The following is a 72,089-nucleotide window of genomic DNA, read 5'->3' as shown; positions in this document are numbered from 1 at the left end:
TGGAGGTAAGAGACGAAGTGGACTGAAGATATAAGGCAGGGAGCCCTGTGGGCCCCAAAATCTATCACGGCGCGGCGAGGGCCTAGGTCGTGCCCTGTTGGCTCGTGGCCCACAGGTGCACCTCCCTGCTATAATTTTTATGCCAAAAATTCTTAAATATTCCAGAAAAAATCATGTTAAAATTTTGTGGCATTCTAAGACTTTTTACTTTTGGGCTATTTTCTAATGCACGGTAAAAATCAGAAAACAGGATAATCATGGTATTTTATTTTATTCTACTAAGAAAAACAGAAAGTAAACTAATGATACAGAGAAAGGTGCTTACTAAACTCATCATCCTCATGTCTTTCAAAAAGGAATTGTTAATAAGGTTGATCAAGTCTTATTAATAACCATTTTCGATTGACATGAAAACAAAGAATTCACGTATCACACTAAGTTACCTCAATGGGGATTTGCATCTCCCCAACAATAAGATTATAATAATTTTGCTTGACAATAGGAAGAGGTAGTGCAAAGCTTCCAATGATAATCATAGCACTAGGCTCAATGACATTAACGTTATTAACCAGAATTTTCTTCCTCGGGAAATGCACGGTATATTGTTTGCCATTGACATGAAATGTGACTTTGCTTTTGTTGCAATCAATAACATCCCCTGCAGTGTTTAAAAAGGGTCTACCAAGGATAATTGACAAGTTATCATCCTCGGGCATATCAAGAATGACAAAGTCTGTTAGGATAGTAACATTTGCAACCACAACAGGAATGTCCTCACAAATTCCAATAGGTAAAGCAGTCGATTTATCATCCATTTGCAAAGATATCTAAGTAGGTGTAAGCTTATTCAATTAACGTCTTTTATATAGGGAGAAAGGCATAACACTAACACCAGCTCCTAAATCACATAAAGCAGTTTTAACATAGTTTTGTTTAATGGAGCAAGGTATTGTGGGTATACCGGGATCTCCCAATTTCTTAAGCACTCCTCCATCAAAAGAATAATTAGCAAGCATAGTAGCAATTTTAGTTTCAGGTATTTTTCTTTTGTTGGTAATAATATCCTTCATATACTTAGCATACAGAGGAATTTTCAAAATATCAATCAAGCGAGTGCGCAAAGTGACGGGCCTAATCATATCAGCAAAGTGCTCAAAATCCTCCTCATCCTTACTCTTGGAAGGGTTACGAGGGAATGGCATGGGTTTCTGAACCCATGGTTCTCTTTCCTTGCCATGTTTCTTAGCAACAAAGTATTTCTTTTCATAACGCTTATTTTTAGGACGTGGGTTATCAAGATCTTCAGCAGGTTCTTTTTCCACATCGTTATCTTGCTCTTTATTGTCTGGCTGAGCACCTATGTGAGTATCCTCCTTATTATTATCATCATTTTCATTATCACTAGGTTCATGATCACTACCAGACTATGTCTCATCATCGGAAATAGAAACATCATTTTGTTTTTCAGCGGGTTTTTCAATGATAGGTTCGTCGGAAACATGCAAAGTCCTATCCTTTTTATTCTTATTTTTCTTATTAGGTGGACTAGGTGCATCGTTATTAATTGTTTGAGAGTCTTGTTCGATTCTCTTAGATGACCTTCAGGAAAGAGATGTTCCTGAGTCATTCGACCTCCCCTAGTCATTACTCTAACAACATGATCATTCATATTATTATTTATTTCAGCACATAGATCATTTTGTGACTTAGCAACCTAGTCTAGTTGTGCTTGAACCATACAAGCATGTTTACCTAGACCTTTGACATCATTAGCAATTCTAAGCATCAAGTCACTCAAGCGATCTATCATCATAGCATTACGTCTTAAATGATCTTTGACATAATTATTGAAATGCTTGTGCTTAACAACATAATTATCAAAATAAGGTATATCACTTTTACTAAAGGTACAAAGAGAGTTTACCTTTACTACCTGTGTCGGGGTGTCAAGTCTATGTATTTCTTCAATAGGTGGTAATTTCTTGACATCTTCAGTTTTAATACCTTTCTCCTTCATGGATTTCTTAGCTTCTTCATATCTTCAGGGTTGAGGAATAGAATACCTCTCTTCTTTTGAATGGGTTCGGGCGGTGGTTCAGGAAGTGTCCAATTATTAGCATTTTGCAATATGTTATTCAGTAATTCTCCAGCTTGCCCAACAGTTCTTTCCCTAAAAACACAACGAACACAACTATCTAGGAAATCCCTAGAAGCATCGGTTAGTCCATTATAAAAGATATCAAGTATTTCGTTCTTCTTAAGATGATGATCATGCAAAGCTCTAAGTAACTAGAAAAGTCTCCCCCAAGCTTCAGGGTGATTCTCTTCTTTAGTTTGCACAAAGTTAAATATTTGCTGTAAAGCAACTTGTTTCTTATGAGCGGGATTTTTTTCCAGAGACATAATGAAGCATATCCTGGGGGCTACGCACACAACCAGGAGCAAGATAAAGAAACCAATCTTTAGCCTCACCTTTTAGCGAGAAAGGAAAAAAAATCTTAAGGATATAGTAGTAGCGTATCTTTTCCTCATTAGTAAAGAAAGCAACAATATCATTCAATTTGATGAGGTGTCCAATAACAGTTTCATTTTCATAACCATGGAAGGGATCAGATTCAACTATAGGGATTAACTCAGGGTCTACAGAGAATTCATAATCCTTATCAGTAAGAAATATAGGAGAAGTAGCAAATTTAGGATCACGTTTCATTTTCTCCATCATTGTTTTTTCTTTTAGTTTGAACACTAGTTTCCTCAAGTCATCTCTATTCTCACAAGCAATAAGTTCCCTAGATATTTTCTCATCCACTACATAACCTTCAGGTACATAAGGCAATTCATAATCGATAGGATATCTAGGTGTAGTAGGTGATTCAAAATCTTCATCAGTTTCAGCATTTTGAAGTTCTCTAGCTTTAGCAATATGAGCATCAAGTAATTCACTTAGTGGCACATTTTCAGTTTCATCAAATGTAGCAGTAGTAGCATCATTAATTTTAGAGGTAGCATCATCAAGTTCATGTGACATATCAGGATGATCAACAGGTGGTGGTGTAACAAGCTGATTCAAAATAGTAGGTGAATAAAAAAACAGATCTAGATGGTAGTTCCTTACCCCCTCTAGTGCGAGAGGGGACGATCTTAGTTTGAGTATATTTCCGATTCTTCATAGTGCCAATTGGATACCCTCGAGTTAACACAATAAATATTGCTACGCTCCCCGGCAATGGCGCGAGAAAAAGGTCTTGATAACCCACAAGTGTAGGGGACCGCGACAGTCTTCACAGGTAGTATTTTACCATAATTTATTGGTTCCACACAAGGGGAGCCAAAGAGTATTTATTGGCCTTGACAGTTGAGTTGTCAATTAAACCGCACTTGGGATATCTCTGTGCAGCAAGGATTTAGTAGCACGACAAATAGTAGTAGTGACAATAGCAGTTTTAGTAGCAAGTGTGACAGTAGCAGCAGCAGCAGTAACTTAGCAAGATTCAGTATATGAAAAGCGTAGGCACGTGGATCGGTGATGAATAATGATTTAGATGACATTGACCATGTAATAGTTACACACTAGGGCGACAAGGAACTAGCTCCAGTTCATCAATATAATGTAGGCATGTACTCCGTAAATAGTCATATGTGCTTGCGATAAGAACTTGCATGACATATTTTGTCCTACCCTCCCGTGGCAGCGGGGTCCTATTGGAAACTAAAGGATATTAAGGCCTCTTTTTAATACAGAACCGGAACAAAGCATTAACACATGGTGAATACATTAACTCCTCAAACTATGACAATCACCAGAAAGAGTCCCAATTTCTGTCACCTTGGGGGATGCGGATCATGACACATAATAGGTGACCACGACTTGCAAGATAGGATCCAAAACACTATTATATTCATGGAAAAAACATAATAGGTTCAGATCTGAAATCATGGCACTCAAGCCCTAGTGACAAGCATTAAGCATAGCAAAGTCATAGCAACATCAATCTCTGAACATAGTGGACGCTAGGGATCAAGCCCTATCAAACTTAACTCGATTACATGACCAATCTCATCTAATCTCACCACCGTAGAACAAGACTACAGAGGAATTACTCACTCCTGGTGGTGGTGTTGATGGAGAAGGTTTGGTGATGACGACAGCGACAAATCCCCCTCTCCGGAGCCCAAAACGGACTCCAGATCAGCCCTCCGAAGGAAGAACAGGAGGTGGCGTCGGCTCTATCTCATGAAACGCGATGAAGTCTTCTCTCTTAGTTTTTCTCTGCGAATAGGAATTTATAGGACTAGAAATAGGGTCAGAGGAGCCACGGGGGCCCCACAAGTCATCATGGCACGACCAGGGCCTGGGTCATGCCCTATTGGTTTGTGCCCCCTGGCACACCTCCTCCAGCAGGTCTTCGCTCCATAATTCATTATAATTCCCAGAAAAAATTCACAAAAAGTTTCGTCCAATTCCGAGAACTTTTATTTCTGCACAAAAATAACACCAAAGTAGTTCTGCTGAAAACAAGTCAGTCCAGGTCAGTTTCATTCAAATTATGCAAATTAGAGTTCAAAACAAGAGAAAAAGTGTTTGGAAAAGTAGATACGTTGGAGACGTATCAATTCTCACCAAGAACACTCAAAGAGAGCAGCCTTAAACAAGGTATCTTTTTTGAAAAGCTAGTTCCTGTCGAGGAGCAATAATTCCTTTAGGTTTGCCAAGAGTGGCGTCATAGCAGCTCATGGTTTGAAGCCATGGAACAACCCTCACGCGCCATCTCTTATAGTGCACACCCTCAAACATAGGAGGCCTCATGGAAGCAGCAAAACCACTCGGGGTAAATTGCCTATAATAAGGTTTTTGGATTGTTAGAAATATGAGCGATTTACCATGTGCTTTTACTAGCAGAAATAGTAGATAAATCATGACTACCAAAGCAATTATAAGACAAGTCATGCAATCATACAGAGAGTATGCAAGTAGCATCTGAAGTGGTGAGTAGGGACGGAACATATCTAGAACAGAAACTAGAACAAGAAGTTGCGACAGGAACTCAAACAAGAAGAACATGAACACATACTGAGTTGTAGCAGCAGTAGTGGGATTGGCATTGACGTCGTCACCGGCCATGTTGCCGAAGAGGTTGTTGACGTCGGGGAAGAAGTCATCATATAGGAAGTGGTCGTCGGCGTTCGTGATGAAGAAGCAAGTAGTCACGCAGAGCGCTCCCCAAAAACCTTATCACTCTTCTCTCGTACATGACTCAAAGCGGAGGGGTTCGCCGCGATGAGGTGTGACATGGTGAGGCGGGCGGCAGAGGAGGAGCGCGCGTGTATGTCTCTCTTGTTCTTATGATCATACATGTGGGAGAACATCCTCCCTTGTAAGGAGGTCCAACCCCTACCAAACTAGCAATGTGGGATAAACTCTAGTCCCACCTCTTGCCTTGCACGAATGGGCTTAGTGGGCATCTAAGATTTATCAGGAATTCTGAAATTGGGCTGAGCCATATATGGATCAAATTCCAGCACAACCTTCCCTCATGGATCCAATGGCGGTTGTCGGCACCGAGCGGCAGTTTATTACCAAAGTGGACACCCACATCACAAAGACAGACCTCTCGATGGTGTACACCAACGACCCAGTCATGGTGGAGAACTCCATCAACACTATGGAGCTGCTACTTGCTGAGGATGACAAGTACAAAATGGTCGACTTCGACCTCGAGTACACCAACGGTCGTGCCAGGAATGATCACAAGGTTGTCATCTCCCAGCTATGCGTGCACCATCACATGCTCGTCTGCCACTACTGCTTGGCCACAAGGCCTTGCGAGCGTTTCCACGGGTTTGTCAATAGCCCCGATGTTGGGGCATAGTTTATGCCTAAGTAATTTTGGTGATTGATGACAGTACCGCAAAGGACTAACCGTGTGTGTTAAGATTTCAGATAACACACGTCAACGGCACAAGACGACTCGCCCCCTCGTTCGTGGAATAGAAGCACGGCGTTCTCTACGATTCTCTTTATTTGAGTCATAGGAAAGTCGTACTATTAAGAGGGGAACCGTAGTGGAAAGGTTTGGGTGGAATCAATCTTTGCACGCGCACACTTCACATATTTTCCCCTTGCTGGCAACTTTGGAGTGGCTCCCGCCTTTGTGTTTCCTTCGTCTTTGCAAATGGTCCCCCAGCGGTAGTACCGCTCGCCCTAGCGGTAGTACCGCTGGAGTGCTAGCGGTAGTACCGCTGCAGCCAGCGGTAGTACCGCTCGAGTGCTAGTGGTAGTACCGCTGCAGCCAGCGGTAGTACCGCTAGCTGGCAGTAGTACCGGCCCTGGTTAGCGGTAGTACCGCTCCAGGAGCTTAGTACCGCCTGACTAGCGGTTGTGCGTGGACGGACCTTTTTGCGAAGAATTTCTTAGCAGTGGTAGTGCTTGCACTACATGGGGCCCAGTGGTAGTACCGCTGCAGCCAGCGGTAGTACCGCTGGAGTGCGAGCGGTAGTACCGCTACATCCAGCGGTAGTACCGCTAGACACGGGCTGTGAGTGGGAAAACGGTTGGATTTCCCCCCCCCCCCCCACACACACTATATAAAGGGTTCTTCTAGCTGTGGAACTCTATCTCTTATCCTCCCAAGCTCCATTGTTGCTCCCTAAGCTTAAAAGTGCCCGATCTCTCTCCCTAGCCAATCAAACTTGTTGATTCTTTAGGGATTGGTTGAGAAGGCCTAGATCCACACTTCCACCAAGAGAAAAGTTGATTCCCCCACCAATCCCTTGCGGATCTTGTTACTCTTGGGTGTTTGAGCATCCTAGACGGTTGAGGTCACCTTGAAGCCATATTCCATTGTGGTGAAGCTTCGTGGTCTTGTTGGGAGCCTCCAAGCTTTGTGTGGAGTTTGCCCCAACCTTGTTTGTAAAGGTTCGGTCGCCGCCTTCAAGGGCACCTATAGTGAAATCACGGTACCTTGCATCGTGCGAGGGCGTGAGGAGAATACAGTGGCCTTAGTGGCTTATTGGGGAGCATTGTGCCTCCACACCGCTCCAACGGAGACGTACTTCCTGTCAAAGGGAAGGAACTTCGGTAACACATCCTCGTCTCCATCGGTTCCACTTGCGGTTATCTCTAATCTTTACTTTGTGTATGCTTATGTTGTCGTCTATCTCTTACTTGTCTTAGTAGCTCTCGTTGTTAGCTTCATTAGGGTTCACCCCATTGTTGTAATATTTGTGAACCCGTATGTTATTTACCCTAACTTGCTAAGTTTAATTAAAAAGTGGTCGTTTCCTATTCACCCCCCCCTCTAGTCAACCATATCGATCCTTTCAGTTGGTATCAGAGCCACATCTCTTTATTAAGGGTTTAACCACCCGAAGAGTATGGAAGGCGAAGAGGGAATTAACCATGGGCAACCCGAGGCCATGGACTTGACTTCGGTCACAAGGGATGACTTGAATACGGCTATGGCCGCCCTCAAGACGTCCTTGACGAACAAAGTCAAGACCATGCTTAAAGAGTTAATTGAGGGATTTAAAAGTCCACCCGAACCGGCTATAGTGGTTAAACCCACCGTCACCGATTCGGAGGCCAACTCCTCTAAGGAAGCGGCTAAAGGTATGCATCCTTCCTCATCTCACAAAAAGGATGGGACTGGAACATATGCCTCAGTTCCACCCCCCCATGGTCTATGGAGGACCCGTTCCCGCACCGCGTCTTAATCCTGTTGGTCCTCCTCCTAAGCTTGTAAAAGGTGACTTTGCTAACTGGGTATTTTCTATTAAGTCTCATTTGAATCACAACTCAACAAACTTGTGGAGAATCATCGAGCAAGGATATTATCCCCATGATCCAAGCAACCTCACTCCAAGAGAAGATGCAGACAATCAATACAATCACTCCGCTTTGTTTATTCTCCAGTCCGTAGTGCCACCTGAAGATCTTCCTCACTTGCGTCCCTTCACTTTGGCCAAGGATTGTTGGGAGCATATTATGGTGTTGTACAAGGGAAGCTCAAGCATTCAATGATCCAACTATGAAGTGATACTTGATAAGGCCGATGAGTTTGTGATGAAGGAAGACGAGGACCCTCGTGATCTCTATCGGAGGGTGACTGCTATTGCTGTGGCACTCAAGGATCATGGGAGCAAGGATGTGGATGATACATGGGTCAAGCGCAAGTTTCTCAAAGCCATCATGCCTTTCAACAAAGCCATGTCATCTGTCATTCGTCAGCGGACAGACTTCCACTCCTTGTCTTCCAGTGAGGTGTTGGATGAATTCATTGCAATGTCAATCATGAACGAAACAGCCGACAATGCTCTTGCTCGTGTTCGCTCAAAGACAACTTCACCCAACCTTGCGTTGAAAGCAAAAAGCAATGCTTGAAGAAGAAGAAGAAGAGGATGAGGAAGAGGAGGGCTGCCCTGAAGACACAAAATATGCCTATCATGAGCACATGGCTCTTGCATCAAGGCAATTTTGGGGCAATAAGAGGAACTCAAGACCCACCTTCACCAAGAACAACTCGAGTGGATTCAAACCCAAACAACGAGTAAGGACATGTTATAACTGTGGTAACGTGAGTCACTTCGTGGCCGAATGTCCCTATGAGAAAAGGGAAGACAACGGGGGCAAGCTCATTCGCAAATACAAAACCAAATCATTTCCAATCAAGAACAACTTTGTGAAGAAACCCCATCCAAAAGGGATGGTGGCCATTGAAGAGTACCCTTCCGATGATGATGATGATGATGATACAATGGCAACGGCAGCTGTTGCTATTGCCACTACCTCTCCCCAGAAGGTGTCTCTCTTCAACGCCCCCAACGAGAACCACATCACCAAGTGCCTCATGGAAAAAGGTATCAATCAGGTAACTCCCATCATTAAGACCAACATCGCTACTGCTCCTTCATTGTTAAATTGTGTTGATGATAGTGATGTTGTGAAACTGAATGAGCATGATCTTGACAAGTTTCTGTGCACTATTAAGGGAGAATCCAAGAAGCACTTTGTTGCTCTCTTGGAACAACTGGGTGAGGCCACTGACCTCATTGAGTCTCATGAGGAGACCATCTCCGAGCTTCAGGGACACAGTCGTGACTATGCCGATGAAATTGCTGAATTATCTCTTGCTCTAGAAAATGAGCGAACTCTTCGTTTGGCTCTTGAGGAGTCATATAACGATGACTGCGCTAAAATGCAAAAGAAACTAGATCATGATGTTATTCTTACTCGTATGCTTAAGTCTGAAAAGTATGCTCTTGGGGTTGGCCATGATAGACTCAAAGAGGAGTTTGACACACTTGACAAGGCCCACAAGGTCTTGACAGGTGTTCATTTCTCTCTGAAAGAGTCTCATGATCAACTCCAAGCAAAGCTTACCAAGGAGATCTCTACTTGTCCTCCCTTTGTGTTAATTGATAATGCTTGTGCAACTAATCCCTGTTGTGAGCATGTACATCTTGTGGAGGAAAATGCCAAGTTAAAGGATAAACTTGAGAAGGGCCTTGTGGCATGCATACAAGGTGAGAAGAGCCTGAACGACCTCTTGAGCACTCAAAAAGGTGTTGTAGGAAAGGAGGGACTTGGACTTACCTCCAAGTCAAAAGGTAAAAGGAGTAACAGGAACAAACGATCTCCTACCCTCATGGACATCTTTGTCAAAGAGGGTGAGGGGACTCAGAAGGTGAACAGGAACAAGGTGGACTATGGAAACCTCGAGAAGGGCAAAACCATTCCTACTAACACAGCCGACAAACTTAATTCTTCTTATGTCTTATGTCATGCTAGTGATGGGCATGTTTATGCCAGATTTGTTGGTTCCTACGATGAGTATATTGAATGGGCTATCTGGGTTCCTAAGACCCTTGTCTCTAACATGAAAGGACCCATTAAAAAATGGGTACCTAAAACCAAGCCTTGATCTATTGCAGGAGTTTGCTTCCGGTGGGGTGTCATGGTTGCTCGATAGTGGAGCAACAAATCATATGACCGGAAGCAAGGACTTAGTGGTGGATGTGCATCCTTCTCCATCTATGCCCACCCATGTCCAGTTCACTGATGCATCCTCGTCAAAGGTATTGGGATTTGGTAAGGTGGTCGTCTCTCAAGAGTTATCTATTGAGAAGGTCATGCTTGTTGAGTCACTTGCCTACAATTTACTTTCGGTTCGTCAACTTGCAATTATGGGTTTTCCCACATTCTTTAATCTTGATACTGTGGTCCTCCTGAGGAGCAAGACTCTTAAAGTAGCCTATGTTGGATATGTCGAAAATGATCTTTATGCGGTGAACTTCTCAAAGCGACCCACTAAGACCGCGACATGTTTAATGGCTAAAGTTGATGTGGGCTGGCTTTGGCATCGCCGTCTAGCTCATGTCAATATGAGATCTTTGCAAAGCCTTCTGACAGGGGACCATATTCGTGGACTAACAAATGTGAGTTTTGCTAAAGATCGTGTTTGCAGTGTCTGCATTGAAGGAAAGATTCATGAAACTGCTCATCGTCCAACGACTCTTATCTACACTAAGAGACCATTGGAGCTTCTCCATATGGATCCGTTTGGCCCTCCATCATTTGATAGTCTTGGAGGCAGAAAGTATTGCTTGGTGATCGTTGACGACTACTCAAGATATACCTGGGTATATTTCTTCAAAAAGAAGAGTGAAACTCAACAAACTGTCATCAACTTTGCTAATGAAGCGCAACGTCAACATGAAGCAAAGTTCTTGATGATTAGAAGTGACAACGGCACCGAGTTCAAGAACTACACCTTGGATGAGTTTCTAGGTGACGAGGGAATAAAACACCAATATTCTGCACCATATACCCCTCAACAAAACGGCATGGCAGAAAGGAAGAACCAGACCTTGATAGACGCTGCAAGGACAATGATGGCAGAATTCAAATCTCCATATAACTTCTGGGCAGAGGCCATCAACACAACATGTCATGCATCCAATCGGCTCTATATCAGCAAAGGCTTGAACAAGACTCCGTATGAGATTCTAACTGGAAACAAACCCAATCTCAAGTACTTCCGGGTATTCGGTTGTAAGTGTTTCATTCTCAAGAAAGGTGCACGTTTAGCTAAATTTGATTCTAGAGCACATGAGGGCATCTTTGTTGGTTATGCTACAAACTCTCATGCTTACCGTGTCCTCAACAAGTCCACCGGACTCATTGAGGAGACGTGTAACGTGGAGTTTGATGAAAATAATGGCTCCCAAGTGGAGCAAAGTGGTCTTTGTGATGTAGGTGATGAAATTCCTCCCCAAGCCATAATAAGAATGGGGATTGGTCAAATACTCCCCATTGAGGAACCCCTTATGGCCGAAGGAGAAGGACAATGCTCTACTCAAGTGGAGCCATCACCTCCACAAGCCCCACACGCTTCCGATGAACAAAGAGAAGACTCTCAACAAAATGAACAAGCTCAAGGTCGAGATAAATTGCCCAACAATGATGATGTGTCTCATGATATTCAAGCACTCTCCCAAGACTCCGAACCTGCTCATGATCAAGATCAAGTGCAACCACGAGATCCAAACCAAGCAGAAGCACAAGATCAAGATCAAGAGCAACCACAAATACAAGAACAAACAAGTGAACCTGCTCAAGACGAAGGACAAGATGATCAGGATACTGTCTCACAATTCCCTTCTGCAGCACCAACAGCCGGTGCCAAGGGAGGCTCAAGACGAAAGGGCAAGCAAAGTAAGCAAGTCGATGCTCCCCCGTTATCTAATGAAGAACTCTTGGAGCGTCGAGCAGCCAAGATTGCGAACAAGCTGAGAGTCAAGTCACATCTTATGAAGAATGTACTTGGCAGTTTGAAAAGGGGAGTATCCACCCGTCAACAGATTTGGAATTATTGTGAGCATCACGCGTTTGTTTCATATTGTGAACCTCGACAGGTACAGGAAGCGCTCGATGATGAGGATTGTCTTATGTCCATGCATGAAGAACTTAACAACTTCGAGCGCAACCAAGTATGGGATTTAGTGCCTAGGCCAACGGAGGAACATAATGTCATTGGGACCAAATGGATATTCAAGAACAAGCAGGATGCCAATGGGATTGTGATTCGAAACAAGGCAAGATTGGTGGCTCAAGGCTACTCCCAAGTCGAGGGTATTGACTACGATGAAACCTTTGCCCCTGTTGCTCGTCTAGAATCTATTCGCATGTTGCTTGCATTTGCTTCTCATCATAACTTCAAATTACAACAAATGGATGTGAAAAGTGCCTTTCTTAATGGTCCTTTAAATGAGTTGGTCTATGTCAAACAACCCCCGGGATTCGAACATCCCAAGCTCCCCAATCATGTGTACAAACTTAATAAGGCACTCTATGGCCTTAAACAAGCCCCACGTGCATGGTATGAGTATCTTACTGAGTTGTTACAAGATCGTGGGTTTGAAATTGGGAATATAGATCCCACTCTTTTTACTAAGAGGGTTAAAGGGGATTTGTTCATATGCCAACTATATGTTGATGATATTATCTTTGTCTCTCCTAACATTTCCTTCAATGAAGAATTTGCTGCACTTATGACTGAGAAATTTGAGATGTCCATGATGGGAGAGTTGAAGTTCTTCCTCGGGTTCAAGATTAAACAAGGCCTAGAAGGGACCTTCATCAAACAAGCCAAGTACACTCAAGACATGCTCAAATGGTTCGAGCTCGAAGATGTCAAACCGGTCAAGTTCCCCATGCCAACAAGATGCAAGCTTGACAGTGATCCCAATGGTAAAGCAGTGGATCAAAAGGTATATCGCTCCATGATTGGATCCCTCCTTTACCTTTGTGCATCTAGACCAGATATTATGTTGAGTGTAGGGATATGTGCACGGTTTCAATCTGCACCAAAAGAAAGTCATTATATGGCTGTTAAGCGAATCTTCCGATATTTGGCTCATAACCCAAATTTTGGCCTTTGGTATCCCAAAGGAGCAAACTTCAATCTAGTTGGCTATTCTGACTCAGATTGGGTAGGAGATTGTGTGGAGAGGAAGTCAACTTCTGGAGGATGCCAATTCCTTGGTCGCTCATTGGTAAGTTGGTCGTCAAAGAAGCAGAATTGCGTCTCTCTATCATCCACTGAAGCTGAGTATGTGGCAGCTGCAAGTTGTTGTGCACAATTGCTATGGATGAGGCAAACTTTAAAGGATTATGGTGTCACTTGTGACAAAGTGCCTCTTCTATGTGACAATCAAAGTGCTATCAAGATTTCCCTCAACCCAGTGCAACATAGCAAAACCAAGCATATTGATATTCGTCATCACTTCATTCGTGAACATATCAAGCTAGGTGATATTGAGGTTCACTTCATCCACACTGAAGAGCAACTTGCAGATATTTTCACTAAGCCTCTAGATGAAGCAAGGTTCCGGGAGTTAAGGCATGAGCTAAATATCATTGATTCAAGTAATGTGGATTGAAGCTAGGCATGTTGCACCTCACTATGCATTCTATCTTGGTCTAGATGTAGGCATGGACATAGGGGGAGTGTTGTTCTCTCAATGAACTTTTCCTCCCCCCATTATGCATAAATCGATCTAGTCTTTCACTTTAGCCATTGTCAAATGGCACCTGTGCTTCAAAGACGAGCATTGGTCATGAACCCAAGGATAATTCTTCGCGGTGTCATACCTTTGTCTCAAACATAGGTGGCCTCGGCCACCGCCCCCCCCCCCCCACCTTTCTCTCATATCGAAGAAAGGATATAAAATGACAAGTCAGTATATATTTTTCTAGTGCTATCTTCTTTTTCCACTTACTTGTCATTTGCCCACGTTCTTCTCTTCTCCTAGGTCCCGTTGTGACATTTGCAGCGGTACTACCGCCAGGGGTAGCGGTACTACCGCGAGGACCCCAGCGGTACTACCGCCAGGGGTAGCGGTACTACCGCGAGGACCCCAGCGGTACTACCGCCAGGGATAGCGGTACTACCGCTAGGATCCCAATCTACCATGACCTAACTAGGAAATTTTTAGGGCTGTCTCGAGGGGAGCGGTACTACCGCCAGGGGGAGCGGTACTACCGCTGCATCCAGCGGTACTACCGCCAGGACCACAGCGGTACTACCGCTGGCCCGTACCCCTTGGGCTATATAAAGGAGGGGGCGCCCGTTTTTCCCTGCCTCTTTCTTCTTCCTCGCGGATCCTCCCTCCCCAACCCCGAAATCCCCCTATTTTGATCTCTATTCGTGGAGCCCCTTCTCTCCGTTGAATTGGAGGGTTTGCTCCACTTCTCCTTCCTCCTCCAAGTGCCATGAATCCCGGTAAAGCTCCTCCCCTTCTTCTCTTGGTTGATGTTCTTGTTCTAGGGTTAGGAGCATTGGTGGTTTGGATCCATGTCTTTGATATTCTGCGTTGTTCTTGGATGGCATGAAGGAGATCTTTGAGGGGAGTGTAGGCCCTATGAATCTTTGCTGTGTATGTTGCCATGCCCTAGGATTTACATGTTTTAGATCAAGCACTTGAACTATGTTTGGATTAGATCTAAAACTTGCTCTCTCTCTTGACTAGGCATGTGCTTATTTAGATGGTACTTGTGATCCTCATGTGATTAGGGCTATGGTGGAGTTCTTAGTGTTCATACACAGCCCATGCCCCTCGTAAAATTCGTATAGCCATATCTATGGGGTCTATTTATCTTTCAGATCTGAAAATCAAACCCCAACGGTACTACCGCCAGGGTAGCGGTACTACCGCTAGGACCCCAGCGGTACTACCGCCAGGGGTAGCGGTACTACCGCCAGGACCCAGAGCGGTACTACCGCCAGGGGTAGCGGTACTACCGCCAGGACCCTGAGCGGTACTACCGCCAGGGGTAGCGGTACTACCGCCAGGACCCTGAGCGGTACTACCGCCAGGGGTAGAGGTACTACCGCCAGGAGGATTATCTTTGTATTCTTTTCATGTGCTTGGCAATGAGTGTTTACTTTTCTGCCTTTTCTTGTTCATTGCCTTGACTCTTTTTATCACTCTTTTTTGATGTGTGTTTTGTGTCACGGGTGGTGCTCGCCACTCAAACCCCTCACGGGACACGCAGTCAAAGCATTATCGCAACCCAGAGGCTCCAGAGGGCTCCGCCACTTCAGGTCTGCAACCCAAAAATCAGGCCTTCAAGAAGACCGCTCACAAGGACAAGGGGATCAACATCCGCACCATGCCCCCTAAGGACTTTCTGCGGTTCCGCACTCAAAACCACTATCTCCAAGAGCGGGCTGTGATCAAGAATGTTGAGCATGTTTCGGCAAGAGATCACTGCAGGATCTACTGTGATATTGTCAACAATTTCAAGAAGAACTTTGTCCCTGTACAGTGGATTGACCTGGCTCATCTTCAGCGGAACATGGACTATTTTGTTGATGCTCTCTCTCTGATTGACAAACTGGGCATCGAGGAGATCATCTCTTTCAAGACAGACTTTGACCCCAATGTTGTTGCCCAGTTCTATGTCACGTGTCACTTCTCTCCTGATGACGAGCGCTCCATGGTGTGGATGACTGGGACTCAGAAGATGACCGGTACCTGGCGTGAATTCATGGCATTCCTCAAGGTTGATTTCCACGGCGCTAACACTCCACTTCGGTTGCGTCCTCATGCCGCAGCTACCACTGATAGGGCTTCCGTCAAGGACAGATTGCAGCAACTCTATGTCAAGAAAGGTGTGCTCCCCAGGCATCTGGACATTATGCATCGGATCTTCCGCAACACCCTCTTTCCTCGCATTGGCAACTTCGACGAGGTACATGGCTCTCTGGCTGAGATGCTACTGCTCTGTGAGGAGGCTATGACTAAGGAGTCTGCCCCTCTTGATATTTCTGATGTTATGTTCACTGAGCTCTGGAACTGCATCATGATGCGCAAGGTTCCCATCTACGGGCCCTATCTATTTGCTTATATCCGTCAGAAGTGGCAGGACACCTATCCGCAGGAGGAGTTATACATTCTGGCTGACTACATTGTGCACGATCCTGTCAAGCTTCGCGTCAAGGATAAATGGGCCAACCCATCAACTTCCTCTCAGCACATGGACACTAACACAGAGACTGCTGCTGACAGAGGAACTGCCTCTCAGTCCCGCTCTTCTGCCATGCCATCTTGGGCCATCAAACTACAGGATAAGATGAAGACCCTCTTCTGTATGCAGGCTAAGGGCCAGTACCAGACGCACGTGGCTCAGAAGGAGAACCGTCAGAGGCACAAGCGTGTCCTAAGGACTCTTGATGTTGACATCTCCAACGGATCAGAGGACGACATCACTCCAGAGGCTACTTGGATGCGGGCTCAAGGTTACCAGTGGTCTGGCGCTGAGGAGGAAGAGGAGGAGCAGGACGATCCGGAGGGTACGGACGAGTCTGGCGATGCTGAGGATGAGGAGTAACCACCTGTGGCGTTAGGTGTGCCCTTTTTGGTGTCCTGTGCCAAAGGGGGAGAGACTCTAGGAGCTGGATTTGCTTTGCTTTGAGAGTCGAACTTTGCTTTGCTTTGCTTATCTTTCGTGTTTTTCTTCGAACTTGGTTTGCTTCTATTTTGCTATCTTTTGTGAGACATGAACTTATGTGAGATTTATTTCCATCATATGATGTGAGTCATATGCCCCGTATTGTCATATATCTCTATCTTTTTGTTCTCATATTATTCTCTATGCAAATCCGGTATTGTCATCAATCCACCAAAAAGGGGGAGATTGTTGGGGCATAGTTTATGCCTAAGTAATTTTGGTGATTGATGACAGTACCGCAAAGGACTAACCGTGTGTGTTAAGATTTCAGATAACACACGTCAACGGCACAAGACGACTCGCCCCCTCGTTCGTGGAACAGAAGCACGGCGTTCTCTACGATTCTCTTTATTTGAGTCATAGGAAAGCCGTACTATTAAGAGGGGATCCGTAGTGGAAAGGTTTGGGTGGAATCAATCTTTGCACGCGCACACTTCACATATTTTCCCCTTGCCGACAACTTTGGAGTGGCTCCCGCCTTTGTGTTTCCTTCGTCTTTGCAAATGGTCCCCCAGCGGTAGTACCGCTGGGCCTAGCGGTAGTACCGCTGGCCCCAGCGGTAGTACCGCTGGAGTGCTAGCGGTAGTACCGCTGCAGCCAGCGGTAATACCGCTAGCTGGCGGTAGTACCGCCCCTGGTCAGCGCTAGTACCGCTCTAGGAGCTTAGTACCGCCTGACTAGCGGTTGTGCGTGGACGGACCTTTTTGCGAAGACTTTCTTGGCGGTGGTAGTGCTTGCACTACCAGGGGCCCAGCGGTAGTACCGCTGCATCCAGCGGTAGTACCGCTAGACACGGGCTGTGAGTGGGAAAACGGTTGGATTTCCCCCACTATATAAAGGGTTCTTCTAGTTGTGGAACTCTATCTCTTATCCTCCAAGCTCCATTGTTGCTCCCTAAGCTTAAAAGTGTCCGATCTCTCTCCCTGGCCAATCAAACTTGTTGATTCTTTAGGGATTGGTTGAGAAGGCCTAGATCCACACTTCCACCAAGAGAAAAGTTGATTCCCCCACCAATCCCTTGCGGATCTTGTTACTCTTGGGTGTTTGAGCATCCTAGACGGTTGAGGTCACTTCGAAGCCATATTCCATTGTGGTGAAGCTTCGTGGTCTTGTTGGGAGCCTCCAAGCTTTGTGTGGAGTTTGCCCCAACCTTGTTTGTAAAGTTTCGGTCACCGCCTTCAATGGCACATATAGTGGAATCACAGTACCTTGCATCGTGCGAGGGCGTGAGGAGAATACAGTGGCCTTAGTGGCTTATTGGGGAGCATTGTGCCTCCACACCGCTCCAACGGAGACGTACTTCCTGTCAAAGGGAAGGAACTTCGTAACACATCCTCATCTCCATCGGTTCCACTTGCGGTTATCTCTAACCTTTACTTTGTGTATGCTTATGTTGTCGTCTATCTCTTACTTGTCTTAGTAGCTCTCGTTGTTAGCTTCATTAGGGTTCACCCCATTGTTGTAATATTTGTGAACCCATATGTTGTTTACCCTAACTTGCTAAGTTTAATTAAAAAGTGGTCGTTGCCTATTCACCCCCCCTCTAGTCAACCATATTGATCCTTTCACCCGACTACAGGTTCCCAACTGTTAGAGCATATATCTCCATATGTGGTTTTGGTAATTGATGATAATTCCTATGGACTAATGGTTGCCTTAAGTTATATTTATACGATTTGTCCACAGGCACTTCTTGAAGTCCATCTGTTGGGTTCAAGGAGTTTATATGATGACCAAGGTGGTATTCAAGGTATTATCCAAAGAATGGTCATAGAGACACAAGGTTGATCAAGATCTCAGACAAAGAGTAAATCAAGATGATCAACACACAAAGCGTACAAGATGTACCGAGAGGGATCAAGTGATCCCATGGTATGGTAAGCATTGTCCATTACGTGTTTGTGTACTAACCCATGGTCTTCGTGAGAGTTCTATGTGTGGGTTAGGTGTGTTTCCATGGGCTTGTGTCAAAAGGAAGATCTCATACAACCCATGAAGGATGACGTCAAGTGGTGATCGTCATCAAGATTGCGGTGTGCAAAGTTCAAGAGGATCAACACGAATATATCGTGCCTGAAGCTTGCCGTCCATTGTGGTGGCAATGGACTTGTGAAGGTATGCTAAAGAGTGGCTCAGCCATAGTGAGTATGGGGGAGCAATCAACTAGTCTTCATCAAGCCAACGCAATCAAGAAAGGTGGTCCATCTTGAGGAAGCCAAGATCATCATCATCTAGCTCAAGAGGTCGAGGTGTAAGGTATAGGTTTGCCCTTTATAGGTTTTCTGTTTAGGATAGAATGCTGCACTGTCAAGGGGGGCTCTCGAGTGATTAGCTTGATCGTATCGTTCGTTGAGAGCTCAAACCATTTGCATCCTTGCATCATACTTCTTGGTTCTTATTTGGTGTTTCTCTTTGTGAGTTTTAGAGCTTATGGTCATCTTCATGACAAGCTCGAGTTCATCGAAAACGGAGTCCATATGCAACTACTATGATGTTTTCGATGTTGGAGTTTTTGCCGGTTCTTCATTCATAGAGGTCTCACATCTCTAGATCATTGGCATTTTCATATCAGCATGGTCGCTATTTGGATATCCCTTGTCGTCCTGAATCCAACAAGCTTGGGTTTGCTCGATTCGAAGCTCGTATGCGAAAGTTATGGTTGTTTCAGTGGCGAGCGGTAGTACCGCTGGACCTAGCGGTAGTACCGCTGGCCCTAGCGGCAGTACCGCTGTGCTGGCGGTAGTACCGCTCGAGGAGCTTAGTACCGCCTTCCTAGCGGCTGTACTTCGTCGGACCTTTTTGCGAAGACTTTCTTGGCGGTGGTGGCCCGGTAGTATCTTTGCGCTACCATGGGCTCAGCGGTAGTACCGCTGCAGCCAGCGGTAGTACCGCTGGAGGGTCAGCGGTAGTACCGCTGGACTCGGGCTGTAAGTGGGGGTAACGGTCTGATTCCTCCCCCCACTATATAAAGGGGGTCTTCTTCCCCCTTGGTCTTATCCATCCGTTGAGCTCTTGTTCTACCTCCATTGTTGACATTCTTAGAGCTTGCTTAGTCTCAATCCCTCCAATGATTCTTGCTTGTTCTTGAGGGAAAAGAGAGAGGAGATCTAGATCCACATCTCCACCAATCACTTTCTCCTCTATGTGAGGGGAACCCCTTGGATCTAGATCTTGGAGTTCTTTGTGAGCTCCTTGTTCTTCCTCTCATATTTCTCCATAGCTTTCGTTGTTGTGGAGGGATTTGAGTGTGAGGGACTTGACCACTTCGTGTGTTCTTGCCATTGCATTGGTTGCATCGGTTTGAGTTCTCCACGGTGATACGTGGAAGTGAAGTTTGAGAAGCTTATTACCTTTGGTACTTAGTACCCTAGATATTGTTCTTCGTGGATGCTTTGGCATCCTAGAAGCTTGGTGGTGTCTTGGAGCTCAAGCATTGTGGTGTAAAGCTCCGGGTAAGCGTCGGGGTCTCCAATTAGGTTGTGGAGATTGCCCCGAGCAATTTGTACGGGTACCGGTAACCGCCCCCAAGGGTTGCCACGTGTACGGGTTCGGTGACCGCCCCCAAGGGTTGCCATTTGTACAGGTTCGGTGACCGCCCTCAAGGGTCCCTTAGTGGAATCACGGCATCTTGCATTGTGCGAGGGCGTGAGGAGATTACGGTGGCCTTAGTGGCATCTTGGGGAGCATTGTGCCTCCACACCGCTCCAACGGAGATTAGCATCCGTAAGGGTGTTAACTTCGGGATACATCATCGTCTCCCCGTGCCTCGGTTATCTCTTACCCGAACCCTTTACTTATGCACTTTACTTTGTGATAGACATATTGTTTATTGTAATATATCTTGCTATCACTTAGTTGTTTATCTTGCTTAGCATAAGTTGTTGTTGCACATAGGTGAGCCTAGTTGTTTGTAGGTTTTGTGCTTGACATATTAAACGTTAGTTTTATTCCGCATTTGTTCAAGCCTAAACCTTAATTATTTTAAAGCGCCTATTCACCCCCCTCTAGGCGACATCCACATCCTTTCACCAACGGTGGACACCACCAACGATTTAAAGGTGATCAAGACTTCGGGCTTGTCCTACCACAAGCTTGTCAATGTCCAAGGTTAGTACAGGGTCTGGGGCGACGAGAAGAAGAAGCAGAAGAACTCCTTCGTTGATCTTACCGTGGCCATCATCGACTCCTATTATAGAGACATGAATGATGAGTGCGAAAAGGACAAGTCTAACTGGCACAAGTCCTGGGTGAACGAACTGGATGAAGAACACATCAAGTACACGGCCAGGGACGCGTACACAAGCTACAAGATGTACACGGGGATCATTGACATGAGGAAGTACCTCCTTCCTGCAGACGACGAGGGATAGCCACAAGCAAAGCAGTGGCGACAACCATCGTCGGAAGAACAATATGGTTTGATGATCGTCTACTTCTTGTAAATTTATATTAAGGAATGTACATGTGTTGTGTAGTCACTTATGTAATTGGATGTTGAATTGGTTATGCAACAATATTGGTGTTCTGTAGACACATCATAGATGTTGTGTAAACAGAGCAAATCAGATCTCATACAATTGTTTACCAGCAACCGTCTGCCCACAACACACATATCTTGTCACGATAGATCATTTGGGTTATTATTGGTTTTCCCACACAATTATGATGAATGAACTGTTTGCGGGGTATCACCCACACCTTCTTATGCTAACTTGTTTGTTCTTCTCAATCAGCGCAGAGAGTTTATTCGAGCGAAGTGTATGGCGTACTTCGCATACATATGTCTTTTGTTAACCGTTTGTGTCATCTTGGCTAATCGCAAATAGTTTCTAATGACCAATTGTATGCCATGCATCACACATGCAAGTCTCATCTGAATAGTGCCTCGTGGACAAACCATTGCACACAGTTTGTTGTATTGGCGATGGAGCTAGTACTATACCATTTACGATTCATGCATGCACACAGTCTGATCGAAGAATCTCTGATTGATGTGTCATCCTAGGACCTTCATGTAGTAGTGATTATTTTCCGTTTTCCTAGTTCTTTCCAAGGAGGCATGATTTAAACAACCAGACAACATCGCATCTGACACTCGAGGAAGGTACAACCCAACTATGTGGGATTTCAAACGATAATATATCCCTATTTTGCTCTCGGGGTGTTAACTACCATGACTTAGTTCTCAATTTGACATGATGATTGAATTTATGACTAGTCAAACGTTTGTTTTACTCAAATCGACACGTACCCAAGAGAAGAGTACACGTTGTATAGGAAAAAAGTAATGCGAGTGGCGCGTGAGGAAAGAGAGTGGGCCAACTGAAATATCAATGAGAATAGAGATGCATGACCATCAATACCAATCTATACATGTTGATGTTGTATCCATGCAAACAACATATGCCTCCAAGGGTCCCTCAAAAAGGAAAAAGTGTGCATCTAAGAGACAAATACGTTGAGCGATACAACTACCCTCCTCCCAGCAAGGTTGTTACTTGGGATGCGAGTCCAAATATTTTTTTAAACATAGTATAATTGAAGTCGTTCATATGCACGAGCATACCCTCACCCATATGAACGCGCACACACATACCTTATCCCTATGAGCATCTTTGAAAGACCGAGCCGACACATCATGTTGAGAATGATAAAGTTGCCACATACGCCTTCGTAGTCGATGAGAACGTCTCCTCCCGTTAAACGCACATCACGGAAGGCGTGAAATAAATTCAGTAAAATGCAAGCACCGATGCCAAGCGTGGGACTTGAACTCTCATGGACACGAGATACCACTATCCTCCTAATCATTCAACCATAAGTTGGTTTGCGAGTCAAAAAATACATGCAATTCAAAAGGGATAAACGAAGGGCAAGTTACCGTGCTTCTATACACACTACATGTTTGCATACCTATGGAATAAGAATATTTTGAGAAAGTTATTATAAGTGTTCTTCTAATAAAACGAAAACTATTGTTGATGTGCAAGAAAAAGGCATGAAATCTTTGTTTTTTTAGAATGAAAACAAGGTATTTCCTTTAAAAAAAAAGAATGAGAAGGTATGAATTCATAAACCAAAGCTGTGGACTCATAAATCGAAGCTGACCTCAGATAAAAATAAAATCGAAACTGACCGTTACCATCCGATCAGCAGCCAAAGGTGAGGATACAGGCCACGCTGCATATTTTGCAAAAACACTCTCTTCCCCAGCCTGCCCGCCCCCATCCGATCCCCCAATCCCTCTCTCACTCCGATTCGGGCGGGGCCCAAACCCTAGGTCGCCGGCTCCTCCCGAGGCGAGCCTAGCTGATCCGTTTGTTCTGCGCAAGCTCTGCCGTGTTTCTCTGCTGTTTCCTCTCTAAAGGAAGAAGAGGAAGAACGAGAGGGATTTGGTCGGCTGCCGTCGGCGGCGATGGGCGACGGCCGCGGCGGAGGGTCAAACCGCCCCGCGTGGCTGCAGCAGTACGAGCTGGTGGGGAAGATCGGCGAGGGCACCTACGGCCTCGTCTTCCTCGCGCGCCTAAAGCCAACGCATCCCCAGGCCGCTGGCCGCCGCGGCTCCCCCATCGCCATAAAGAAGTTCAAGCAGTCCAAGGAGGGCGATGGCGTCTCGCCTACCGCCATCAGAGAGATCATGGTAACCCGTCGCCGCCGCCGCCGCCGCCGGTTGCTTCATTCCTTCGTGGCGTTCCACACCCTGGCTATATAGGACTGTAATCCCTCTCCCTGCGCTTGCCCTTTGATTGCAGCTCCTGCGCGAGATCAACCACGAAAATGTCGTCAAGCTCGTCAACGTCCACATCAACCACGCAGACATGTCCCTCTATCTCGCCTTTGATTACGCCGAGCATGACCTCTATGTATGCAACTCCCGTCTCCTGCTCATATGTGCCTTTTTCATTCCTGTCAACATCTTACTATGAAATTCAAATCCAACTCCGATGGAATAATTAGTTAACGAAGCGCTGCTCAACCCGCAGGAGGTTATCCGGCATCACAGAGAGAAGCTTAACCTCTCCATTAACCAATACACAGTCAAATCCTTGCTCTGGCAACTGCTCAATGGCCTCAACTATCTCCATAGGTATGTCTATATTTTCAATTAACAAGTCGAATAGCATGATTCTCCATAAGCTGTGATGTCTTTACTGCAAATATATGCAACGTTTATCTGGGTCAATCCTATAAAAATCTGATCTATCCTACCTGTCTCCCCTTCTGCAGTAACTGGATTATCCATCGAGACCTCAAGCCTTCTAATATACTGGTATGTTGCTTCATGCTTCACGCTGATACGCAAATCTGTCCAGTATTGTCTCTTTTGCTTGCTAAGCATGCTGCAATGGTGTGCCCCAGTAGGTCATGGGAGAGGGAGAAGAACATGGAATTATAAAGATTGCTGATTTTGGCCTGGCTAGGATATATCAAGCTCCACTGAAACCACTAAGTGACAATGGGGTGAGTAGCTCTATCTACATTCCTATTTCAAGTAATGTGAGGGAACCAAAGGATGGTACTTTGGTAATGGATTGCAGTCATTCACTCATTCTGCCAAGTTACCACTAGCATTCTCAGGTTCCCCCTATTCTTATAGACTCAAAGCTTATACTTTGCAATTGCATCAAATATATTATCACACAGTGCACCGATTTTGAATGTTTGAGTTCAAGTATCTGACTGCAATTTTGGCCATTGATTGGAGTCCATTGACAGCCTAGGAGTATCCACATTAAGTCTTATAATAGTACCCTCTTAAACCATCTAAATTTATCTCTAATTGTACATTAATTAGGGCACGTGGTAGTATTATTTTGTACAACATTGCTTCATAAACAGCTGAGGCGGTAATGGTATATTTCCGCAGTACTTTTGACACTGTAATGTATTATGCTAATTCCCTGATTTGAAATATATTTCAGGTTGTTGTAACTATCTGGTATCGTGCACCTGAGCTGTTACTTGGAGCTAAACACTACACAAGTGCTGTTGGTATCCTTGCAAGGAGACAAAAGCAGATCCTTTTACTATCTACTTTTCTTCATTAATTCTGTTACTCTCTTAACCATCTCCAGACATGTGGGCAGTTGGTTGCATTTTTGCCGAATTGCTTACATTGAAACCACTGTTCCAAGGTGTTGAAGCGAAAGCTACTCCAAACCCTTTCCAAGTATGGGCAGTTACACTCAGTTAGTTAGTATTGCCATCTTGTTTTTAGATTATATCACTAGGCTAAAGTTGTTATATTTTACATGATGATCATGTCTCAAGTAACTTTCCTCCGTTTATGCCATTGGTATATCTCACAGTTGATTTACACATGTCTTGTAGCTCGATCAACTAGACAAGATTTTTAAGGTCTTAGGTATGTATTCCTTGTTTTTGCTTGTCTTGTTTGATTTGTCATGGTCCTCAGAAATATACTTACAATAATAACCCAATTCTTCTGAAGGTCATCCTACAGTCGAGAAGTGGCCTACCCTTGCAAATCTTCCATGCTGGCAAAATGACCAGCAACACATTCAGGGGCATAAGTAGTATGTTGAACATTGTTGAGCTGCTCTAAGAAGCCTTAAATATTGCTTTTATTATTACTTGACTTAATATACCGTTATCTTTCCCTTGCAGTGAGAACACAGGTCTTCATACTATTGTTCACTTGCCGCAGAAGGGTCCTGCATTTGACCTTCTCTCGAGAATGCTCGAGTATGTCTCTTGCTCTCTAGCTTGTTGGAGTCAACATTACATTGCTTGATGAACATATTTTTGGTTCTTTTTTGTACTACTATGTGTTGGTTTATTATCCTAGTATTCCTCATGTTTCAGGTATGACCCTCGAAAGCGTATTACAGCTGCACAAGCTTTGGAGCATGAGTAAATAATTAATACCTTCACCTATTCCCCCCCCCCCCCCCCCCTTTTTCGCGTGGTTGGATGCTTCTGTTTCATATCTGTATAACTAGTTCTTAGCTGATACGTGCTCTAGACTTGTAGTAAGCTACCCGAATCTAGATGAGCAAGCATGAAAAAGATGCTGCCCTGCAGTAGCTATCTGGTGCATATTTTAACTACCTGTCAAATTATGCATCCTTATTGGTGCTACCAAGTACTCCCTCTGTCCCAAAATAAGTGTCTCAACTTTGTACTAGCTCTAGTACAAAATTATACTAAGCTTGAGACACTTATTTTGGGACGGAGGGAGTATGAGATATCTGGAACATGCTTAAGTTTCCTTTGCACCAGTAGGGAGACTCTAGCCACCCCCATTATGCTACTGCCTAAACTGCCTTACTCCAGTCATCCAACACTATAGCTTAAATGTCCGCCTAACTTAAAAAAAATAGCCTTCCGCCAAACGTCGCAACCTTCCGTCAAACGCCTCATAGTAAGATAACATGCTAGCCTAGCCTTCCACCAAAATGAAGCACTTAATTAAGTGCTTTCCCTTTCCAACAACATGGAGCAAGCCATTTAGTGGCTTCCGCCGAAGATGCTATCCCTTCCGCCAAAACGTGCTATTTAATACATAATTACTAGTTAAAACATGCCGTTTAGTGGCTTACACCAAAGATGCTACCCTTCCACCAAACAGATTAATTAGTACCACTTAATTAGTGCTTTCGCCAAACGCCTTCACCTTCCGCCAAACAGGAAAAAAATTAGCAGCGGCCTTCCGCAATCCGGACGGAGAGGAGGGATACTTGGTGGCTTTTGATTGGCCAGATGGATGTACGGACTCCCTCAAAGCCCCCAAGGTTGCTACCAGTTTGCCGGAATTCAGACGTCTGGACGCGTCCGTGGACGTTTGAGGGATATCATTGGATGGCAAAAAGTGTCGGACTCCCACAAAGGACATATACGGACAATTTGAGGGTCCGTGTTGGAGATGCCCTTAGAAGCAGTTTGGAATTATTTTTGGAATCATGTCTATGTTTTAACCTCAAAATTTCTAGCATTCACATATATAATGTTTTTTAAACAAGTAAGGAGCTGCCTTCTGATATCTGTTATTAGTAACCATTAGGAGTTCGTTACAGCAGAAAAAAACGATAACAGCCTTACATCGAACCAAACATCCCTCCCCCCAAGCCACTCCTTGAACAGAGCACAGGTGCTAACAATATTAACTTCATCAGATAAGACCAGAAAAAGAGGCAGAACAACAGAGTAGTGCCACCGACTAATAATATTCAGTTTACAACGCTCAGAACAGATTCCACAAAAACGTTAGGTCTGTTCTTAACATGCATCAAAATTTGTGTTATTTCCTATTAGAAGAATGCTGAAATGGATCACAAGTATAAAGCAAAGCGGCCAAAACCAGGAACCAAAGGTTCTTTCAGTAGGATGGATCTGTACCTAATGTTGTCATTGCTAATTACACATAACTTTTAACCATGGAAACAATGTCGATCTGAGATAAACTCATGTCCTAATGCTGTAGAATATTTGAAATATGCAGGGAACACAGTGAATCATAGTCGTAATGCGTGGATATTGCCGATTACAGTTTAATATAACAACTCTTCTGATATTGGAGATTAAAGTTTAATATATCAACTCTTTTGAATACATCCACCTCTTTGCTAGGTACTTCCGGATGGACCCGCTACCTGGACGAAAGTAAGTTATGTGTGAATAGAGTCTTAACTGCCTCTACTTTAGAAAGTGAAAAGTTGTTCTCGTCTCTGTGCCTAAAATCTTTCTCTGGTCAGTGCACTTGTACCATCTCAGCCAGGCGAGAAAATTGTGGCATATCCTGTTCGTCCAGTAGATACGTCAACAGATTTTGAAGGAACAACAAGCCTTCAACCAACTCAACCGGTAATAGAAACTCTGTCTCTGCCTAAATCTTAATTTTTCAATCTCTGACCTGATCAGTGGAAAGCCTTTTCCAGAGAAGATTAGTGGGAAACTTGTGCAATGAATGTGCTACTTCTGATAGAGATTTAGATTTCTTCCTTGTAGCAAAATCATCTTCCCATGGTGCAGGACATATTTAGTTAGTCAGTCAAGTTAGTTGTAGGCATCACAAGATTTGTTTCTTGTTTAATTCCCTCGGAAGATTTGTTTCAGCCCCACTTTGAGTGAACCAAAATATTCTTAAGAACTGCCGTGCTATGATCTGTAATAACACGATGCATTCATGTTTCAGCCATCAGGGAACGGACCTCCGGGTGGCCAGCCTGTACCAAGACAAATCCCAAGGCAAATGCAACAGCCTATGGGTGGTATGCAAAGAATGCCTCCTGGTGCAAACATGGGTGCCTTTGGCGCAGCGCCCCAAGCAGGCATGGTTGGGATGAATCCCGGTAACATTCCGATGCAGAGAGGCGCAGGTGGCCAGTCTCATCCACACCAGGTTTGCTATACTTTTAATCCTCTTACGTTCCTAGCTACTGTTATTGTTATTTGAATAACACTTGGGACGATCAATAAGTCATTCGATTTTCTTGGCGTTTACAGTTGAGAAGGAAGGCTGATCAAGGGATGCAGATGCAGAACCCCGGGTACCCTCAGCAGAAGAGGCGCTTCTGACATCCTCCCTCCTGGGCACCGGTTGATATAAATGTACTCATGGCATCATCATGTATGTACATCTTCCAGATAGATATACAATTATACATCGTGTGGTGGCCATGTAAGCTTGTTGTTGTAGATTTATAGTGCTTATCTGCTAGCTTGGTAGGTTAAAGTAGCTGTAAGGGTCATTGTAGAGGAAATTTGGATGGTTGCCTTTTACAGCTACTTCGCTAAGCTGATCCATGCAGAATAACTGACATTCTGAATTCTGAATATACAAGACAAGCTGGTAGACATGCTAGTTTCATTCTTCTGCTCATGTTGGAAGACGAGTGGTATGGCAAGAAGTCACTTTGGATGAAGGGGTCCAGTGAGCCCTATATTTTGAATAGTGCCAAAATAATATTTTGAGGTTCCAAAAATTCTAAAAAAAAATCAACATGTTTATATGGATATGTATTACAGGCGTGCAAATTTTTATGCTGAAATAAATAACCATGCAAGTTACACAAAAATGACAAAATCGTGATTTCGGAAAGATGAACAGTGCATGTATTATTCACTGTCTAGAAATTGCCATTTTGTCATTTTTGTATAGTTCACATGTTTATTTATTTCATCACCAAACTGTATGCTATGTGTAATGTACATCCGTGTGATCATGTAGAATTCTTTTTGGATTTTTTTTAAAATTTAAATGTGATTTTTAAACTTCAATATATATTTTTTGTATTTTTCAAAAATCTAGGATCCATGGAGCTTCGATCCAAAAGTAATTTCTGAATCATCTGGCGATAGTTTGAGACAAAACATGTGATGGATTGTTTTGGAAATTATGTATGTAAAGTGTCAAAAAAATATTTTATTTGTTTGGTTAGTGAGAATTGATGAGGGTCAAGATGTGATCACTTAAACATCTCTTCCAACTCTCACCCGCCCTTGTCATCTCTTTGGTTCTTTTATCCTTTTGAGAATAGTTATCTCTTCACTTACTAACGGTAACTCCAGGTGGGTCACCAAATCGGGCCTTATCAAAAGTCCGCGAACATGTCTGGATGTGTCCATGGACAAAGATAGTGGTACAGGCCATTTAACAGCATATATCAGATGTCCATCCCACTTTAAATGAATCTTAAAAAAATATACAAAATTAACACTAAACTAGACGATATTTGTCAAATTTTGATATATTATAACTCTTGTGACCCACCCCTTGGCCGCGAGCCAGGCCACATGGACCCTACGAGATCCCCTCTCGTGGCTCCCGTGTTTTCTGAAACTTCATATGGTTGAAAGTTACAAACATATTTTTATTTGATTTGTTTTGATCCAAAAACCGTTTCTTCTTCTTCTCGGAACTCTAAAAAATAGAAGAAAACAACAACTAGATGTGGACATTGAATTAATAGGTTAGTAAAAAAAAGAAAGCTATGCAATAATAATATAAAAGTAGTATGAAATAATAAAAGAATATAGAAATAACAATCTATTCAAACCGGTCATTTTCCACTCAAAGGTGTTAGTGGAATGTATTTGAGACAACTTGGCGATTTTGATTGTGACGCTTCGATTTCCTAGATTGTAAGTCTCTAACTTATCCAATTTACACTTGAGTCCAACACATCTTCTTGAAGCTGACACGGCTCCTCTTCATGGAGCATGATGTCGTAGGTCATTCGAATTAATTTTTGCTCAACTGCCATACCCCTCCTAACCATACAATGGATCTGAATATTGATCCCCTAAATTATCATTCTCTAGCTGTAATTATCCCCAACCAAACACGTTGTAAGCTCATTTGAAATTATACCATGGGTTTAAGGGCCAATTTGTAACCCATGATAGGAAAGCCACATGAATAGGAAATTTACATGAGTTAGACATCAAGTCTTGTAGATTCTTACAGGAATCAGAAATGCATAAATCTCATAGGATAGTCGTTGGATGCTTCACATAAATTTTGCAAGAAATACCCAGGACAAAGAAAACAGAATGTTTGAGCAAATGCTTGTAGTTCTCTCAAGCATAATGAAAATGAAGGGTTTGTATAGGAATTCTGGAAGCCAATCTAGCAACCTAAGGGCGATGTGGTATTTTTCTTCATTCCATTCCTAAAAAATATTGCATACATACAACAAAAGCAATAACAACAACAATAAAGCCATCGAGTCGTGAAAAAGTTTGGCTAGGCTAAAGTTGAAACACACAATATCTCAAAATCAACTCATGATTCTGGTACATGAATAGCTAATCTTCACGCGCCCATATCCATGGCTAGTTCTTTGGCGATATTTCAATCATTTACATCTCTCATTATGGACTCTTTCATGTCAAATATTGTCACCTCTTTTAATATTATCAATACATTTTAACTGTCAGCCTGACGCTTTTGGGACCCTCGTTGTATATGCCTAAATCATCTTAGATCATAATGAACGAGCTTCTATTCAGTCGGTGCTACTAACTCGATCATGTATACCATTATTCCGGAGCCGGTCCTTTCTTATGTGGCCACATATACATCTTAATATGTGCATCTTGACTGTTGGGCATGACACCTTTTAGTTGGTGAATGCTCAACACCGTAGGTCGGATCATCGTCCTATAAAACATGCCTTTCACCTTTTGTAGCACTCTCTTGTCATGGAGGATGCGAGAAGCTTGGTGCCACTTCATCCATCCAACTTTGATTCGATGGCTCACTTTTTTATCGATATCATCGTCTTCTGCAACATTCACCCCAAATATCAAAAGGTTTATCTTTATAGCTCTAACTTTCTACTAACCCCGTCTGACGATAACATCACATCATCCACAAAAAACATACACCATGTGATAAGGTTTGTCCTTGTATATCCATCATGACATCATCCATCACCAAAGCAAAAAAGATAAGGTCTCAGGACTGAACATTGATGCAAACCTATTTTGATTGAAAAGTCAGCGATGCCGCCATCACTTGTTCCATACGGGGCCTAAAATTCCTCTACAACCCCTTTGTTTCAAACAGAGGCTTACATGTCACTACTAGTGAGGCACCTTCCATGATTTAACAGTATTCATCGACTTATGTGTTGTACTTGTATTTTAGGGTTGCGGTGTTTGTTCAAAAAGAGAAGACGTTCCCCTTAACTACGAAGCCGCCTAGAGTGACTTCGTGAACCTCAAGATGTTTTTTAGATGTGTCATCTCACTATCTCGGAGACGCTCACAGGGGTAGGATGTGCTTAGATGCGTTCATAGGGGTGAGAATATGTGACCATCTGCATTTGTATTATGTTTAAAATAAGGGGGCTGCTACCAATCCACCGGTGGATATTTACTAAAAATCCATCACCTCCACAGCCGTTCGATCTCGCCCATAGCCGTCCGATCCGCTCCTGATTTAATTCCTGAAACGACGTTCGAGTTCCAGAAACAATCGCTTTGTTGTAAAAAATAAACTTTGGATCCATTAAATCCTGAAACAACGGTCGAGTTTCAGAAACAATTGCTTGTTTCAGGAAAAAAAATGTTCGTCTTTCCGCAAAACATGGGTGCTGTTGCGGAAGAATTTTTTGCAACAAAGGTCATGTTTCAGGAATTTTTTGCAGCGGGCTGGGATGGGGCCGCGCTACGGCGGTGCGGGGCGACGGGCGGCGAGGCGTCTAGCCCCCTGGTTGCGGGAGCTCGCCGGCGTGGCCGAGGGGCTACGGCGGAGCCGAGAGCGGGCTGGGACGCCGCAGCACTCCGGCGGTGTGGGCGACGGCGGCTGGCCCTCGCCGCGTGAGGCGAGGCGGCTGCCCCGTGGTCGCGGGAGCTCGCCGTCGGGGCCGGGAGCAGGGCGGGGAAGGCCATGGCAACGGCGGCAGCTCCGGCGAGGCTGAGCGGCAACAAGCAGGCGGCGGGCGAGGTCGCCGGAGCCGAGGCGGAGCCGATGCAGGGGCGGCGACGGAGGGCACGCGAGGCCGCGGGCAGGCCGACGCCGGAGGCCGACGGCGGAGGGCGGCGAGCCGTAGCAGGCCGGCGGCGGCGAGGGTTGTCGGGCCGAGGCGGAGGCGGAGACATGGACTGGGTAGTTTTCCGAAACAACGCTCCAATTGCGGAAACAACGCTCCCAGTTTCAGAAAAAAGTCAAGACGATTGCGATGGCGGGATCTGACGAGCAGGTGGTGGATGGATCGCACAGATCCGCCGGTTGAACGATAGAGTTTTCCTTAAAATAAAGGGTTCCAAAAGTTATTAAAATAAAACAAAACAACAAAACACTCTGGGCCTCTGCAAAATTCAACCGAGAAGGAGACAGAAAAGGGGCCAGGATAGCCCAACGAAGCCCAAGGCTTGTCGTGCGGTGCTGCTGTCGGAATCGCTTTCTGGAGAAGAAAGCGGAACCAAATCAAATCGAATTCCAATCCAATGCGCAGACATCTCTACACCCCTTCCCCGTGGGAGACGGAGACGGAGGCGGAGGCGGTGCCGGAGCAGCCGGCCCCAGGATTAGTATTAGTAGGAGGAGGCGGCGGCGGCGGCGGCGGCGAAGGTTCTTGTTCCACCCGCTGCTTCTCCGTGGATTCGATCTATTGATAAGCGCTTCCGGCGACCCTCAGGTTCGCATCGCCCCCCGATCCCCTTTCCGCGAGTTGTTCCGAACCCTTGTTCGATTCGTTTCTCACCACGCAAGATATCGGATCTTTTAGGGCTATTCCGGACCAATCCTCATGGCCGGCTGGACTGATTCCGGCGGCAGCCGAGGGCGAGGCGGCGGCGGCGGCGGCTTCGCAAACCGCGGCGGCGCCAACGGCAATAACATGAACACCAGGTGGAGAGAGAGAAGGCCGCAGCCGCCGCAGCCTCAGCCGCAGCAACACCACCAGCAGCAACAACAGCAACACCACCAGCAGCAACAACAGCACGACCACCAGCAACATCAACAACAGCACCACCAGCAACATCAACAACAGCACCACCAGCAGCAGCATCGCTACCGTCCTGTCAACGACAATGACCGCTCCTCGCAGCAGTCGCGTCACTCACCAGCGGAGGAGCTGGATCGACAACAAGTGCAGGGAGGCTCCTCCACTTCCGCCCGGCGCCCGCGGCCAACTCGTCCACCACAGGCTCGCCCCACCTTCACGGACCACAAGCTGTCTCCTACCTCCACACCCAATGCCAACGAACCGGACGACAAGGCCAGGCGGAATGCTGCCAACTTTGAGTGCAATGTCTGCTTTGACATGGCTGACGACCCCGTCGTCACCAAGTGCGGCCATCTCTTCTGCTGGGAGTGCCTCTATCAGTGGCTCCATGTCCACTCCAACCATCGTGAGTGCCCTGTCTGCAAGGGCCAGGTTGCTGACGATGCCATTATACCCATCTATGGACGTGGCGGCTCTGCAGCGTCTGTTCAAGCCGCACCGCCAAGGCCCACTGGGGCCAGAGTTGAAAGCTCCAGACAGCAGCAGCTGCAGCAGGCTTCTGCTGCAAACTGGACTATGCTGGGCGACCATGAAGACGACGACCCCTTTGATCTCCAGGAGATTCGTCTTGGCTTTGGAATTCACAGGCTGAGAGATGCTGTGTTGAGTTTCATACCCGATGACCATGTCGACATCGAGCAAGATTATGATGACTACACTGATCCCTACCTCCACCACAGCTTTGATGAGGTATATGGCTCTGATTTTACGCGACTCCCAATTTTTAGATCTGCCGACGCCGCTGAAGCCGCGATTGGCTCTTCCCGGCGACATGGTCATCATAGTGTTTTTTCTGATGACATTATGGATACATTCTTTGACAACACAACCCATCAGGAGCCAGATTTTGGTTACCGCGGTGGTCGGCGTCAGCGCGGGAGAGCAAGAGGAATGACATCCGCAGATCATTTCAACGATCACATGGTTGACATGGTGTTGGAGAGTAGCTTGCGGATCGAGGACAGCAGCGGTGCATCTTACCGTGACACCAGTGCTGGTCCTCATCATCATAGTAATAATACAGGTGGTTCCTCTCGGCCTAATGGTGGATGGACCGAGAGAAGAGGAAGAAGCAACCGTAATTCAAACTCCGGTGGTGGAAGAGGAACGCAGAATAGCAGGAGGCAAGGAGCAAATTACAATTGATCATGGCCTGAAAGTGGCAATCAAATAAATCCAGCCTTGAATTATTCTTTCTTATGATTCTCTGTTCCGTTACTTTTGTAGCCGCCCCATCTGGGCACCTTGATAAGCATATAGTATTTGAATATTGGGGTGAATGTTTCTTCTCGTTCATGCAATTAACATTACATGTGGTTATATTCTCCTTGCCATTGCTTGCTATGTTACTTCATGGTATGATCTATTGATTGGAAGTCCTCGGCAGAAGGTGGCCATGCTGTTGATCCTATTGTAGTAAATGTTAGTTTGATTTCTGCTGGTTGGGTAGAATTAGGAAGTATGACCAGGACATGTGTCTGGAAGGAGAGTAGGACTATATAGTAAGATGGCAAGAAACTTACAAGAACTTGGCCTAGTTAGACTAGAGCAAACAGACTCCAACTCTAAGCTATCACTATCCATCTCCTTTGCAAACTTCCAGAGTTGAAATTCAGAAAATTGAGATTGGCCAATTCAGGCTCCTTCGCCTGGAGCGCTAGATTTTCGAAAACTGGGCACCGTGCCGCTTCCTTACGCTCCAAGCGATTAATAAGATAACCAGTATGTCAAACTCCCTCTTGCTGCACTTGGGAATCAGGTTTCTAGCGTGCAGCCACCAGGGTTCTAAGTCTGTCAACAGGGCTTGGAGCGGGGAAGAAGTTTTCTGTTCTGAAGCAAACCTGTGGAGCTATGACCCGTGGTTTCCTCATCTTGCAGAAAGAGATTGCAGGAAGCCATGTCATCTTGAAGTGATCTGACGACCAGATCCTGTACTGAATAGCTAGCCAAGCGAAAATGTTTATCTGTAATTTACTCTCCTCCTCACCTGCATTTAGGCCTTGTTCGGTTCCTTCAGATTTAAAGGGGTTTGAAGAAGATTGAGAGGGATTAAATCCCCTACAAATTAAATTCCACCTAAATCCCCTCTTGGGAGGGATTAACAGAACAAGGCCTTTGCATCCTCCTGGGAGGGATTAACCGAACAAGGCCTTTGGGATGCAAAGCGGACGGGGTTTGTGAACTAATTTGGTTTCCGGGAACCATCATCTCTGATAAAAAAATAATCAGAAAACCACCATTTCTAAAGCTGATGTGTACTACTCCCTCTCTAAAAAAAGTACGACATTTTAGGTCACTCAAGAACTAGCAACGCTTTTCCCCATGGGAGTGGAGCACACACAAGACCCTTGTTGCCCGTCGCGCAACTTGCCCCACAAGGCCACAGCGCCGCAATGGCGGCCACCACTCCCGCTGTCCATGCTGAGTCCTACTGTACCGCTCTCCAATTCGCGTTGCCCAGAGCCCAGCCCTCCCTTGCATCCGCCGGTCCCCAATAATCGTCAATTTGTAAGTCATTGACACCATTTGAAGAATGAAGGACAATCTGCGGGGACGGGCGACGGTTATCATTTTGTTTGTGACTTTTCTATTTCTAGGCTCAAGCATTGTAGGAGCAATAGAGAAGCAAATAAGATTGCTCATATTTTCTCCAACTTTCGAATGGTTTCTAAATGAAATTGTACCTTTCCTCATAAACGATGCAACTATGATTATGAGCTAGAACTAAAGCAAACGAAAGGAAAAATATACGGCTAGAACCCAAACGAAAGCTTCAGCAAACTAAAAGGACCAATGAGCTAGCTAGGCTACTGACGACGATACAGGCAGCGAACTAGTTGATCCAGGAGGGAGGGGGCGCCGCGGCTCAGTTGTCGTCGCCGTAGGCGAGGAAGCGGTAGCGCTCCTCGTAGGGCCCGTCGAAGTGGAGGTCCGCCTCCAGCCACTTGGGGTACCTGACCAGGTCGCCGGCGACGAAGTGCATGTACTCCTCGCCGGTGGTGGCCCCGGCGGGGAGCACGCGGACCTCGCCGGCGACGATGTACACCAGCTGGTCCACCTGCCAGTCCCAGGCCAGGCGGCAGCGGCCCCCCGTGCGCCACGTCGACCACGTCTCCATCGCCCGCAGCGCCTCCACCCGCTCCTGCGCCGCCGCGCCGCGCACCACGCGCACCTTGTACACGTCCTCCACGGGGCGCCGGCCCAGCACCCGCCCGTCGGTCGCTGCTGCTGCCGCTGACACCGCCACCGCCGCCGCTAGCCCGCACCTCCTCCTCCTGCTGCTAGCGGCAGCGCCGGCCGCGGGCATGCTGACCGACATGGGAACGTGGGGGAGGCGGGCGAGATGGCATCCCGCCCCCGCTGCCGCCCCGGCCGTTCCTGCTGCCATCTCTCTCTCACGCTGACTGCTACGCTCTCGTCTCGCTCGCTTTGTCTGCCTCCTTTACCTTACCTTATCCTCCTTCCTCAGTCGGCTATGGACGGGGCCTATCTTGGCTTACTTGTTACCAGTCTCCAATTAATTATTTAGTGCCCTAGGGGTGTAACACGGAACATCTTCAGCGACTTGCAAATTCAGACCATTAAAAGCATCTCCAACGGTCGCTCTCCGCGCCCCGTGCAAAAAACTAGTTTGTCGCACGCGCTTCGACTGGTTTAGCGCGGCCGTCAGCGCTGGCTCCAATAAAATGCAGCGCACAAAAATACAACGCGCGGCACGCAGAAACCACATATACATTTCAAATAGAAGCAAAAATGATCAAACTAAACAAAATAAATCAACAATAAATAGTTCTATTTTGTTATCATTACAACCCAAACAAATAGTTTATCGTTCAGTACAACAAATACTGTAATAAACACAACAAATAGTTCATAAACAATACAATGTCGAACGCAGAAATCATGCTCTTTGTCGGAAGCGCGGCGGCGCGGGGATAGGCCGGGAAAGCGTCTGAACTGTCGCCGGGGGGCGCGGGCGGCGGCGCGGCTGGATGGGGGTGGAAGTGGGAGAGCGAGCGCACGAGAGTCCAGCGCGCGGGAGAGGGCACAGCAAATAAGCGGCGCGCGATTGCATTTCGGCCAGCGCGCTGAACTACATATGCCGCGCGCGCTGTTTTTACGCGCCCGCTGGAGCAACAATACCGGTTGCACGCGCGCTAAAACACCCACTTTTGCGGCGCGGCGCTAGTTTGGCGTGGCTGTTGGAGATGCTCTAAACGACTGTAAACGCGCCCGATCATTGCGTCCTCTATTCCATCCACGAAGTTACACTCCTCATTTTCCTTTTCGTATGTCCAATCACTTACAGGTGATTGATGAAGAGAAAGAGAGAGAAAGAAAAAATAAATAAAGAAAAAAAAGTGGTCCGGGTAGGGTCGCGTCCAATGTGATGGACTGACCGGATGTGTCCGTGAGTCCTCATATCCTCTTCATATTTGAGATGGATATGAGGGTTTACGGACAGTCCGGATATATAGGGACGATATGAATGGTCTGGTTGGGTCACTTTTTTCCTTCTCTCTTCTATCCGATCACTAAACGGACGTGTCTATATGAAGGGTCATTTAAAGGGTCCGGCCGTAGATGCGGAAAACATAATAAGTTGGAACATTCGCTGGGGTACATGGCAATTGCCAACGATTTTTATGGCAGTTTCTTCAAGATTAGCATGACAATTTTAGGTAGTGAAGGCATTTTTTTTTACCACTGTTTGATCTTGATCAAATGGCTGTGATTGCGTTTGCTGGGAGTTCCTTCTCAACGGACGTTCATCAATTAACGTTGCCGTTTTTATGGCATTTTTATATTGTCAGATACAAAAACTCGCGCACAGGTTAAGTACAAATTTACACCCTGATTTCTAGCTAGCAAAGCTAGACGATGAGCTACAGTATTGCACTCCCTTCCTATCTTTCTGATAAGAAAATCATCTTGGTTCTTTAAGGGTTTGATTTGTTAAGATATTCTCCGCAACTTTTCTAAATACTTCCTCTGTTTCTAAATACTTGTTGTTGGGAGAACTACACCAGTTCTCTCTAACAATAAGTATTGTGGTACCGAGGGAGTACATCTCTTTGTATCTGCTAACTCCAGCAACAACATTACCCGACTCCAGAATAGTAGGAGCCCGAGAAATATCACTCATAATTTTCAACCCCCTACAACACAGGCCCTTTGCTTCAGCTTCTTCCACATGGATTTGAAGCAGCTAACACCACCACGTCCACAACACCAACAATCCAAGAAAAGCATCCCATATTGTTCCTATTTTAGCCTTGGCATTCTAGCTAGTCATTCCCAACAAATGAAGAAAGTAGAGTAAATACTGTGATTTCTTCAGACTAAACCACAAATATTAAGCGTGTCATGCCATCAGTAGAAACATCAGTATTTACATCCCACAATCCTAGAGTAGAACAGAATATATATGCGCCTCCAACTAAGAGGATGACCCCCTCTTCAGAAAACGCATCTCCTCTTGTGAATCATTCATACTACAACAAATCTGTCGAACACATCAAAAAGCGGCCACAGGGCAGACACAAAAAGGAAAAATGAGGGGCCAAGAAACACAGACGGTCCTTCCCTGTTACTCTTTACGCCGATGTCGAAGCTAACCGCCCTGTAGCTCGCATTTCATCCAGGGTCGTCGCTAGCCAGTCCAAGCCTTCATACAGGCCATCGCCTTTAAGAGCACAGGTACCTTGGATATGCCAGATACGATTGTTCAGGTCGTACAGACCAAGACCCTCGCATACTTCCATCGGAGTCATTGCTCCCCTCTGCATCCACAAGACATACATACACTATATGTTTAAGCATACAAACAGTGAAATAAACCACGTTATCTATGCCAAAATAAACTCTTGTCATAATGAAACTGAAAATATCAGCAAAGCTACTTCAGCCACACATAAATGCAGCATGTCCATATATGTAAACAATGTAAATCCCCTACAATCTGCAAACTCTTTAGATATGCACACAGGAAGCAGGTCCGAACGAAGTGTATTAAAGGTAGAGAATTATAATGTAGTAGTATTCTACACAAACCACACCATCTTGAATAAGTACACTATACACGCGGTACAAAAGAAACCATGACAAGCATACCATGTCTTGCTTGTTAGCAAACACCAATAATACACTGTTGAGCATAAACGGGTCATTGATTATGGCCTGCAAGAGATATCAGATTACAGTAAGTTAGAACACATATCACAAAAGATATTACCACAGAAACAGGAACGGTTCTCGATAAGAAATGCCATAAACCTGAAATTCAGCCCTGGCTCTTCCAATTCTATCCCTGTCGAGGGAATCGACCACATAGATCTGCAAGTTAACAAAAGCAACGGCGAAAGCTTATATATCAAGAAAACAGTGTCATACAACAAATCACAATGCCTCATCAATAAACCAAAAGTGAATTCTAGCATGATGCATGAAGATGAAGGTCCTGGGCTAGGTAGGGAGATGTGTACCAACATCCAGACACTTACCCTGTTTGGTTAACAATTCTACCATTTCTGTTTTTGGTGGTTCAGCAGTTAAGAGCACTAACATACGCAAAGTGGAATGAGCTCAATACTTAATATCCATAGATAAGTTAATTGACCATCTTTCCTGGTGACTACTACTGAACTTGTTCATAAATTAGACGGGCACAAAAGAGAAGCAAATAAAGAATGAAACAACTAACCAGAGGAGTATTTTCATAGCTTTTGTAATCATATGTTCCTATGCTGAATTGCTACATAAAATACAACGAAACAACATGCAAGCATATGGAATAAGAGTAATGACCAGAGCATCTGTGTTGTTGAAGTAGTGCCTCCACAAGGGCCTCAATTTCTCCTGGCCACCCACGTCCCACACAGTGAACACTACATTCTTGTACTGAACCTTCTCAACATTGAAGCCTGCAACACAAAACAGAGCGTCACACGAACGGATTTATTAGCAAAGTAGTTTAAGGGCCGTCGCGTTGAGCTGGATGAAAGTACAGTTCATGAACCCAAACATTAGTTAATAAGTTAGAGATAGGCAGGCACGTATGTTGTACCAATAGTGGGAACGGTGGAGAGTACTTCGCCAATGTGTAGCTTGTAGAGTATGGTGGTTTTACCGGCTGCATCCAACCCAAGCATCACCACCTAGCATAAGGCAACAGGCCGTTCCATTAGAATATAAGGAGCACAACGAATCAACTTGGATCTTCGTGCCCTCTGAGTATCTCTGATGATACATGGATGATATACAAGAAGCAACTAAGATGGCAAAAAAGCAGCTAGTAAGTAAAGCGAGCACCATCACATGGTTTTGATATGTAAAATCTGCTAGCTCCTCAGTTGTATGTATTCAGGATGAAAAAATCAAATCATATCGAATCATACGAAACTAAATCAAAGGAGGAGTGGATCAGGGAACGGATACATCTTACTGCAATACTACATGCCCGTACGACGATACAAGTCGGTCGATCGATCCATCCGCCCAACAAACTAATTAGGAGAACAGAGAAGAAAAGAGGGCGCACCCGCATCTCCTTGTTGCCGAAGAAGGCATCGAAGAGCTTGCGGAAGGCCTGACCCATAACCCTGGATCAGGAGAATCTGGCCGGCTGGTCGGCCGCCGAAGAGGATGAGAATGGAACGGCTAGTGGAAGGTTATGGGATGCGCGCGGGGTTCGGGGAAGGCTCGATCGTCCCCGCCCTTGCCTGCCTTCCTTCCTCTGGCCGAAGTCGGAGCCGGAGACGAGGGGGGTGAGGAGGACGAGGAGGTGGAGATGCTGAGCTCACTGGTGTTGGGGGGTGGTACCGGATTCCCAAGGGGTGATCTGGGCCGTCTACTTTTACATGGGCCCCAACGACCATGTGAGCGGGTTGCAGTTAGGTCACAGCATCTCTGGAACATCCCATATAACTTCAATCAGGTGCGTTTTTTCGGTCATTTTATGTGATGATCCAAAAATACGGCCCGAGCAGATCCGTCAAAAAAGGCCTGACCTGTAAATTGCCCATGATTCTGGTATATATGCCGGATCCGGGCTGATTTAGGGTTCGCGTCTCGTTTCCTACATCAAGCTCTGTCGCGAAACATCTCCTCCAACGAGAAATTCTTAGATCTCTAATGTCGATTTGTGCCGTGTTTAACCATCGGAAGCTGTCGGAGGTGGTGTAAGTGGGTGCCGGTTGTGGCGGCCACGGGTTTTTCGACGCGCGCGGGGGTTTGACTGCCTCAAGCGGCGCAACGACGATGAGGTTGGAAGCTCTTCCCTCTGCCCTTTGGTGCCGGAATGACACAAGGAGCAGGTGCACCGTCGCGACGCGGAGCGTTGACGTGGGAGAACTCCCGTCGCCTCGGGCGGATCTTTGATCCGGCGCTCAACCGACACCGAGACGTGAAGAAGGCTTGATGGGAGGCAAAGACCGCTGTCGTCGCAAGAGATCAAGTAGCGACCGCACGCGCCCCGGGGCTCTTGGAGGAGTTCCATCTTGCACAGACCCTCGCCGACACCCTCATGTACCACACCCTCCATGGCAACGAGCCCCCGCCACGCGAGAGCGACGAGAGCAAAGACGGGATGACGACTACGAGTAGATGCGGTTTGCTATTGTGCTTTCCGTTTATTAGTAGAATTGTTTAATTTCGTTTGTATTATGGTGTGTAGTATGATGAACTCGCTTGTGCTATGTTTGAACTCCGTGATCTATGTTTAAAGGGTGAATAACAAATTTAAATATGCGGTGTCAGTTACGGATCTATTCTGGCTATGCCTCTTGCAAAAATCGTTTTTAGGATAACGTAAATGAGTTTTGCGAGACGACCGACTGCCGGATCTGCTAGAGATATTATTAGGTTGGGTTTGAGAAACTCTAGCCGATCCACTAAAAAGCTACACAGAAGTAAAATCTAACCTATACCTAGCTGACCCCCTAAGCCGAATAGTGGAATATATGTTTTACTGTGTCTCCTATGCGGTGCTTGAATATTCTCAATCGCGAGCGCGCGGAGTAAAATTTATGGCTCCTCTCACGCCTCGCCACGCACCTTTGCCGCTTGGCTGGCGTACCTCCAAGCAACTGTCTACCGCCCCAGCCACTAGCTCTTGGCCTCCCTCGGCCCTCGCCGCTCTTCTGCTAGAGTTTGAGCTCTTCACTGACCGTTGACTTAGCCGAAATCGAGGTGAAACATCATCGTTGTCGCCATAACCAATTGGCTGAATTGCTCTCAAATATTGTTTCTTGTTAGCGATTGCCACATCTGACCGTGCTTACGCACCATTGCAGGTCATTCCCACCCTCATAACCCACGAGTATAGGGGGTCACGACAGTCCTTGCGGGTAGTATTACACCTTGACTTATTAATTCGACACAAGGGAAGCCAAAGTGTATTTATTGGTCTTAGCAGCTGAGTTGTCAATTCAACCACATCTGGGATATCTCTCCGCAACAAAGATTTTAGTAGCACAGAAAAATAGCAGTAGTAACGGTAACGACAACAATTTTGTAGTGATTGTAACAGTAGCAACAACAATAGTAACTTAGCAAGGTTCAGTATATGAAAAGCATATGCATGTGGACCAGTGATGGGTAATGATTTAGATGACATCAATCATGTAATAGTTATACACTAGAGCAACACAAAACTAGCTCTAATTCATTAATATAATGTAGGCATGTATTTCGTATATAGTCATACGTGCTTGCGATAAGAACTTGCATGGCATATTTTGTCCTACCCTCGGGGGTATAGAAACTAAGAGATATTAAGGCCTCCTTTTAATAGAGAACCGAAACAAAGCATTAACACATGGTGAATACATGATCTCCTCAAGCTACGACAATCATCGGAAAGAATCCCAATTATTGCCACATTGGCGGTTGCGGATCATAAAATGTAATAGGTGCATACAACTTGCAAGATATAATATAAACAGTTTCATATTCAGGGAAAACATAATAGGCTCAGATCTGAAACAATGACACTCGGGCCTTAGTGACAAGCATTAAGCATAGAAAAGTCGTAGTAACATCAATCTTAGAATATAATGGATACTAGGGATCAAGCCCTATCAAAATAACTCAATTACATGATCAATATCATCCAATACCATCATCGTTCAACAAGCCTGCAAAGGAATTACTCACTCCGGATGGTGAGCATCATGGAATTATTGATGGAGAGGTGTTGATGATGACGACGACGACGAACCCCCCTCCCCGGAGCCCCAAACGGACTCAAGATGAGCCCTCCCGGGGAAAAATAGGAGGTGGCGACAGCTCGGTCTCGTAAAACGCAATGAAAACTTCTCTTTGATTGTTTTCTCCATAATTGTGAACTTATAGGACCGGAATTTGGGTCGGGGGAGCCACATGGGCCCCACAAGCTAACAAGGTGTGTTGCGGGGGGTGGGCATGTCCCGTTGGGTTGTGGCCCACATACCCCCCGGACAGGTCTTCGCTCCATAATTCTTCATATATTCCAGAAAAAATCCACAAAAAGTTTCGTCCAATTCCGAAAACTTTTATTTCTGCACAAAAATAACACCAAGGTAGTTCTATTGAAAATAGTGTCCATCCAGGTTAGTTTCATTCAAATCATGCAAATTAGAGTCCAAAACAAGTGCAAAAGTGTTTGTAAATGTAGATACGTTTGAGACATATCAACTCCCCAAGCTTAACTCATTGCTTGTCCTCAAGCAATTCAGTCGATAAACTTAAAGTGGTAAAGAAAACTTTTACAAACTCTTTTGTTCTCGTTGCTATAGATATGCTTAGCTAGTGTTCAAGTTTTGAGCATAAATCATAAATAATCACATCCATGATAACAACTAGACATCATATTCATTCATGACAATACATAACCAACTAGCGAGCAATAATAAAATATCTCACATGCCAACAATTTGTCAAAACAATCATGATATAATATGATGATACGGTATCTCGCTAGCCCTTTTTCAGAATGCAAAACATAAATGCACAACACCTCTCAGATGCAAGCAGCGACTAAACATTGTAATTCAAAGTAGAAAAGATGCAGTCATGCTCACATCCAACATTAACTATACTCAATGCATAAGAATGACAATAGTGCTCTCAGGTCTGGTGATTTAGTAAGGGGGTGATGACTCAAATAAAATAAAACAACATGAAAATAGATAGAAAGGCCCTTCCTAGAGTGAAGCATTGTTTTGCACAGGTGCCATCGCTCAAGGTTTAAAATAGAGACAAAATTGTAATTTTGACTGATGTGCTTTTTGTGTCAACGTCACGACTGAGTTTTTTAATATCTTCCATGTTAAACACATTCTTGGCGGTTCCTAAGAAGAAATATAAAGTTTACTCCTATCCGCCATGTATACACAAACCATGGCTGACTGAATCCACGGGTGTGTGCCAACATATCAACTGTCCGAGGAGTTTTGTTTGATTTATTTTTGATTATGCAGGATTGTGCATCCTTTTTACCCGCCCCTCTCGTGCAATGACATGCAAATAAACACCCATCTTGAGAATAACCCGCTTAGCATGGAAGATACCGATCGCCCCATCGCTCCACGAGTGGTACAAGTGGTACGAGCACACAAAACATATATTTATTTGAATGTTTAGAGGTGGCACGTGCAAATGTACTTGGAACGACATGGTAATACCGCATATAGGTAGGTATGATGGATTCATGTGGAACAACTTGGGGTTAGGAGCTTGGATGCACAAGCAATATTCCCGCTTAGTAGAGGTGAAGGCTAGCAATAGATTGAGAAGCGACGAGCTAGAGAGTGAAAATAGTCATAATCATGCATTGCGAATTATTAACATTAAACATTAGCATGAGTAGGATATGAAAACTCTAAATTGAAATATCATGAAGGTTGCATTGGTTTTGAATCAACTACATGTTTGCACATGGGCCAAGCCAAGCCGCTCGAATTACTCATAGGGAAATACCATACTACCATACCACATCATAACCATTTTAATGCATGTTGATACATAAGATAAAATATTATCCACCCCTAACTATTTAAGCATGGCATGAGCAACTATAATATCTAATTGTCATCATAAACATGTTTACTCATGATATACTGAATCAAGATCGAATGAGATAAACATTTACAACAACGGAGAACAAGAAGAGTTCATACCAGCTTTCGTTACCACGATCACTTCATCAAATATCGTCATTATTGCCTTTCAATTGCATAACCGGATGATGCAATAATAATAATAGTGAAAGTGTGCCATGGATTGAGCTGGAATCTGTGAAACAGTTTATGCAAAGGAGAAGACACGGTAAATATTGACTCTTCATTAGATCAACATTAGTACATACGAGAGTCACTCAACATTTTCATCGTAGTCTTCTCCTTTCACTAACTCAATCAAAAGGAGAAGAAAAATCGGAGAAACACACTGAAATATTTTTGGTGTTTTTTAAAGAAGGAAACAAATAAACAAAGGAAAAAAATCAAATACAAGAAAAATATTTACACGAGAAAGCTCCCAACATGCAAAGGAAATCTCTTGGTTTTATTTTAGCACTGCAAACTAACTAAACAAGAAAGAAAAACTGAAAATAAGCAAGAAATATTTTTGGGTTTTCTAAGTTTTTCAAACACACAAGAAAAAGTGAAAATTAAAGCTAACATGGATATACAATGAAAAAGGATGAACACTGACAATTAATATTAAGTGTGTGAATATGAATATAATGTCGATGAGAATTACGTACTCCCCCAAGCTTAGGCTTTAGGCCTAGCTTGGTAATCACCACACGAAGTAGCCATTGGGTCCTCGGAAGTAGTTTGGCTGAGGCACTTGAGTATCCCATGCTTAGGCGATAGCCTCTATCTCACACAACTCATTCCGGTAGTTAATTATATATGATGGCATGATGGTATATCCGTACCTGCCATTATAGTCAAACAAGGAAGGTGCAGCAACAAAATAACATCACAAGTATTCTCGCTCTGTACTAGGTTATAACAGATCTGGTGCGGAGGCTTAAGCTAATCAATGAACTGGTGATCTAACATAGACTGATGATCAAGATAAACCTTAGACAACAAGTAATCAGTGGGAAGTATGTGGACATTAGAATGTTTTGCTAAGCGAGTGGCATAAATACCACCATGAATCTTGCCCTTGCTATGGTTAACATGCAATCGACGTGCGACAATAGCTCCTAATGTTTAAGTGTTATCGCCATATAGTGTGAGACGAAGAATAGCAAGGGTGGGGGCACTCAGACCGCCACCTTGACTCATAGCAGTTAAACATTTCCCTATGAATGAAGCAAAGTAGTGCACAGAAGGAAAATGTAAATTGGTGGCCCTGGCGTTTGATATGCCACTAGTTTCTTCCACGGTTAAAGTAAGGAGGAAGGCCTCGAACTCCTCCGGTTTAGTCTCACGTGTTCCCGTGTTAGAGGGAATGAAGCATATTTTGCAGAAATCATAGAGTGATAATTCATAATGTTTTGCATATAAATCAAAGCACCATGGGAGCATCAGGCATATTTATGAAGTAGAAATTTTGCACAAAGGAATTTGTAAGGACATAATATTGATCACAATCATCTGTGAGTAAGTTGGCTAGCCAGACATTTGCAACAAATTTCATAAACTCTTGGTGGAATCTTGCTTCGCTCATGAAAGGTATATGTGTCCATTCAAAATGGCCTAACCTCTGTGTTGCAAAAGATGTTGATGTCTTGGTCATGGGCCCTCCCAACAACTCCTTTGGAACTTCGCCTTGAAGAGCCCCTCCGAAGTAAGTTCATTTTCCTATAAGTAAATTTCAAGGACAATCCCTCAAAACAGTTTCGAAAACGAAGTTCCGAGCAAAGAGATCGGAAATCTCAGGTCTGGGAGCAATAACAAGAGAGAGAGAGAATGACTATGAATTTTTGCTGGAGGTAGGAGAAGACATGGGCTGAATAGATAAAGGAGGGGGCCCTATTGGCCCCACAAGCTATCAGGACATGCCTTGTTGGCTTGTGGCCCATAGGTGCACCTCCCTCATGTGTTTTCAACACCAATTGTTTTTTAAATATTCGAGAAAAAATCATGTTAAAATTTTGTGGCATTATGAGAATTTTTTGGGGTCATTTTTACCGCACGGGAAACTCAAAAAACAGGATAATCATGGCATTCTATTTTACTTAACTAAGAATAAATAGAGAGCGAAGTAATGGTACAAAAATTTGTGCTTACTAAATTCATCAACCACGTGTCTTTCAAAAAGATCCATTAATAAGGTTGATCAAGTCTTATTAATAACTGTTTTCGATTGAGATGAAACCAAAGATTGTCGTATAACACTAAGTTACCTCAATGGGGATTTGCATATCCCCAACAATAAGAATATCATATTTCTTCTTGGCAGTAGGAAGAGGAAATTTGAGCCCTCTAAAAATGATTGTGGCAATTGGCTCAATGACATTAATATTATTTACCGAAGCTTGTTTCTTCAAAAAATGCACCGTATGTTGCTTGCCACTGACATGAAAAGTAACCTTGCTTTTGTTGCAATCACTAAAACCCATGCAATATTTAAAAAGGGTCTACCAAGGATAATTGACATGTTGTCGTCCTTAGGCATCTCAAGAATAACAAAGTTTGTTAAGATAGTAACATATGCAACCACAATAGGAACGTTCTCACAAATCCCAATATGTATAGTAGTGGATTTGTGAGCCATTTGCAAATATATCTTAGTAGATATAATCTTATTCAAATCAATTCTTTTATATATAGAGAAATTCATAACACTAACACCATCTCCTAAATCACATAAAGCAGTTTTAACATAATTTCGTTTAATGGAGCAAGGTATTGTGGGTATTACCCGGATCTCCCAACTTCTTAGGCACTCCACCATGAAAAGAATAATTAGCAAGCATGGTAGAAATTTTAGTTTCAGGTACCTTTCTTTTGTTGGTAATGATGTCCTTCATATACTTAGCATATAGAGGCATTTTCAAAATATCAGCCAAGCAAGTGCGCAAAAAGACAAGTGTAATCATTTAAGCAAAGCACTCAAACTCCTCCTCGTCTTTACTGTTAGAAGGCTTACGAGGGAGTGACATGGGTTTTTGAACCCATGGCTCTCTTTCCTTACCATGTTTTCTAGCAACAAAGTATTTCTTCTCATAACATTTATTTTAGGATGTGGGTTATCAAGATCTTCAGCAGGTTCTATGTCCACATCATTCTCAGGTTCTTTATTATTATCTGGTTGAGCATCTATGTGAACATCGCCATTATCATTATCACTAGGTGCATATTCACTACCATATTGTGTCTCATCATCTGAAATAGAAACATCATCATGTTACTCAACATGTTTTCTTTAACAGGTTCACTAGAAAAATACAAAGTCCTATAACTTTTTTTTTCTTTCTTTTTCTTTTTAGGACTAGGTGCATCATCATTAAGAACCCGAGAGTCTTGTTCAATTCTTTTAGGATGACCTTCAGGATAAAGAGGTTCCCGAGTCATTCTACCTCCTCTAGTCATTACTCTAACAACATTGTCATTCATGTTTTCATTTATTTCGGCAAGAAAATAGTTTTGCGACTTAGCAACTTGGTCTAGTTGGTTATGAACCATGGAAGCATGTTTACCTAGACCTTTAAGATCATTATAAATTCTAAACATCAAGTCACCCAAGCGATCTATCATCATAGCAAAACATTGTAATTGCTCTTTAACATAATTATTAAAGTGCTCTTCCTTAACAACGTAATTATCAAATTCATCCATGCATTGACTAGGAGTTTTAGTATAAAGTATATCACTTATATAAAATCTACGGAGAGAATTTACCTATACTACCTGTGTCGGGGTATGAAGTCCATTTATTTCTTCGATAGGTGGTAAATTCTTGACATCTTCAGTTTTAATACCACTTTCTTTCATAGATCTTCCAGCTTCTTGCATATCTTCTAGACTGGGGAATAGAATGCCTCTCTTCTTTTCAATAGGTTCTAGCAGTGGTTCACAAAGTGTACAATTATTAGCATTTTGCAATATATTATTCAATAATTCTCCAGCTTGTCCAATAGTCCGCTCCCTAAAAACACAACCAACACAACTATCTAGGTCGTGCCTCGAAGCATTGGTTAGTCCATTATAAAAGATATCAAGTATTTAATTTTTCTAAAGAGGGTGATAAGGCAAAGATCTTAATAGCTGGGGAATCCCCCCAAGCTTGAGGGAGATTCTCTTCTTTAATTTTCACAAAGTTAAATATTTCCTGTAAATCAGCTTGTTTCTTATGAGCAAGAAAATATTTTCCAGATACGTAATATATAATATCTTTGGGGCTAGACGCACAACCACGAGAAAGAGTGAGGAACCATTCTTAGGATCTCCTTTTAGCGAGAAAGGAAAAAAAGCTTAAGAATATAATAGTAGCGCATCTTTTGCTCATGAACAAATAAGGTGGCAATATAATTCAATTTAGTGAGGTTTCCCACAACAGTTTCAGTTTCATATCCATGAAAAGGATCAGATTCTACTATGACGATTAACTCAGGATCAATAGAGAACTCATAATCCTTATCAATAACACATATAGGGGAAGTAGCAAATTTAGGATCATGTTTCAATTTCTCCATGATAGTTTTTTCTCTCATTTTGCATAGTAGTTTCTTCAAATCATCTCTATCATTAAAATCAAGAAGTCTCTAGCTATCTTCCCATAAATAACATAACCCTCAGGTACATCACACAATCCATATCTATTAGGAGAGCTAGGCAAAATAGGTGTATCATAATCTTCTTCAGTTTTAACATTTTCAGTTTCTAAGTTTCGAGCAATATGAGCATCAAGCAATTCACCAAGTGGAACAAATTTATTTTTGTCAAGAATAGCAGTATCATCATCATAAGTTTTATGAATTTCATAAGTATCATCATCAAGTAAATGCGACACATCAGAACGAGCAGCAAGTGTTGGTGTCATAAGTTGATTCAAAGCAGTAGGTGAATCAAAAGCAGAGCTAGATGGAAATTACTTACCTCCCCTCGTCTTAGAGGGTATGATCTTAGTTCTAGTATCTTTAAGATTCTTCATAGTGGTAGTTGGATATCCTCAAGTGAACACAATAAATAGATCTTTGCTCCCTGACAATGGCGTCAGAAAATATTCTTGATAACCCATAAGTATAGGGGATCGCAATAGTCTTCGCGGGTAGTATTACTGTTGGAATTATGCCCTAGAGGAAATAATAAATATAGTTATTATTATAATTCCTGTATCAAGATAATCGTTTATTATCCATGCTATAATTGTATTGAATGAAGACTCATTTACATGTGTGGATACATAGACAAAACACCGTCCCTAGCAAGCCTCTAGTTGGCTAGCCAGTTGATCAAAGATAGTGAGTGTCTTCTGATTATGAACAAAGTGTTGTTGCTTGATAACTGGATCACGTCATTAGGAGAATCACGTGATGGACTAGACCCAAACTAATAGACGTAGCATGTTGATCGTGTCATTTTGTTGCTACTGTTTTCTGCGTGTCAAGTATTTATTCCTATGACCATGAGATCATATAACTCACTGACACCGGAGGAATGCTTTGTGTGTATCAAACGTCGCAACGTAACTGGGTGACTATAAAGATGCTCTACAGGTATCTCCGAAGGTGTTAGTTGAGTTAGTATGGATCAAGACTGGGATTTGTCACTCCGTGTGACGGAGAGGTATCTCGGGGCCCACTCGGTAATACAACATCACACACGCAAGCCTTGCAAGCAATGTGACTTAGTGTAAGTTGCGGGATCTTGTATTACGGAACGAGTAAAGAGACTTGCCAGTAAACGAGATTGAAATAGGTATGCGGATACTGACGATCGAATCTCGGGCAAGTAACATACCGAAGGACAAAGGGAATGACATACGGGATTATATGAATCCTTGGCACTGAGGTTCAAACGATAAGATCTTCGTAGAATATGTAGGATCCAATATGGGCATCCAGGTCCCGCTATTGGATATTGACCGAGGAGTCTCTCGGGTCATGTCTACATAGTTCTCGAACCCGCAGGGTCTGCACACTTAAGGTTCGACGTTGTTTTATGCGTATTTGAGTTATATGGTTGGTTACCGAATGTTGTTCGGAGTCCCGGATGAGATCACGGACGTCATGAGGGTTTCCGGAATGGTCCGGAAACGAAGATTGATATATAGGATGACCTCATTTGATTACCGAAGGTTTTCGGAGTTACCGGGAATGTACCGGGAATGACGAATGGGTTCCGGGAGTTCACCGGGGGGGGGGGGGGGGCAACCCACCACGGGGAAGCCCATAGGCCTTAAGGGTGGCACACCAGCCCTTAGTGGGCTGGTGGGACAGCCCAAAATGGCCCTATGCGCCTAGGAAAGAAAATCAAAGAGAAAAAAAAAGAGGAGGTGGGAAGGGAAGGAAGGACTCCCACCCACCAAACCAAGTCCAACTCGGTTTGGGGGGGGGGAGCCTTCCCCCTTGGACTCGGCCAACCCCCTTGGGGCTCCTTGAGCCCCAAGGCAAGGTCCCCTCCCTCCCACCTATATATACGGAGGTTTTAGGGCTGATTTGAGACGACTTTTCCACGGCAGCCCGACCACATACCTCCACGGTTTTTCCTCTAGATCGCGTTTCTGCGGAGCTCAGGCGGAGCCCTGCTGAGACAAGGTCATCACCAACCTCCAGAGCGCCGTCACGCTGCCGGAGAACTCTTCTACCTCTCCGTCTCTCTTGCTGGATCAAGAAGGCCGAGATCATCGTCGAGCTGTACGTGTGCTGAACGCGGAGGTGCCGTCCGTTCGGTACTAGGTCGTGGGACTGAACGCGGGATTGTTCGCGGGGCGGATCGAGGGACGTGAGGACGTTCCACTACATCAACCGCGTTCACTAACGCTTCTGCTGTACGATCTACAAGGGTACGTAGATCACTCATCCCCTCTCGTAGATGGACATCACCATGATAGGTCTTCGTGCGCGTAGGAAATTTTTTGTTTCCCATGCGACGTTCCCCAACAGTGGAATCATGAGCTAGGTTCATGCGTAGATGTCTTCTCGAGTAGAACACAAAAGTTTTTGTGGGCGGTGATGTGCGTTTTGCTGCCCTCCTTAGTCTTTTCTTGATTCCGCGGTATTGTTGGATTGAAGCGGCTTGGACCGACATTACTCGTACGCTTACGAGAGACTGGTTTCATCGCTACGAGTAACCCCGTTGCTCAAAGATGACTGGCAAGTGTCGGTTTCTCCAACTTTAGTTGAATCGGATTTGACCGAGGAGGTCCTTGGATGAGGTTAAATAGCAACTCATATATCTCCGTTGTGGTGTTTGCGTAAGTAAGATGCGATCCTACTAGATACCCATGGTCACCACGTAAAACATGCAACAACAAAATTAGAGGACGTCTAACTTGTTTTTGCAGGGTATGCTTGTGATGTGATATGGCCAACGATGTGATGTGATATATTGGATGTATGAGATGATCATGTTGTAATAGATAATATCGAGTTGCACGTCGATGGTACGGCAACCGGCAAGAGCCATAGGGTTGTCTTTATACTAATGTTTGTGCTTGCAGATGCGTTTACTATTTTGCTAGGATGCAGCTTTAGTAGTAATTGCATGAGTAGCACGACAACCCCGATGGCGACACGTTGATGGAGATCATGGTGTGGCGCCGGTGACAAGAAGATCGTGCCGGTGCTTTGGTGATGGAGATCAAGAAGCACGTGGTGATGGCCATATCATGTCACTTATGAATTGCATGTGATGTTAATCCTTTTATGCACCTTATTTTGCTTAGAACGACGGTAGCATTATGAGGTGATCTCTCACTAAAATTTCAAGACGAAATTGTGTTCTCCCCGACTGTGCACCGTTGCTACAGTTCGTCGTTTCGAGACACCACGTGATGATCGGGTGTGATAGACTCAACGTTCACATACAACGGGTGCAAAACAGTTGCGCATGCGGAACACTCGGGTTAAGCTTGACGAGCCTAGCATGTGCAGACATGACCTCGGAACACATGAGACCGAAAGGTCGATCATGAATCATATAGATGATATGATTAGCATAGGGATGCTTACCACTGAAACTATACTCAACTCACGTGATGATCGGACTTGAGCTAGTGTAAGTGGATCATGAACCACTCAAATGACTAGAGAGATGTACTTTTTGAGTGGGAGTTTAGCGAATAATTTGATTAAGTTAAACTCTAATTATCTTGAACATAGTCTAAGTCCACTTTGAATATATATTTGTGTTGTAGATCATGGCTCACGCTACAGTCATCCTGAATTTTAATACGTTCCTAGAGAAAGCTAAGTTGAAAGATGATGGAAGCAACTTTGTAGACTGGGCTCGTAATCTTAAGCTAATCTTACAAGCTGGGAAGAAGGATTATGTCCTTAATGCTGCGCTAGGAGATGAACCAGCCGCTACGGCTGATCAGGATGTTAAGAACGCTTGGTTAGCACGTAAGGAGGACTACTCAATAGTTCAATGTGCAGTCTTGTATGGCTTAGAACCGGGACTTCAACGTCGCTTTGAGCGTCATGGAGCATTTGAGATGTTCCAGGAGTTGAAGTTTATCTTTCAGAAGAACGCCCGGATCGAGAGGTATGAGACCTCCGATAAATTCTATGCTTGCAAGATGGAGGAAAACTCGTTTGTCAGTGAACATGTGCTCAAAATGTCTGGGTACTCAAACCGTCTAGCTGAGCTGGGGATTGAACTCCCGCAAGAGGCTATCACTGACAGAATCCTTCAATCACTGCCGCCAAGCTATAAAGGCTTTGTGTTGAACTACAACATGCAAGGGATGAGCAAGTCTCCCGGCGAGTTGTTTGCGATGCTGAAAGTCGCAGAGTCTGAACTCCGTAAAGAGCATCAAGTGTTGATGGTGAATAAGACCACTAGTTTCAAGAGAAACGACAAAGGCAAGAAGGGTAATTCGAAGAAGAGCGGCAAGCCTGTTGCCAATCCGACGAAGAAACCCAAAGCTGGACCTAAGCGTGAAACGGAGTGTTACTATTGCAAGGGTATGGGTCACTGGAAGCGCAATTGCCCCAAGTATCTGGCAGATAAGAAGGCGGCCAAAGAAAAATCAGGTATATTTGATATACATGTTATTGATGTGTACTTAACCGGCTCTCGTAGTAGTGCCTGGGTATTCGATACCGGTTCTGTTGCTCATATTTGCAACTCAAAACAGGAACTGCGGAATAGACGAAGGCTGGCGAAAGATGAAGTGACGATGCGCGTAGGAAATGGTTCCAAGGTTGATGCAATCGCCGTCGGCACAGTTTCACTTCAGTTACCATCAGGATTAGTGATGAACTTAAATCATTGTTATTTAGTGCCTGCCTTGAGCATGAACATTATATCTGGATCTTGTTTATTGCGAGACGGTTACTCTTTTAAGTCAGAGAATAATGGTTGTTCTATTTCTATGAGTAACATCTTTTATGGTCATGCACCTAATGTGAGAGGATTGTTCATATTGAATCTTGATAGCGATACACATATACATAACATTGAGACCAAAAGAGTTAGAGTTAACAATGATAGCGCCATATTTTTGTGGCACTGCCGCTTAGGTCATATTGGTGTAAAGCGCATGAAGAAACTCCATGCTGATGGAATTTTGGAGTCACTTGACTTTGATTCACTTGACACGTGCGAACCATGCCTCATGAGCAAGATGACTAAGACTCCATTCTCCGGAACAATGGAGCGTGCAAGTGACTTGTTGGAAATCATACATACCGATGTGTGTGGTCCGATGAGCGTGGAGGCACGCGGCGGATATCGTTATTTTCTCACCTTCACTGACGATTTGAGTAGATATGGTTATGTCTACTTGATGAAACACAAGTCTGAAACATTTGAAAAGTTCAAGCAATTTCAGAGTGAAGTGGAAAATCATCGTAACAAGAAGATCAAGTTCCTATGGTCTGATCGTGGGGGTGAATATCTGAGTTTCGAGTTTGGTACTCACTTAAGACAATGTGGAATTGTTTCACAGTTAACACCGTATGGAACACCACAGCGTAATGGTGTGTCCGAACGTCGTAATCGTACTCTATTAGAGATGGTGGGATCTATGATGTCTCTTACTGATTTGCCGTTATCGTTTTGGGTGTATGCGTTAGAAACAACTGCATTCACTTTAAATAGGGCACCATCAAAATCCGTTGAGACGACACCATACGAACTGCGGTATGGCAAAAGGCCAAAGTTGTCGTTTCTTAAAGTTTGGGGATGTGATGCTTATGTCAAAAAGCTTCAGCCTGAAAAGCTGGAACCCAAAGCGGAAAAATGCGTCTTCATAGGTTACCCAAAAGAGACAGTTGGGTACACCTTCCATCTCAAATCCAAGGGCAAAGTGTTTGTTTCTAAAAACGGAGCTTTTCTCGAGAAGGAGTTTCTCTCGAGAGAATTGAGTGGGAGGAAGATAGAACTTGACGAGGTTGTCGAACCTCTCATCCCTCTGGATGGTGGCGCAGGGCAAGGGGAAACCTCTGTCGTTGCGACGCCGGTTGAGGAGGAAGTTAATGATGATGATCATGAAACTCTAGTTCAAGTTTCTGTCGAACCACGCAGGTCGACGAGACCACGTGCTGCTCCAGAGTGGTACGGTAATCCCGTCTTATCAATCATGTTGTTAGACAACAATGAACCTGCAAATTATGAAGAAGCAATGGTGGGCCCAGATTCCAAAAAATGGCTAGAAGCCATGAAGTCCGAGATAGGATCCATGTATGAGAACAAAGTGTGGACTTTGGAGGTACTACCTGAGGGCCGCAAGGCTATTCAGAACAAATGGATCTTTAAGAGGAAGACGGACGCTGACGGCAATGTGACTGTTTATAAAGCTCGACTTGTGGCAAAGGGTTTTTCACAAGTTCAAGGAGTTGACTACGATGAGACATTCTCACCCGTAGCGATGCTTAAGTCCGTCAGAATCATGTTAGCAATAGCTGCATTTTTCGATTATGAAATCTGGCAGATGGATGTCAAAACGGCGTTCCTTAACGGTTTCCTTAAGGAAGAGTTGTATATGATACAACCCGAAGGTTTTGTCGATCCTAAGAATGCTAACAAGGTGTGCAAGCTCCAGCGATCCATTTATGGACTGGTGCAAGCATCTCGGAGTTGGAACAAACGCTTTGATGAGGTGATCAAAGCATTTGGGTTTATACAAGTGGTTGGAGAATCTTGTATTTACAAGAAAGTGAGTGGGAGCTCTGTGGCGTTTCTAATATTATATGTGGATGACATATTGCTGATTGGAAACAACGTGGAGTTTTTAGAGAGCATAAAGGATTATTTGAATAAGAGTTTCTCTATGAAGGACCTAGGAGAAGCTGCTTACATTCTAGGCATTAAGATCTATAGGGATAGATCAAAACGCCTGATAGGACTTTCACAAAGCACATACCTTGATAAAGTTTTGAAGAGGTTCAAAATGGAACAGTCCAAGAAAGGGTTCTTGCCAGTTTTACAAGGTACGAGATTGAGTAAGACTCAGTGCCCAGCAACTGATGAAGATAGAGAGCATATGCGCTCCGTCCCCTATGCTTCAGCCATAGGTTCTATCATGTATGCAATGTTGTGCACTAGACCGGATGTTTGCCTGGCCATAAGTATGGCAGGTAGGTTCCAGAGTAATCCAGGAGTGGATCACTGGACAGCGGTCAAGAATATCCTGAAGTACCTGAAAAGGACTAAGGAGATGTTTCTCGTGTATGGAGGTGACGAAGAGCTCGCCGTAAAAGGTTACGTCGATGCAAGCTTTGACACAGATCCGGACGACTCTAAGTCGCAAACCGGATACGTATTTATTCTTAATGGGGGTTCGGTAAGCTGGTGCAGTTCCAAGCAAAGCGTCGTAGCAGATTCTACATGTGAAGCGGAGTACATGGCTGCCTCGGAGGCGGCTAAGGAGGGTGTCTGGATGAAGCAGTTCATGACGGATCTTGGAGTGGTGCCAAGCGCACTGAATCCAATAACCTTGTTCTGTGACAACACGGGTGCCATTGCCTTAGCAAAGGAACCACGGTTTCACAAGAAGACCAGACACATCAAACGACGGTTCAACCTCATCCGCGACTACGTCGAGGGAGAGGACGTAAATATATGCAAAGTGCACATGGATCTGAATGTAGCAGACCCGCCGACTAAACCTCTTCCACGACCAAAGCATGATCAACACCAGAACTGTATGGGTATTAGATTTATTACAATGTAATTCACATGATGATGTGAGGGCTGGATTATTGACTCTAGTGCAAGTGGGAGACTGTTGGAATTATGCCCTAGAGGCGATAATAAATATAGTTATTATTATAATTCCTGTATCAAGATAATCGTTTATTATCCATGCTATAATTGTATTGAATGAAGACTCATTTACATGTGTGGATACATAGACAAAACACCGTCCCTAGCAAGCCTCTAGTTGGCTAGCCAGTTGATCAAAGATAGTCAGTGTCTTCTGATTATGAACAAAGTGTTGTTGCTTGATAACTAGATCACGTCATTAGGAGAATCACGTGATGGACTAGACCCAAACTAATAGACGTAGCATGTTGATCGTGTCATTTTGTTGCTACTGTTTTCTGCGTGTCAAGTATTTGTTCCTATGACCATGAGATCATATAACTCACTGACACCGGAGGAATGCTTTGTGTGTATCAAACGTCGCAACGTAACTGGGTGACTATAAAGATGCTCTACACGTATCTCCGAAGGTGTTCGTTGAGTTAGTATGGATCGAGACTGAGATTTGTCACTCCGTGTGACGGAGAGGTATCTCGGGGCCCACTCGGTAATACAACATCACACACACAAGCCTTGGAAGCAATGTAACTTAGTGTAAGTTGCGGGATCTTGTATTACGGAACGAGTAAAGAGACTTGCCGGTAAACGAGATTGAAATAGGTATGCGGATACTGACGATCGAATCTCGGGCAAGTAACATACCGAAGGACAAAGGGAATGACATAAGGGATTATATGAATCCCTGGCACTAAGGTTCGAACGATAAGATCTTCGTAGAATATGTGGGATCCAATATGGGCATCCAGGTCCCGCTATTGGATATTGACCGAGGAGTCTCTCGGGTCATGTCTACATAGTTCTCGAACCCGCAGGGTCTGCACACTTAAGGTTCGACGTTGTTTTATGCGTATTTGAGTTATATGGTTGGTTACCGAATGTTGTTCGGAGTCCCGGATGAGATCATGGACGTCACGAGGGTTTCCGGAATGGTCCGAAATGAAGATTGATATATAGGATGACTTCATTTGATTACCGGAAGGTTTTCGAAGTTACCAGGAATGTACCGGGAATGACGAATGGGTTCCGGGTGTTCACCGGGGGGGGGGGGGGGGGGGGGAAGCCCATAGGCCTTGGGGGTGGCGCACCAGCCCTTAGTGGGCTGGTGGGACAGCCCAAAAGGGCCCTATGCGCCTAGGAAAGAAAATCAAAGAGAAAAGAAAAAAAGAGGAGGTGGGAAGGGAAGGAAGGACTCCCACCCACCAAACCAAGTCCAACTCGGTTTGGGGGGGGGGAGTATTCCCCCTTGGGGCTCCTTGAGCCCCAAGGCAAGGTCCCCTCCCTCCCACCTATATATACGGAGGTTTTAGGGCTGATTTGAGACGACTTTTCCACGGCAGCCCGACCACATACCTCCACGGTTTTTCCTCTAGATCGCGTTTCTGCGGAGCTCGGGCGGAGCCCTGCTGAGACAAGGTCATCACCAACCTCCGGAGCGCCGTCACGCTGCCGGAGAACTCTAATACCTCTCCATCTCTCTTGCTGGATCAAGAAGGCCGAGATCATCGTCGAGCTGTACGTGTGCTGAACGCGGAGGTGCCGTCCGTTCGGTACTAGATCGTGGGACTGATCGCGGGATTGTTCGCGGGGCGGATCGAGGGACGTGAGGACGTTCCACTACATCAATCGCGTTCACTAACGCTTCTGCTGTACGATCTACAAGGGTACGTAGATCACTCATCCCCTCTCGTAGTTGGACATCACCATGATAGGTCTTCGTGCGCGTAGGAAATTTTTTGTTTCCCATGCGACGTTCCCCAACAATTACACCCTGATTTATTGATTCGACACAAGGGGAGCCAAAGAATATTTATTGGTCTTAGAAACTAAGTTGTCAATTCATCCACACCTGGGATATCTCTGTGCAACAAAGATTTTAGGAGCACAACAAAATAGTAGTAGTAACAGTAACGGTAGTAGTTTTCTAGTGATTATAGAAGTAGCACCAACAATAGTAAGTTAGCAAGGTTGAGTATACGGAAATTGCAGGGAAGTGTACTGGTGATAGATAATGGTTTAGATAACATCAATCATGTAACAGTTATACACTAGAGCGACATTGAACTAGCTCTAATTTATCAATGTAATGTAGGCACGTATTTGGTATACAGTCATACGTGCTTTTGATAAGAACTTACATGACATCTTTTGTCCTACTCTTCCGTGGTAGCGGGGTCCATAAGGAAACTAAGGGATATTAAGGCCTCCTTTTAATAGAGAACTAGAACAAATCAGTAACACATGGTGAATACATGAACTCTTCAAACTACGACAATCACCAGAAAGAATCCCAATTATTTTCAACTTGGGGGATGCGAATCATAACAAGTAATAGGTGCATACAACTTGCAAGTTAGGATCTAAAGACTTCCATATTCAGAGAAAACATAACGGCTTAAAATCTTAAATCATGACACTCGGGCCATAGTGACAAGCATTAAGCATAAAAAAGTTATAGCGACATCAATCTCAAAACACAGTGGATACTAGGGATCAAGTCCTATCAAAATAACTTGATTACATGATCAATATCATCCAATCCCATCACCATCCAGCAAGCCTCCAAAGTAATTACTCACTCCCGGTGGTAAGCATCACAGAATTGTTGATGGAGAAGGGTTGGTGATGAACCCCCTCTCCGGAGCCCCAAACAAACTCCAGATTAGTCGTCCCGAGGAAGAAGAGGAGGTGCCGGTGGTTCTGTCTCACAAAACACGATGAAAACTTCTCTCCGATTTTGTTCTCCGCAATTGTGAATTTATAGGATTGGAATTAGGGTCAGGGGAGACACATGGACCCCACAAGCTAACAAGGCGCGCACTGTTGGCTTGTGTCCCACAAACAACTCCCCTCCGACAGGTCTTCGCTCCATAATTCTTCATATATTCCAGAAAAAATCCACAATTTTTTTATCCAATTCTGATAACTATTATTTCTCCACAAAAATAACACCAAGGTACTTGTGTTGAAAACAACATGAGTCCAGGTTAGTTTCATTCAAATAATGCAAATTAGAGTCATAAACAAGAGAAAAATAAATATTTGGAGCAGTAGATATGTTTGAGACATATCACACGCGTCATTGCCCGCCGACTCTCCTGAACGTCGTCGCTCGGCCGGTGCACCCATGTCGCCTTGCAAGTGTTCGTCAATTTCCTAGGTGAGTGTTTTTGTCTTTTCTTATTCTTTGGTTTTGTTTTGTACAATCAAATTAAACTGGGCTGTTTGAATTGAAGAGAAACAGGTTCAGAGAGACGATCTTCAAGGACTCAATGTCGTCTGAAGGGGAAGAAGACGACGAAGGCTTTGCAACTATTCTTGGAATTATTTTCAATGATGATATCCGGCAGCCAAGGAGAAGATCGTAGTTTGGCTGCATACAACTCAACCGCGATAGAGCAAAGGGCCATGCCAAGATCATGAGAGGTTACTTTGATCCAAATCCAACCTATCCTTATACCTTTTCTCTCTTATTTTACAAGGATTACATAAAGAGGGAAAATACCGTAAACTAGAATTCTGGACTTGAAAGGCCATGGAAAAGCTAAAAAAATTCTGGACTGCAAATGACCTAAAACTTCATGGAGATTTTTTTATGGAATATATAAGATTATTGGAGCAAAGAAGTACAGTAGGGGGCCCACGACCTGCCCACAAGGCCACAGGGCGCGACCACCCCCTAGGCACGCCCTTATGTCTTGTGGGTCCCACAAGTGGTCTTCAGTGCCCATCTTTTGCTATATGAATGGTTTTGACATAGGAAAAAAAAGAGGAATACTTTCGGGACGAAGCACCGTCGTCTCGAGGTGGAACCTGGGCAGAAGCACTTTTGCCCTCCAACAGAGCGATTCTGCCGCGAAAACTTCCGTGTGGGAGGGGAAATCGAAGCCATTGTCATCACCCATGCTTTATCCTTCGTGGGAGGACCAATGATACGTCTTAAACATATCTACTTTCCCAAACACTTTTGCTCTATTTTGGACTCTAATTTGCATGATTTGAATGAAGCTAACCAAGGACTCATAGTGTTTTCAAGAGAACTACCATGGTGTTATTTTTGTGCACAAATAAAAGTTCTTGGAATCATACGATTTTTTTGTGAATTATTTCTGGAATATATGAAGAATTAGGGAGTGAAGAACCACCATAGGGGGCTGCCTATGGGTCACAAGCCAACATGGCACGCCCACCCCCCTATACGCGTCGTGTTATCTTGTGGGGCCCACGTGTCTCCCATGCCCCTAATTCTAGTCCTATGAATTCACACATTTGGAGAAAAAAATTAGAAAGAAGATTTCACCGTGTTTTATGAGATGGATCCACCGCCACCTCCCGTTCTTCCTGGGGGGGGGGGGGGGCTGACGTGGAGTCCGTTTGGGGCTCCGGAGAGGGGGATTTTTCGCCGTCATCATCTCCAACCCTTCTCCATCAACAATTCCATGATGCTCACCACCATGAGTGAGTAATTACTTTGTAGGCACGCTGGACGATAACGGATTTTGGATGAGATTGATCATGTAATCAATTTAATTTGAGAGGGCTTGATCCATAGTATCCACTATGTTGTGAGATTGATGTTGCTATGACTTTGCTATGCTTAATGCTTGTCACTAGGGCCCGAGAACCATGATTTCAGATGTGAACCTATTATGTTTTCTCTTAATATGAAAGTGGTTAGATCCTATCTTGCAAGTTGTATGCACCTATTATGACGGGGATAGTACCCCTGGGTATACCAAGAGCGGAGATTTGCCTTCTCCAAGACATTTGGGGGCCGCCTGCCCCCCAGGCCGGCTCGCGATAGTCGGCCCATTCGGTGAACACAAGTCCGACCGGCTCGCGATAGCCGGCCCCTTTGGCATGTACGTACCTGGCTGGCTGGCGGTAGCCAATGATACGTCCATTTTGCATCATGTTTTCATGTTGATATTTATCGCTTCTTGGGCTGTTATTTCACTTTACGGTACAATTCTTATGCCTTTTTCTCTCTTATTTTGCAAGGTTTACATGAAGAGGGAGAATGCCGGCAACTGGAATTCTGGCTTGAAAGTGGAGCAAAGTTGAGATACCTATTCCGCGCAACTCCAAACGCTGTAAAAATCAACGAGGATTTTTTTCCCGATTTATCAAAAATACTGGGCCGAAGAAGTGCGAGAGGGGCACCACGGGGTGCCCACAAGCCTGCACGGCGTGGCCACCCCCAGGCCACGCCATGAGGGCTTGCGGGCAGCCCACTGGCCCACTTGCTCCCCTCTTTTGCTATATGGAGGGTTTCGTCCAGGAAAAAAAATTAGGGAGGAGCTTTTTCGTGGTTTCGCCGCCGCCACGAGGCGGAACTTGAGCATAACCAATCTAGAGCTCCGGCAGGACGATCCTGCCGGGGAAACTTCCCTCTCGGAGCGGGAAATCATCGCCATCGTCATCACCAAAACTCCTCTCATCGGAGGGGACTCGTCACCATCAACATCTTCATCAGCACCATCTCATCTCCAAACCCTAGTTCATCACTTGTAACCAATCTCAGTCTCGCGACTCCGATTGGTACTTGTAAGGTTGCTAGTAGTGTTGATTACTCTTTGTAGTTGATGCTAGTTGGATTATTTGGTGGAAGAGTTTATGTTCAGATCCTTGATGCTACTCATTACCTCTCTGATCATGATTATGATTATTCTTTGTGAGTAGTTACTTTTGTTCCTGAGGACATGGGATAAGTCATGCTAATAGTAGTCATGTGAATTTGGTATTCGTTCGGTAATTTGATATGTTGTATGTTGTTTTTCCTCTAGTGGTATTATGTGAACGTCGACTACATAACACTTCACCATTATTTGGACCTACAGGAAGGCATTGGGAAGTAGTAAGTAGATGATGGGTTGCTAGAGTGACAGAAGCTTAAACCCTAGTTTATGCATTGCTTCGTAAGGGGCTGATTTGGATCAATTAGTTTAATGCTATGGTTAGACTTTGTCTTAATTCTTCTTTCGTAGTTGCGGATGCTTGCGAGAGGGGTTAATCATAAGTGGGATTCTTGTCCAAGTAAGGGCAGTACCCAAGCGCCGGTCCACCCACATATCAAACTATCAAAGCAACGAACGCGAATCATATGAACATGATGAAACTAGCATGACAGAAATTCCCGTGTGTCCTTGGGAGCGTCTTTCCTCCTATAAGACTTTGTCCAGGCTTGTCCCTTGCTACAAAAGGGATTGTGCCACTTTGATGCACCGCTGCTACTTTTGTTACTTGTTTCTTGCTACGAATCATCTCACCACACAATCACCTGTTACCGACAATTTCAGTGCTTGCAGATATTTCCTTGCTGATAACCACTTGTCAGATCCTTCTGCTCCTCGTTGAGTTCGACACTCTTACTTATCAAAAGGACTACGGTTGATCCCCTATACTTGTGGGTCATCAAGACTCTTTCCTGGCGCCATGCCGGGGAGTGAAGGGCCTTTGGTAAGTGGAACTTGGTAAGGAAACATTCATGGCTAATCCTTTTACAGGAGATGGAACATCACATCCAGACTTGCATCTAATATATGTAGATGAAGTTTGTGGTTTATTTAAGCTTGCAGGTGTGCCCGAGGATGGGGTCAAGAAGGAGGTCTTTCCTTTATCTTTGAAGGATAAGGCGTTGACATGGTATAGGCTATGTGATGATACTGGATCATGGGACTACAATCGGTTGAAATTGGAATTTCATCAAAAGTTTTATCCTATGCATTTAGTACATCGTGATCGGAATTATATTTATAGTTTTTGGCCTCATGACAGAGAAAGCATCGCTCAAGCTTGGGGGAGGCTTAAATCAATGCTATATTCATGCCCCAATCATGAGCTCTCGAGAGAAATTATCATTCAGAACTTCTATGCTCGGCTTTCTCATGATGATCACACCATGCTTGACAATTCTTGTACCGGTTCTTTTATGAAAAGAGATATTGACTTCAAATGGAATTTATTGGAGAGAATTAAATGCAACTCTGAAGATTGGGAGCTTGAAGAAGGTAAGGAGTCAGTTATGAATTTCACTTTTGATTGCGTTAAATCCTTTGTTGAGACAAATACTTTTTGTGACTTTAGCGCTAAGTATGGACTTGACTCTCAGATAGTAGCTTCATTGTGTGAATCCTTTGCTGCTCATATTGATCTACCCAAAGAGAAGTGGTTTAAATATCATCCTCCGTTAGAAGTCAATGTAGTTAAACCCACTCTAGTTGAAGAGAAAGTCATTGCCTATAATGATCCTGTGGTTCCCAGTGCTTACATTGAGAAACCACCTTTCCATGTTAGGATAAAGGATCATTCTAAAGCTTCAACTGTCATACGTAGAGGCTACATTAGAACACCTAGACCCCCTGAGCAAATTAGAGTTGAACCTAGCATTGCTATTATCAAAGATCTTCTGTCTGAAGAAGTTGAGGGACATAATATTCACTTCTGTGAAGATGCTGCTAGAATTGCTAAACCTCACGTTAGAGACAAACATAGGCCTGTTGTTGGCATGCGTGTGGTTTCTGTTAAGATAGGAGATAATTGTTACCATGGTTTATGTGACTTGGGTGCTAGTGTTAGTGCAATACGTCAATCCTTATACGATGAAATCAAAGATGAGATTGCACCTGTTGAGATAGAGCCTATTGATGTCACTATTGAGCTTGCCAATAGAGATACTATCTGCCCTGTGGGAATTGTTAGGGATGTTGAAGTCTTGTGTGGTAAAACGAAGTATCCTGCTGATTTCCTCGTTCTTGCTACCGCACAAGATAGTTTTTGTCCCATCATATTTGGCAGACCCTTCCTCAATACCGTCAATGCTCATATTGACTGTGAGAAGCAAACTGTCACTGTTGGCTTTGAAGGTGTGTCACATGAGTTCAATTTCTCCAAGTTTGGTAGACAATCTCATGCAAAGGAGTTGCCTAGTAAGGATGAAACTATTGCCATGCCTCCTACTGATCCCTTAGAGCAATACTCGCTTGAGCATGAAAATGATATGCATATGGATGAAAGGGATGAAATAGATAGAGTTGTCTTAGAACAATATCCTATCCTTAAGAATAATCTGCCTGTTGAACTGCATGGGGATCCACCTCCACCAAAGGGTGATCCTGTGTTCGAGCTTAAATAGTTGCCTGATACTCTTAAGTATGCCTATCTTGATGAAAAAGAGATATATACTGTTATAATTAGTGCTAGCCTCTCGGAGCATGAAGAAAAGAAGTTACTAAAAACTCTGAGGAAGCACCGTGCTGCTATTGGATATACTCTTGATGATCTTAAGGGCATTAGTCCCACTCTATGCCAGCACAAGATCAAAACTGATCCTGATTTCAAACCAATTGGTGATCATCAAAGGAGATTAAATCCTAAGATGAAAGAAGTAGTAAGAAAACAAATACTAAAGCTCTTGGAAGCGGGTATTATCTATCCTGTTGCTCATAGAGATTGGGTGAGTCCGGTGCATTGCGTCCCTAAGAAGGGAGGCATTACCGTTGTCCCTAATGATAAGGATGAATTGATCCCACAGAGGATTATTACTGGCTATAGGATGGTGATCGATTTTAGGAAACTGAATAAAGCCACTAGGAAAGATCATTACCCTTTGCCTTTTATCGACCAAATGCTAGAAAGGCTGTCCAAACACACACACTTCTGCTTTCTAGACGGTTATTCTGGTTTCTCCCAAATACCAGTTGCACAATCTGATCAGGAGAAAACCACTTTCACCTATACTTTCGGTACCTTTGCTTATAGACGTATGCCTTTTGGCTTGTGTAATGCACCTGCCACCTTTCAAGGATGCATGATGGCTATATTCTCCGACTTTTGTGAAAAGATTGTCGAGGTTTTCATGGATGACTTCTCCGTTTACGGGTCTTCCTTTGATGATTGCCTCAGCAACCTTGATCGAGTCTTATAGAGATGTAAAGACACCAATCTTGTCTTGAATTGGGATAAGTGCCACTTTATGGTTAATGAAGGCATCGTCTTAGGACATAAAATTTCTCAAAGAGGTATTGAACTCGATAAGGCTAAGGTTGATGCAATCGAGAAAATGCCATACCCCACAGATATCAAAGGTATAAGAAGTTTCCTTGGTCATGCTGGTTTCTATAGAAGGTTCATTAAGGACTTCTCTAAGATTTCTAGGCCTCTTACCAATCTCTTGCAAAAGGATATTCCTTTTGTTTTTGACGATGATTGATGAGGAAGCCTTCGAAATACTTAAGAGGGCTTTGCTAACTGCACCTATTGTTCAACCACCTGATTGCAGCTTGCCTTTTGAGATCATGTGTGACGCTAGTGATTATGCTGTTGGTGTTGTTCTAGGGCAAAGAGTCGATAAGAAGTTGAATGTTATTCACTATTCTAGTAAAACTCTAGACAGTGCCCAAAGAAACTATGCCACTACGGAGAAGGAATTTTTAGCAGTCGTGTTTGCATGTGAAAAGTTCAGGTCTTACATAGTTGATTCCAAAGTCACTATTCACACTTATCATGCTGCTATTAAGTACCTCATGGAGAAGAAGGACGCTAAACCTAGACTTATTAGATGGGTTCTCTTGCTACAAGAATTTGATTTGCACGTTGTCGACAGAAAGGGTGCTGATAACCCCGTAGCAGATAACTTCTCTAGGTTGGAGAACGTTCTTGATGACCCACAACCTATTGATGATAGCTTTCTCGATGAGCAATTGAATGTCATCAATGCTTCACGTAGTGCATCGTGGTATGCTGATTATGCAAACTATATCGTTGCCAAATACATACCACCTAGTTTCACGTACCAGCAAAAGAAGAAGTTCTTCTTTGACTCGAGACACTACTTTTGGGACGATCCTCACCTTTATAAGGAAGGAGTAGATGGTGTTATTAGACGTTGTGTACCTTAACATGAACAGGGACAGATCCTACAGAAGTGTCACTCCGAGGCCTACGGAGGACACCATGCGGGAGATAGAACTGCACACAAGGTATTGCAATCAGGTTTCTATTGGCCCACTCTCTTCAAGGATGCCCGTAAGTTTGTCTTGTCTTATGACAAATGTCAAAGAATAGGTAATATTAGCAAACGTCAGGAAATGCCTATGAACTATTCACTTGTCATTGAACCATTTGATGTTTGGGGCTTTGATTATATGGGACCTTTTCCAAATTCCAATGGGTATACTCACATCTTAGTTGCTGTTGATTACGTCACTGAGTGGGTAGAAGCTATCCCCACTAGTAGTGTTGATCACAACACCTCTATCAAGATGCTGAAAGAAGTTATCTTCCCTAGATTTGGAGTCCCTAGATATTTAATGACCGACGGTGGTTCACACTTCATTCATGGTGCGTTCCGTAAAACGATTACTAAGTACGATGTCAACCATAGAATTGCGTCTCCCTACCACCCTCAGTCCAGTGGTCAAGTAGAGCTGAGCAACAGAGAGATTAAACTAATTCTGCAAAAGACTGTCAATAGGACTAGAAAGAATTGGTCTAAGAAGCTCGATGATGCACTGTGGGCTTATAGAACTGCCTATAAGAATCCCATGGGCATGTCTCCGTACAAAATGGTGTACAATAAAGCATGTCATTTACCTATTGAGCTAGAGCATAAAGCTATGATTATGCTTTGTGAGTAGTTACTTTTGTTCCTGAGGACATGGGATAAGTCATGCTATAAGTAGTCATGTGAATTTGGTATTCGTTCGATATTTTGATGTGTTGTATGTTGTTTTTCCTCTAGTGGTGTTATGTGAACGTCGACTACATAACACTTCACCATTATTTGGTCCTAGAGGAAGGCATTGGGAAGTAGTAAGTAGATGATGGGTTGCTAGAGTGACAGAAGTTTAAGCCCTAGTTTATGCGTTGCTTCGTAAGGGGCTGATTTGGATCCACTAGTTTAATGCTATGGTTAGACTTTGTCTTAATTCTTCTTTCGTAGTTGCGGATGCTTGCGAGAGGGGTTAATCATAAGTGGGATGCTTGTCCAAGTAAGGGCAGTACCCAAGCGCCGGTCCACCCACATATCAAACTATCAAAGTAACGAACGTGAATCATATGAACATGATGAAAACTAGCTTGACAGAAATTCCCATGTGTCCTCGGGAGCGTTTTACCTCCTTTAAGACTTTGTCCAGGCTTGTCCCTTGCTACAGAAGGGATTGGGCCACTTTGCTGCACCTTATCTACTTGCTACTTGTTACTTGCTACTTGCTACGAATCATCTCAGCACACAACTACTTGTTACCGATAATTTCAGTGCTTGTAGATATTACCTTGCTGAAAACCACTTGTCAGATCCTTCTGCTCCTCGTTGGGTTCGACACTCTTACTTATCGAAAGGACTACGATTGATCCCCTATACTTGTGGGTCATCAGGTACCAATCGAGTGGATCTCTTTGTCTAGTATCATCAGGGGAAAGGTATCGATCGGGTACTTACCTCGGATATGTTATATACCGCGAGTCGTGGATGACACAGAAGTTTCCCGGATCTCGCGGGTACAGCGTACAACCTCTGCAGAGTTTAAAACTATTCGAATAGCCGTGTCCATGGTCAAGGACAGTTGGGTGGTGCTGCTTAAACTACGTCCAGTCGTTTCCGCATAAACCAAGTGTGTGTGTGTGTGCGTGTGTGTTTAATGGTGATATCTGAGAAAGAGTTGATATGCCCAAGTTTGGTGACTTGGCATATCGGGTGAACCCGGAGTGGTGAGACCACATCCGATATGTTTATAAATGTAACCTGTTCTTCTAAATACCATCTAGCTCAAGTTGCATATCCATCTATGATCATGTTTACTATTAAGCTACTATCCACCAATATTGCATATTACTTGTTATCATACCAAATGCATTATCCATATCATGGTCTGTTTGCGAGTACATTCAAAGTACTCACTAGCTTGCCACTGGTTATGTTATTGACCAGAAATGGAAGGACCAGAGTTTGGAGAAGAGTACGTCATCAGAGACGGACCTGCGAACTAGGACGCTTCCCAGTTAGAATGCATGTTGGTGTAGGTTGATGGCATGGGCACCCGCTTAGCCCCAAGATTTCCGCTATTAGATGTATCGGTGTGTTTTGGCCTTATAGGCCCTACCTATGTGAACTTGACCTTGATGGTCCTTTGATGTATTATTTTGGTATGTTGGATGTAAGACTCTTAATATTCAGTATCTGTGTGTGCGGTGAGCATTGATCTCTGAGATCATTAAGCACGTTCATTCGGTGATCTCGACTCGTAAGTCGGGCCCCCCATAGAGATGGTATCAGAGATATCCTCACTATAGGCAGCCTTAGGTAGCATGGACGATAGCCGAGACGAGTAGTGCACTCAGCCCTTACTCTTGAGATTTTCTACACCCACAAAAATTTCTAACTCTCTCCTACCACCTTGTAGATGGCCGTCGTACCTGAGATGCTTCTGGAGACGGGCTTTCCCCTACTCTTGGGAGATAGCCTTGAGAAGTGTCAAGTACGCCGCACACCCATTTTTCCCAACCACGAGCACTGGGTCAACACCGACAGAAAAGAGTATCACGTGGACGTGATAGTGAAGGCTAACGACTCCCCCAACTAGTTGGTTCTTTGAAGGACCACACATGGAGAATGTGATGTTGGCAGTGGATACAGCCGCATGAGAGGCGCGCGTGGGTCTCCGAGATATCCTTCCCAAGGTGGACAACGAGTCGGCCACTCGTGACTTGCTTTTTTAATAAGGACAGGATTGACGGGAGCTGGACGCTTAACCCATCCTTGGAGGATGGAACGCCACTCAGGTGTCAGACCTACTTCGGCCTCTCCGCCGACATCTTGACTCACCTTCTGATCAAGGAGTCAGTGACACTTCGCCAAGAACTACACCAAGTCAAGGACCTACTTCGCCTGGAAAAGATGAAGACCCGCAAGGTCAAGAAGGAAGGAGAACCCGGAGGGCAGTCAACCATTTCCTTCCGAGGAGCAATACGAGCGCTCTAGGCCACTCCTATTCAGAGTCGCCGTTTGACCGCGGAAGAATATACTGAGCTCCTCATCGCTTCACCAACAAAGAGACGCCGTGATGGACCGTTCCCCTCTCCCACACCTCTGAAGGAGAAAAGTATTGATGATGATGAAGACGAAGATCTCCTCATATCCTCTTACACAAGTGCTCCCCCTTGCAAAGACAGCTTCTGGTCATGTTCCTTGTGTGGTCACTGTCAACACTTCCATCCCTAAGTGTAACCTATTTCGTTTTGAAAACTACTGGGTTGAAATGGAGGGCTTCCTGGAGTGTGTTCAGCAGTCCTGGGTCATTCCTTCCAGGAAAGCCCATATTACTGCTGTCATTATGGATAAAATGAAACATCTCAGGCAGGCTCTGAAAAGATGGCAGACAAACTTGTCCAAGTTGAAAATTTTCATCTCCAGATGCAATCAAGCTGTGTTGTGTTTGGATGAGCTTGAGGAATTGAGGCCCCTTTTCAGACCTGAAGCTAACTTTAGGAATATTATTAAGTTACACTTGGAGCACCTATTGCATCTTCAGTGCTTATACTGGAAAAAGAGAGCCACTATCAGATTTGTTAAAGTTGGTGAGGAAAACACTAAATTCTTTCATGCTATGGCAACTGAGAGATATAGGAGGAACTCCATTGCATCTCTCAAGTTAAAGGATGGATCCATCATATCTGATCATGATCAAATTGTTGCATGCTTTTGGGCATCCTTTAAGGATAGAATGGGAACATCCCTTGGAATTAACATGGCCTTTGATTTACAATCTCTGCTCAGAAGGTGGAGGGTCTTGATATTCTCACAGAACCTTTTTCTAAGTCTGAAATGGACAAGACTGTTGAGGAAATGCCCATTGACAAAGCTCCTGGACCTGATGGTTTTAATGGCCTTTTCTTTAAGAAATGCTGGTCCATTATCTCCCCTGAGTTTTATCAACTTGCTGCTGCCTTTCATGCTGGTAATGCACAACTTGAGAACATGAACTCATCTTATATTACTTTGATTCCCAAGAAGAGATCACCGGAGCAAGTGGGAGACTACAGACCAATATCCCTCACTGGGATGGGCCTCAAGTTTCTGTCCAAAATGATTGCCAATAGGTTGCAGTTGCAGATCGTGAAGTGTATTCACAAGAATCAGTATGGTTTTATCAAGTCTGGAACCATTCAAGATTGTGTGGGATGGACTCTGGAGTACCTGCACCAATGCCATCAATCCAAGAAACCGATAGTTATTCTCAAGCTGGATTTTAAAAAGGCATTTGACTCTGTGGAGCATGAGTTCATTTTTTAGATTCTCAAACACAAAGGCTTCAATGACAGATGGATACTTTGGGTAAAGCAGCTCCTAACTTCTGGCTCCTCTTCTGTCCTGATCAATGGTATGCCTGGAAAGAAATTTATGTGCAAGAAAGGAGTCAGGCACGGAGATCCCATGCCCCCACTGCCTTTTGCTATTGCTTCTGATTTTTTACAGACCTTGGTTAACCAACTGCTGATGGAGGGACTGATTCAGCTGCCCATACCTTGTCATGATAAGGATTTCCCTATAGTCCAATATGTTGACGATACCTTTATCATCCTACCTGCTGATGAAACTCAGCTATTACAGTTCAAGAAAATGCTCTTGCTTTTCTCCCAATCCACTAGACTACATGTGAACTATCACAAATCTGCCCTTCTACCTGTCAACACTTCTCCACAGCAACTCCAAGACCTGGCAGA

General features: G+C 44.2%; 4 protein-coding genes across 4 annotated transcripts; 2 read left to right on the top strand and 2 right to left on the bottom strand.

Moving 5' to 3' along the window:
* Positions 1–22,732: 22,732 nt before the first annotated feature.
* On the top strand, positions 22,733–28,347 carry LOC123437114 (cyclin-dependent kinase E-1). The gene is made up of 15 exons (XM_045115685.1): positions 22,733–23,153; positions 23,266–23,376; positions 23,497–23,600; positions 23,741–23,783; positions 23,876–23,974; positions 24,436–24,505; positions 24,589–24,683; positions 24,845–24,878; positions 24,966–25,050; positions 25,142–25,219; positions 25,340–25,387; positions 27,104–27,136; positions 27,229–27,337; positions 27,669–27,875; positions 27,980–28,347. The coding sequence occupies exons 1-15, from the start codon at positions 22,929–22,931 to the stop codon at positions 28,049–28,051; spliced, it is 1,413 nt and encodes a 470-aa protein (XP_044971620.1). The 5' UTR covers positions 22,733–22,928; the 3' UTR covers positions 28,052–28,347.
* A 4,064-nt stretch (positions 28,348–32,411) lies between these two features.
* On the top strand, positions 32,412–34,311 carry LOC123437098. Its single transcript, XM_045115684.1, has 2 exons — positions 32,412–32,622; positions 32,713–34,311. The coding sequence occupies exon 2, from the start codon at positions 32,734–32,736 to the stop codon at positions 34,135–34,137; it is 1,404 nt and encodes a 467-aa protein (XP_044971619.1). The 5' UTR covers positions 32,412–32,622; positions 32,713–32,733; the 3' UTR covers positions 34,138–34,311.
* A 1,298-nt stretch (positions 34,312–35,609) lies between these two features.
* Positions 35,610–36,496, bottom strand: LOC123411014. Its single transcript, XM_045103932.1, has one exon. It carries the CDS (start codon positions 36,377–36,379, stop codon positions 35,858–35,860), a length of 522 nt encoding a protein of 173 aa, XP_044959867.1. The 5' UTR covers positions 36,380–36,496; the 3' UTR covers positions 35,610–35,857.
* A 1,810-nt stretch (positions 36,497–38,306) lies between these two features.
* LOC123437081 (ADP-ribosylation factor-like) lies at positions 38,307–40,816 on the bottom strand. Its single transcript, XM_045115683.1, has 6 exons — positions 40,532–40,816; positions 40,058–40,148; positions 39,799–39,914; positions 39,268–39,327; positions 39,106–39,171; positions 38,307–38,774 (listed from the first exon to the last, which is right to left on the bottom strand). The coding sequence occupies exons 1-6, from the start codon at positions 40,586–40,588 to the stop codon at positions 38,589–38,591; spliced, it is 576 nt and encodes a 191-aa protein (XP_044971618.1). The 5' UTR covers positions 40,589–40,816; the 3' UTR covers positions 38,307–38,588.
* Positions 40,817–72,089: the final 31,273 nt, after the last annotated feature.

Source organism: Hordeum vulgare, chromosome 1H (genome assembly GCF_904849725.1).
Source record: "Hordeum vulgare subsp. vulgare chromosome 1H, MorexV3_pseudomolecules_assembly, whole genome shotgun sequence".
Taxonomy (NCBI): Eukaryota; Viridiplantae; Streptophyta; class Magnoliopsida; order Poales; family Poaceae; genus Hordeum; species Hordeum vulgare.
Note: the sequence above shows the minus strand (reverse complement) of the source record. Positions and strands in the feature narration are given on the sequence as shown.

Bases quoted from the DNA above. Each gene is read 5' to 3' on its own strand.
- LOC123437114 (XM_045115685.1), top strand. From the start codon at position 22,929: ATGGGCGACGGCCGCGGCGGAGGGTCAAACCGCCCCGCGTGGCTGCAG. The intron at 23,601-23,740 runs GTATGTCTATAT...CCCCTTCTGCAG, and splicing joins GGCCTCAACTATCTCCATAG to TAACTGGATTATCCATCGAG. The intron at 24,684-24,844 runs GTATGGGCAGTT...CATGTCTTGTAG, and splicing joins CTACTCCAAACCCTTTCCAA to CTCGATCAACTAGACAAGAT.
- LOC123437098 (XM_045115684.1), top strand. From the start codon at position 32,734: ATGGCCGGCTGGACTGATTCCGGCGGCAGCCGAGGGCGAGGCGGCGGC.
- LOC123411014 (XM_045103932.1), bottom strand. From the start codon at position 36,379: ATGGCAGCAGGAACGGCCGGGGCGGCAGCGGGGGCGGGATGCCATCTC.
- LOC123437081 (XM_045115683.1), bottom strand. From the start codon at position 40,588: ATGGGTCAGGCCTTCCGCAAGCTCTTCGATGCCTTCTTCGGCAACAAG. The intron at 39,915-40,057 runs GTACAACATACG...TTTGTGTTGCAG, and splicing joins CTCCACCGTTCCCACTATTG to GCTTCAATGTTGAGAAGGTT. The intron at 39,172-39,267 runs GTTTATGGCATT...TATCTCTTGCAG, and splicing joins GAGCCAGGGCTGAATTTCAG to GCCATAATCAATGACCCGTT.